Source organism: Chelonoidis abingdonii, chromosome 4 (genome assembly GCF_003597395.2).
Source record: "Chelonoidis abingdonii isolate Lonesome George chromosome 4, CheloAbing_2.0, whole genome shotgun sequence".
Classification (NCBI taxonomy): Eukaryota; Metazoa; Chordata; order Testudines; family Testudinidae; genus Chelonoidis; species Chelonoidis abingdonii.
The window spans coordinates 99792635-99864723 of NC_133772.1; positions in this window are offsets into that span (position 1 = coordinate 99792635).

The following is a 72089-nucleotide window of genomic DNA, read 5'->3' on the forward strand; positions in this document are numbered from 1 at the left end:
ACTGGCCAGAGCGGGGGGAAACCACAGCAATACGCCTGCGGGGGGGATGTAGGGTAATCACTAGCAGCGATCGTATACGATAGGAAGCATGCGCCTGTTGGGTGGAAGTGGCGTGAGAAATGAGGGGGTTTGGGCTTATGAGCAGTCCTCTTAAATAGGTAGCAAGGAGCATCAATATAGATTATACTGGTTGTATAATGAACGGCGGAGAATCAGAATCTAGAAAGCCATCACTTTACATCATTGCAATGGACGTACGGTTGGCCGGACCTGCATCGTGGTGTGTGCCACACCAGTCACACAAGACAAGACTCGAGAAATGATTAAACGATACAAAATGCCACCTGTATAGAGATCACATGTGCTCTGTAAGAGTAGGATAATGTGGTTCTATAGTGAAAAGTAACTGTCATTCGCCTACTGTAAAGGTATCTTTCCACAACGATTCACCATGTCTTAATCTCTCTGGTTATGCCTCCCATGCAACCTGCAACATTTCTCTGAAGACCCTATGCCATCACGAGGGCCGTGCGTGATACGGGGCGGAGGAAGAAGAAGACCGCGAGACTGAATGTTCACAGAAATTTTGAAGTAACAGCGCAATGAGAGGATAAACACAAGAATATTGGAAGAATTGGTAGCAAAGTACAGGAAAGTTGCCATGAATGATCTAGAGGTCAGGTCAGGATAGACCACGTGGGAGAGAAGCCAACGCTGATTCTGCAGCGTTCTCAAACGAAATCATCCAAACGCATGGTGGAGCTTATGAAGAGCAGCACAGTAAGCAGAGTGCTGCTGCAAGCCCTGTATACCTCCCTCAAGCCCACGTCCCAATCTCTCTCCCTCTCCAGACCGTAGTAAGAACGCTGTGAGGCTACGCCCGCCTACTCCTCCACACAGCCTGCAGGTTCGGGCTGTAATTACGCTACAATGTGCTTATAAGCCATTTTTTTATTTTGTTTTTTTGTTTTTTTTTTTTTTTTTCATATTATTGTCTTCCCCACCCTCCCCAAAAGCACACGCAGTCAGGTGACACCTTCCTAATCTCTGCCTTTTTTTTTTATAGTTCCTGTTCGTAAATAACAAGAATACATCGAAAGGGGGAGGAAGTGCGGTTGCTTATAACCAGGAAATCTAGTAGGAACTCATGATTTTTAACAGATGCAATAATTCACTTTAGAATAAATAAATGCAATTAAACACGATACACAAGAATTTACTTCTCGCCAAACCTGTAATGAAAGGGGGGAGAGGTGTTATTACACTGAGAAATAAGTCATCACGTGTGGTAGGTTTCATCAAGGGGAAGCAAACAGAGTCACATCACACAACCCGTACCCTGGGCCGTGCGAAACTCGTTTTCAACCTCAAAGGCATCTCTGATCCGCAGTGCGCCTCCAGGTGTAGCGCTTCAATCGAGCCCCTGGTCTCTGGCTCTTTCAGTAAACTCAGCGGTCGCAGGTGATTTTGCCTCCTCACCCCACCACAGCCATAAAGTCTCCCCCTTAGTCCCATCAAAGTTGTGGAGCACACAAGCAAAGCCAGCAATAGCAAGCTGGGGCTTGTTTGGCTGCGGTCTGACCGAAGTAAGTAAATGATCGCTCCGGACACTTTAAACACGCGACAATATGCATCATTCACACCACGGCACTTGCATCACACCTAAGTAGTTGAAACGGAGCTCCTATAACCACTTGTCCAGTGCTGCCTAGCGAGTGAAATCAAAAAGCCATGCGCACTCAAGAGGTAGGCCTGGTCCCCAGAATAACAGCATTTGAACATTCTCGCAACGGTTTATTTTCTGGTCTGGGACATTAATTCCCTTTTGGGCTGCAGCCGTTAAACAGATAGTGCTTACCTGAGGCGAGGCGCATGAACCGCCATCTGGCATGCGCACCCAACATATCCGCGGATGTGGGCTGGTCCTTGGGCCTTGCAGCACCATGGAAAAGTACGCCTTGCGGTCACGTACTGGGGTGCCCCGGTTTCTGGGCCTAAAGATAACGGGAAAGGGTATTCCATCTATGGCCCAGCGTTCGAAACCATTGCAGCAGCCATCGCCCTATACCTGCCAAAGTTCCCAGATCACAACCTGCGTGAGCATGCAGCTAACGATTGGCTTGGCTACTTGCATCACTGCAGCCCACGAGTGGAATTTGCCCACTTCAATTGATTTCGACTGACCGGTAGCTGTCTGCGTTGCAAGCTCCAGAGGCTATTGCACTGCACGCTTCCCACGTAGGGACTGCCTCATTTAGATTATGCCTTGCGTTTCAGGAGAGGGATAAGCATGTCCACAAAGTTCTACAGAAATGCTTCTTTAGCATCGCGAAAGATTTACGCAGCCACTGCGAATATCGTTCCACAGCCTGTCAAAAACAAATGCGTCCCACCAGTGCTGTGCTTGTTTTCCCGTGCCCAAATGCGCAATGGGTAATAGATCCACCCTTAAAGCCAGTACTGTGAGCTCGAGGCGGAGAACCGGGAGCCAGCTTTGCTGACGCGAGAGAGACGCGGATTGACTGAGAGATTCTGGCCCATTTGTCATCTGCTGTCTCAGCCGCTCAGCAATAGCTGCCCTCCCTCCTTCCTGCCTTTGCAGTTCATCCCTGTTCAGTATATGCAGCACAGAGGTACGCGAGGTGTTGAACAACGGTCAAATACCGTTTGTGACCGTCAGGGCCATGATTGTGTGCTATGGCGTTGCTCAATGCACTCCGCGAAAAGGCGCCAAAAGGGTTGTCTGGCTTCACAAAGGGAGGGTGAGGCTGACCAGCCACCACCCGGGGCAATGTTTCTGCCATCAGGCCACTGGTGCCTCAAAACACGAAGTGGAACTATGGGATAGCTGAGGAACACTACCCACAGTGCACCGCTCCTGATAATCGATGTAGCCTTGGACCATGGACATAAGCAATCGATTTTTTGATCGCACTGTGGACGCGCAAAACCGATTTTATAACATCGGTTTTGTAACATCGGTTTAAACTACTTCGAAATAATCGTGCAGTGTAGACGTACCCTCATATTCATTATTAGGGTAGGGTTTTCTCTCCTAGCAACCTGTCACTGCAACAGGGTAAGGGAAGTATAAAGAGAGCTACCTCTGTAGGAGATCAGCAGGGAAGTAGAGTAACTGAGTGTCCAGGGGCAAGATCAGTAGCTAGCACGTAAGTCTGTGGTAGTGACTCCTGGAAATCAAGCTGATCTGAAAACACAGAAGAGCTGAAGCAATAAAGGAAAAATACAAAGGAGCTTCTTTAGTGATGATAAAAATCTACCTACTATTTCTGAGATATTGAAATACATTTGGAACTGTCTTGCAATGCCAAGATGAAACAAGATGAGTTAAGCAAACATCCAATAAAAGTCCCACTTCAGCTCTAGGACGCAGAAAAGAGAAAGAGGGACTAACAGACACTCAAAATAAATCAGCCAAAATCCCACAGAACCAAGTACCTCAGTTAATACATGTGGGTAACAAAAGAAGCTAGAAGGATCACAAGATAAAGAGTCTAATCCAAGAAGCTCTAAGAGGAGAAGAAGAAAGTGAAGGGTAATTGTGTGTCTGAGCACACTGACCATAACAGCCAAACGGGATGTTTGGGTTGTCTTCACTGGGGAAGCTGCAGAGGTGCCATGCCCTGATCAGATAGGATCTTCATCATTGTCCAGAAGCCACTTCAGAACCCACAAGTGAGCATTAGCACTAGCAGTGACAGAACAAATCACAACAGAGCTGCACGTGGCTGATCCCTGAACCATCCATTTGCCATATCTGGCTATTGAATTCAAAGAATTAGCCATACCCCGAGATCTTTACTAGATCTGGGGAAAAACTACTCACAGCAAAGAACTTATGAGAGAAGTTTTGCCCTATCCTTCTTTGGAATGGTCTGCAAATAAATGAATAGGGTTTATACAAATATACTTCTATATATTGCTAATGAGCTGTTCACTACAAGTATTGCTTTGAGTATCCAAGTAATATCAACTTGAAGTCTGAGCTGTTATGATTGGAGACACAGTCCCTGATTGAGTGTAGCTATTATAATCAGATTTCTAATGTGAATACCCTCAATTGTGAATCTGAAATCCATAGCCTGTGAATATGCTGCAATAATTCCTTAAAATGTCCATGTCAGTGAACTTGACCTCTAGCATGTTCACAGAGAGCAAACCTAAACTGGACATAATAATATTCATTTAAAAATGTAAATGACTGTTTGTAACTATGTATTTTGTTGCACCTTGTCTGGCAAATGCCTATAACTTTAAGGCCTCTTTTACACCATTGACTTCAGTGGAGTTACTCCTGATTTACACCAGCGTATGCAAGAGTAGAATCAGGCCTGGGGAAATTAAATTATTTCTGGATTTATTGAGAATGTCCTGACTGATGAAGTCATCAGATGATTGACTGAAAAAAACAAACAGTATGTATAGCACACACAGGCCCAGATTGTGCCTGCAAAACACAATGGCTCCAATGACTGGTCTGGAGTGAGAATTGAGAAAGGCCTGGATGGCCCCAGTTCCTCTATCCCCCTCTCTGTCTCCTTTCACGTGGCAGTCCTCCTGCTCAGTGCAGCATAGGGATTGCAGCTGTGCCTCAGCATGAGAGACATGAGAGGGAAGATTCCTTGTACCATGCCTATGCCTGACATGATGCTTGGTTCAGGCACAATCTAGCCTTCAGGATTATTATCTTTTAAGAAACAGTAAGTAATGAATCTATATACATGGTAGTAGCTTGGAGCATAATGTAAAGGTGGACTGGGCACATTCATAATTGGGTACTCTGAGGTAGTACTGGGCTAATTAAAGAGTCAAGAGGGAGGCAGAAGCTGACTTTTTTTCTTTTTTTTTAATCAAAAATAGTGCTGTTAATTGAGGAAGGTACCAGTTTTGCCAACTAGGCTCTTGGCTGCCCTGATATATTTTATGCTAGATCTTTATACCAGTGTGAGGTGCTGACCCTACATATTTATCTTAATAGTGGAAAAGGCATGGATTTACAGGTTTTATTTAGGGACAGTTAAATTGCCCAGGTGCTCAGAGGTCTGTGACAAGTCCTATTGTACTAGAGGAGGGGAGAATAATTATCTTTGTGAATGAGAATGCTGCGATCTATGGCTAACAGCACAGCATGGGAGGAGGGAGCAGAAATTCACTTCTGAGGCAGGTGGAATGAGTGATGTAATACGATCCAAGAGGAATCTAATTCCCTGTTACAAGTCTACAGAGTTTGTGTAATTCTCCAGACACCTAGACTTGAGGAGCTTTGGCTCAGGCAGATTTGTTGTGTAAATTTAGTTAACAATTAGTATGAGACGTTATGTGGCTTTACCTAGGTAAAGAAGTTTTGCATAATTTGCTCCCAGCATACTTATTTCTCATCTAAGGGTACTTTTGGTTTCATATCTTCTATTTATATAGACACATGCACACACTCACATATTATATAGTGGAATGAAATGTCATGTTATTTGGCATACCTCTTCATGTCCGGGAAATTTGAACAGGTGGTACTTGGTAGTAAGAAAGGGTATAACAGAAAATTCTTCATATTTAATGCTTTTCCAATTTAAAATGTAAAAGGCCAGTGCTTAGCAGCCAACATACAGGCAAGTTGGCATGTTACCATGAATGGATCACAGAAAAATGTGGTAAATATTTCTTTGATTATTTGCACATTTCCAGTTATTGCTATTTAACAGAGATAAAAACACAGCAGGTATTATTGGTCAGGCACATTGCTGGATTGTCCGCTCTGACTTACTGATAAGGATTTTATTTAAATAATTTCACACATTCAGAAAACAGCTTAATCCCAAAAGACAGGGTTTTTAGAAGAGCCAGAACCTCTGCAGCATCAGAACAGCTTTGTATTGGTGCATAGGATCATCTCAGTCTAGGGGGTCATCAAGTGCCACAGATTCTGTGCTATTGCTTCTCCTTGCAGCCAGTGTAGAGCACAGCCAGGAGATGTGGGGGGTGTGATTGGATTTATCTGATTCCAAGGATCTATGGCTGTTGCCTGATGGGGCCAATGGCAGCTGGTATGTAGTGGCCCCAGATGTGAATGGCTTAAAGCCACCATCGCACCTCAATTAGAGAGCGACACTGGCTGCTTATTGCCTTTACTGAGAGCCTGGGCCAAACTTTTGTTTGGCTTGCATAGTTTTGAAACCATTGGGTTTCACATTAAGATTCATGTTTCATTTGTACTGATTCCTGCATAGGCAAACCACAGAGTGAAGCTCTCTTTGTTATGTATAGTCATGTGAGGATCCAGAAGGCTTTTCAAGGGGAGAGACAATCTCCACTTCGGGATTCTTTTGGAGATTGTCTCTCCTAAAGTCCCTTCTCATGGCGTTCCTGGTCCAGTGGGACAATCTGATTATGTGACCGTGACTGGGTGTACCAACCCCACAATGGCCCAGTAAGGGTTAACCATCCACTTTGGGCCCAGGAGGCCACGCCCCCATGCCCTTGCTCGGAATGCTCCAGTTGGAAGCAGTATATAAAAGGAGGTGGCTCAGCTCAGTTTGGACTGACTGAGGAGGAGAGGGCACACACAGCGCAGGCTCCTGCAAGGGAACTGCTAGAGCTCCAGTGTGCAGAGTCTGAATGTGTTGAATCCACAGCAGGACCCCTGTCCACTGCGGAGGATGAGGGAGATGGAAGGCTACTAACCCTGAGAAACTGCAGGATCCGGGAGCAAGGGTAGGAAAAAGCCCAGGCACCAAATTTGTTGAGAAGGGGTGCTGAACCTGAAGCCAGGACGGCTGATTCCACAGGGCCCTGCATCAGGAATCAGTGGAGTAGGGTGGGCCTAGGTTTCCCTACCACTTTCCCCACCTATCACTAGGCCTCATTGCCCTGAGGAATAGGACAGTTCCATAGACTCTGATCATGAGGCCACACTGCCCTGAGGACAAGGGTGGCTTCATGGCCCTGGGCTGCTAGGCCTCACAGGGCCAAAGGCAAGAAGCCACCAGCACCAGAAGAGGATGAACCCCCTTTTCTTTCCAATGATGGCCTGATACCCTGTGACACATGGTGAATAATGCAAGCACGAACCGGGGCCTGATAAGAGGTCTGAACAGGGGACAAGAGACGACAAAACTGCACAGAGAGTATGGAGATGCAGAAGCTCTTGAAATGGATGCTGGAGAGCCAGCAGCAACAGGTGGCCCAATAACACCACCACCAGGCCCAGCTGTTGCAACAAATATCCACGCAGAAACAACTACAAATGGCACAACATCAGGAACAACAACAGTTGGTGTGGGAGTTAGCTGCAAAACACCAGGCACAGGAATCCATGGTTCAGCAGATGGTGGTACCAATACAACTAACTGGACAGCCCATCACTGTGCCAGCAGGTTTGGGGCTGAGAACATCCTGACAGGTTTTCCGGTATGACTAGCCAACACGGGGTCTGGGGATGACCTGGACGTATTCCTGGTCACCTTCGAGCAGGTCGTCACCGATGCTGCTTGATGGCCCCCAGAGCACTGGGCCACTCTGTTCACTCCATATTTGATCAGCCCTGCACAGACTGCCTATCAGAATTTGGACCCGCAGAATGCTTTGGACTACCCCAATGTGAAAGCAGCCATCTTGTACCACATTAGTATTGGCCCCAAGACTTATCAGCTGTGGTGCCACTGGGAGAGAGAACCCCTGAGGCCCGACCACAGGCAGTGGCCCAATGCCTCTGAAACTACTGCTGGCAATGGCTAGGCCCCAAGAAGTTGACCGAGGTCGAATTATGGAGGTGGTCTTATTGTAAGAGTTCACTTATATTCTCCCTGCTGGGGGGAATGAGTGGGTGCAACCACCACACAGCGACCCTCTCAGAGATGATATCTTTGATGGAGGACTACCTGGCCACCAAGGGCCCTGAAACAGTCGCTGTTGGTGGCCAGATAGTCTGGGGAGTCCCAGAGGTCAGGGGTGGGCCACCAATGGACGATAATACAGGCCTGAAGGACAGAGACCCCAGAACAAACCTAGACAGTGGATGACAACCCCAGGACTTGCAGGTCATTCCCCAAGGGGGATGACCTGCAGGTCCTGCTCACCATGAGGAAGAGGCCTGCTGGGTGGCCCTGGAATACTGAAACTGGGCACACTGATGGGAGCACCAAGGAACAGATGCTATCAATGTGGCCAGGAGGGGCACTTCAGGTGCAAGTGCCTGCTTATGGATTGCAGCTATGGCCAAGCATAGGTAAGTGGCCACCAGGCCTCACCCCAGAAACGAGGGCAGACCAAAGTCCTGATCCTTCTGTGAGTCAATGGCATCCCAGTGACAGCCTGGGTTGACTCAGGGAAGAGTCAGATGCTTGTCTGGACCAGCCTTTGCAGTGAGTGGTACTGTGATTTTTCTGGCCTGGCATCTACAAGTAAGTGCAATATTTTTTCACCTTGTGCTCGGAGTGTTAAGGAGCCAGTGTGAAGGGAATACCTAAGGCTCCCCTGATACCATTCTCAATGGTTGGGGTACCCTTCAAAATAATTGGCATGAGCTTGATCCCTTGAGAAGAGTGGGTCAGGGTTCCACCATTTACTCATAGTTTCAGATTATATGACCCGGTACCCCGAAGCCAACTCCCTGCATATGACCACAGTTCCTGCCATAGCCACCAAACTCCTCAAGATCTTCACCAGGTTCTGGATACCACAAGACACTAATGAACAGAGGGACTAATGATAGGAGAATTTGGCCAACTGCTGAACATCAATGACCTCAAATTGTCAGTATACCACCCACAAATTGACAGCCTGGTAGAGAGGTTCAATAGGGCATTGAAAGTGATGCTAAGGAAGTTTGTCAACGATGACCCATGGCACAGAGACAAGATGCTACCCATGCTCTTGTTCACTGTGCAGGAGGTTTTCCAGGCCTCCACAGGGTTCTCCCTATTCAAACTTTGCTACAGGAGACAACCCAGGGGAATCCTAGACCTGCTACAGGAGACTTGGAAAAAGCAGGAGTCCTAGGTCACAGGGTCCATTCCCCATACCTTACGACTTCACAAACTCCTCCAGAGGCATGGCAGATTTCCTCAGGAGAATTTACATCAGGCATAGCAAACTCAGGAGCTCCAGTGTAACTGGAGAACCAAACTACAAACCTTTGATCCTGGGGACAGGGTCCTACTTTTATTACCACTGTCCAAGTCCATGCTACTTGCCAAGTGTCAGGGACCATTCAAGGTTATTTGAAGGGTAGGACCGGCTGACTAAAAAATCCATTTGCCTGGGCAATGGCAGGACATCCAGGTATACCTGTCAACCTCCTGAAGACTTGGAAAACCTGAGAAGGCTTGCTAATCATCCCATATCCCCCTGAGCCAGAGCTGGGGCCGCTAGCCATTGGGCCACCCAACACAGCACCCATCTTGATTGGACAAGATCTCAGCCCAGAACAACAACTACAACTGCAACAACAGGTCCAATCCTTCCCCACCATGTTCTCACCTCACAGTGGACAGGCAGATGGATGTGACCTGTCACCACATAACCACCAGCCCAGGACAGAAGGTCCAAGAAGATGTGGGAACCTGTCTGGAAGAAGCTTGATGCAGTCTGCTTCTGGGGGTTGTGGAAGAATCCAGGAACAAGTGATGAATCCCCCATTGTCCTAGTCCCAGAACCCAATGGGATGATAAGATTCTGCATGGACTTCCAGAAGGTCAGTGCCATTTTGCGCTTCGATGCCCAGAGTTGATGAGCTGCTCCAGCGACTGGGGAAGGCTAAAATTATATCTACCCTAGATTAAACCAAAGGTTACTGGCAGATACTCGTGACCCTGACATCTTGGGAGAAGAGGGCATTCTCTACACCATTTGGCTTTTACCAGTTCGTCACCAGGCCACCTTTCAATGCTAGTGGACTAATTGTTGTGGCCGCACCATCGGAACGCGTCCACTTACATTGACATCATGGCCTACAGATCTGGCTGGGAGGAACATCTGCAGCACCTTAATATTGTGTGGCAAGCCCTCAGGGAGGCTGGGCTGACCACAAACCCAGCTAAGTGCCACCTTGGGCAAAAAGAGGTGACAAACTTGGAATGCAGGGTGGAGAAGAGCTAGTTGCACCCCTTAGTAAACAAGATACAAACCCTGAGGGACACTGTGGTCCCTACAACCAAGAAGCAAGCAAGGCAGTTCCTCAGGCACTATCAATGTTTCATGCTGGATTTCACTGAAGAGAAGAGAAGAGCAGATCCATAGACTCTGGCTGCTAGGTCTTGTGGGCTCGAAGGTGAGAAGCCACCATCACCAGAAAGGGGCGACCCCTGTTTCCTTTCCTGGTGGCCTGATGCCACGTGACAGTGATATAGATTTTTTTTCCCCTTAGGTACCTATATAAGCACAAAGAATGATCAACAAAGAGCCTGAGCTAGGAAATGCCAGGTTGGGAGGGAGAAATATAAGCACCTCTCTCTTACTATGGGAAAGTGAGTTGGAGAAAAGGTTAGCATTATTCAGGAAACCCAGAGCCTGAAGACTGGTGTTAGGACCTAATGTGAGGTTTGAAAACATGGGAGATTATGTGCTTGGAATAAAGCTATAGGTGTACTTGTTAGCTACTGCTGGCATTTGACCCCTTTGCTCTATGGGCGTGATTAAGTTATTACTCAAGGTTTAGTGTCTCAACTTTGGTGCATTCTGAACCTTGATTGCTGAGAGTATATATTGCTGCCGAGTTGGAGAGCTTATGTCTGTGGTTTAATTTCACTGTAATTCTCTGAAGATACGGCTTTCTCTCAGCAGTGTATTTATTGTGAATATTGTGTGATAAACCCAGCAGAATTTACAAGAAAAGCCATGTTCATGGAAGATAGAATGTTAATTAGCTGCAAATAAAGCCCAAATGTATTTTGCAAAGCTAATCTTGTACTTTCTGATTTCACTGCTTGTTAGGCTCCTGTTCATATTTACCAGTCCTAATATTATATATATATATACACACACACACACACACACACACACAAAATGTGTACTGTGGCTGTTGCATTACAAATTGTTGGTAGATCATTCATTCATTTTACATATTTTTTTTTAATTAACCGTATACTTTGTTTCCTTTTGGTAATGTTTCTGTTTACGCTTATTGAGAATTTTTTTTCAATTAAACACTGAGAGACAGCTCCTTTAGATCCAACACAAATATCAAAAATTACAATGGTACCAGAATAGATGCAGTCAGATTGTTCCAAATTGGAGACAATTATGAAACGAAGAAAAAAATAGAAAGGAAAGGCTTATTACAACATCCTATACATATGATGAATGAAGTCACCTGATATGGTCAAAGTCAGAAAATCTTCACTTACACAAAAAAGAGCAGACAGCAAATAAAATAAATGAGAAAAAAGTTAGTTCAAGAACAGATGAAGTGTATCCCAAACGTGATAAAATGAGTCCATGTGAATATTTAACTTCTTGGAAATCTTTTCACATTCTTGTATTAAGAATGTATAGGTTAAATATGTACTACAGGGAAGTCCTTTCAAATCTGGAAGGTGGCACTGATCTTTCTTCCACTGGAGTCAAGGGGGTAAAATGCTGTAGCTGAGATCAGAACCAGACTCCTGATTTTGCAGAAGGGATAACCATAATTCCTGCTGAAGTCAATCAGAGCTTGTGGGTATACTCCACTCCATGTAAGGATGGTGTCTTACCGCATGCATGCCTTTTAACTGTCCTCTCATTCACTTTACTCCCCAAGTTGCCTAACAGTTCACCCAAAATTTGGTGTCTCTTTTTCATTATTGAGATTTAGGAGCACCTGTAATAAAGAATCATGGAACTGATGCTATAGAAAAGAGTTATTTACACTAAAGGAAAGAATCCCACTATATTTTAAGTGTCCTGCCTGAATAATTTTCTTGTGTCCCTCATTCTGGATCTTTGTCACATGTCACATCCCACCTTTAGGGCTAGATGGGCTGAGGGGGTATGGTAGTGTATATTTAAAAATGGATTGTTTTGTGCCCTGTGACTTAAGTGCAGTGAAGGATAAGACTAGTTTGGTTCATACCTGATTATTCACTGGTCTACTCTTGTTTAGTATCCTTTTCCCCGGACCTTAATTTTTAATAATCGAAAAATGGGGTTTAATGCAGATTAGTCCTATAGAAAAAGAAAAAAAAACCTGGATCCCTATGTAATTTCTAGTTAACAATCATCATCCTTTGTGACAAAGAATGAGTTATAATCGATCCTTAGGTTTTCCTAAAGGCCTAGAGATCTTGATCAGGATCCTGTTGTGTTACAAAAGACTGACTTTTTCACAATCTATGCAGTGCAAAGGATACATTCCCTCAGTTGGGTTATGGCAAATCACTTTTTGCACTGCACACTGATAGCATTAATGTTTACTTCCTAATTGTATTATATTTGTTTTAACTGTTTGCCAGTGTACAAAGCTGGCATATGTCTGACTACATTATAAATTTTACAAAGCTGTTAGCATTCTGTAACGAATCAAAATGCACTCTTCACTGATCTTTTATCACCAAAGGCCCCAGTCATCCACTGAAGACTGAAACTGGCAGACTATTTAGTGTGCCCTAAGTATAACTTTGAGTCAGCAGGAGCTAGAGCTTTCTGTAATTATACTCCCTGATTGTTGAATCTGCTCCCTATTGAGACTGGAAGAGCAGCATCTGTTGTGACATTTAGACTAAAATTAAAGAGGTGCACAAGTTTGCTGATGCATTTAACTGTAGGGAATTGTTTTATTTTTTTTCAAAAACAGAAAAATGAAGTTGCAAAAGAGAATATTGGGGAGTTGGAGTTCATTTTGTTAAATTAGTAATTATTATTTTATACATTTCCAACAGCGAACTAGGAGGGGAAAAGGAGTAACCAAAGTAGCCTGTCCCACAGAATGTATGTGGTAGAATTTTTTTTTAAAAGATCAACAGGGTCATAGGAAGAATGGCTCCAATTGCACCATTAGCAGCTAAGGATTCTCCCCTTTCTAATTTATATCAGTTGTATGTGCAGCTAAGGGCCATTTTTGCCCTAAGAAGTGTAAAATATGAAATTGTATTCAGTTATATCTTTAAAAACTAGGACAAAACTCACTGAAATGTATCGCATTAAATTAGAAAGGGAGTTTTTTCCCAGGGTTACCCAAGTCACATGACTTATACACCACCAATTCATGTTGTTGTGACCTTTTTGCTGCATTCCCACTTTTGAATAATCAGTCTTACAGCAAGTGCACATGCTTTCAGCAAGCAATTTGCTCATGTGGTGTTAGTTTATATTAGGTCACAAAGGTCTCCCAGGAGAAAATTTTTCCATTATTAGGACAGGCTATATTTGAGACTATTGTTCTTATTTTTCCTTTAGAGGAATTTCCATACAAAATTAAACAGATCTCAAACGTCTTCTTCAGAATTCTAACATCTGCCTGTCTTCTCTACAAACCCCTAACTTTACATCTCCACTGCCTAACTTTTTATTCAGCTTAATATCCAAAAATAGTGTACGCCTGCTGTACAGTGTCTTACTAGTAAACATGTCAATTGCTTCTGACCTTGCATCAGGAATGTTGCTTCAACCTTGAATATCACTTTTTTACAATAATTCAGGTGTCAAGAAACAAAGTGCAGGTCTAATTTTGAAATATGACTTTTTTTTTAATCAAAAGGAACCAGACAGCACAGATGCTCCATCCTTCCATGGAAGAGTCCTCAGCTGATGTAAAGCTGGCTTCTGCTGACCTCCCCTGATACCCTTCATAGGGGCACTCCCAGGCATACCAGTGTCATCCTGTACTTCAGCCTTGGTTGACAGCTGCCCCATTCAGTCTTTGCCAACTGGCCTTGTGTTACTTTAAACTATGTGGGGTGCTGAATCATAGCTGTTACCAGTATGGACTGAGGCTGATTTCTGGTGAGAACTTCACTTTTATATCTTGTCAAAAAGATGTCCACTTCAGAAGGACAGTACCCATCAATATAATTCTGTGAGCTTGGTTTGGTACTGTCATAAACAGATAGTTAAGGGTTAATGCCTCTTTTACCTGTAAAAGTTTAAGAAGTTCACCTAGCCTAGCTGACACCTGACCAGAGGAACCAATGGGGGAACAAGATGTTTCAAAAGGAAGGAGGGAAGTTTCCTTTGTTTAGTCAGTTTTTTTCAGCCACAGTGGAAAAGATCAAGGAACTAGCCTCTTTTCAAAGTAGTAAGTTCTAGAAACGAATAAATAAGTTTGTTATTTTTTGTAACTTATCTTGGTGCAATTAGGGGGAAATCATCAAATTGGGTATTCTTGTGTGTATTAAGATTTCTGCTCAGGGGAACATCCCGTGTTTTCAACCTATTGTCTGTGAGATATGCTGGTATGCTGTCTCCCAGAGGGTTTATTTTTTTTCTTTTTACCTTTCTTTTCTTTAATTAAAAGCCTTCCTTTTAAGAACCTGATTGATTTTTTCCCTGTTTTTGAGATCCAAGGGAATTGGATCTGGACTCACCAGAGACTGGTGGGGGGAAAAAGGGAGGGGGAAGAAGTAATTCTTCCTTGTTTTTGAGATCCAAAGGAATTGGATCTGGACTCACCAGGGAATTGGTGGAGGAGTCTCTCAAGACTACCCAGGGAGGGGAAGGTTTTGGGGAGAAAGGGAGTGATCCAGGTACTCAGAAATTCTGGATGGTGGCAGTGAGACCAGAGCTAAGCTGGTAATTAAGCTTAGAAGTGTCCGTGCAGGTCCCCACATCTGTACCCTAAAGTTCAGAGTGGGAGTGAGACCTATGACAGGTACTGAAAAAGAAAAGTGGCCCCTACCAAAACATCAGCAGCACTCGCTGCAGTCTTTGTGCATTTTCCTTCAATATTTCCCCTCCAAAGAGTTACCAAGCTGCACTTTTCTTAGCCCTGGTCTACACTACAACATTAGGCAATGTAAGGCAACTTACAGTGACCTAATTCTGTAAACGCCTACACTAAAATGTCACTCCCATTGACACAACTAGCCCGCTATGCCGACTTAACAACTCCAGCTCTAGGAGAGGCATAGCACTTAGGTCGATGCAGTGTCAGCATAGACCAGGGGTTGGCAAACTTTGGCATGCAACCCATCAGGATAATCCACTGGTGGGCCACAAGACATTTTGTTTATGTTGACCATCCACAGGCATGGCTCCCTGCAATGTTCCTGGCCAGTGGGAGCTGAACTGTGGCCCCTGGAAGCTGTGGGTGGCTGTGCCCACGGACAGTCAACATAAACAAAATGTTTCATAGCCTGCCAGTGGATTACCCTGATGGGCTGCATGCTGAAAGTTGCTGACCCCTGGCATAGACATTGCATTACTTACATCAACTGTTGCTGCCTTTCAGAAGCCATCCCACAATGCCCCACACTGACAGTTAAATCAGTGCAAGTGCTTCCAGTGCGGATGTGCGCCACCAACACAAGGAGCATAGTGTGGACGTGCAAAAGCTATTTAATTGGTGTGGTGGGTGTATGTTGACCTAATTTTATGGTGTAGACATACCCTTAGCTTATGAGACGTGACATGATTACAGTCCTAAGTGTCTAATGGGAGGCAGAGAATGTCTTTGACAATTAAAAATTCTTCCTTTTTTTCATCAGAACTAAACAGATTCTCTTTTTTTAAAATACTGTTTCACAGTCTATTTAAATTCTAAGTTCTAAATTAGTTAAATTTACTTAGGTTTGAACAGATAACTGCGAATGGTTGGGCCATTATACTAATTGAATCTATTTCCCCATTTTAAGTATCCTCATACCTTCTATGGGTCATCTCGATTATCACTTCAAAAGTTTTTTCTCTCTTGCTGACAATAGCTCATCTCAATTGATTGGCCTCTTACAGTTGGCATGGCTACTTCCACCTTTTCATGTTCTCTGTATGTATAAATATCTTCTTGCTGTATGTTCCAGTCTATGCATCCAATGAAGTGGGCTGTAGGCCACGAAAGCTTATGCTCAAATAAATGTATTAGTCTCTAAGGTGCCACAAGTACTCCTGTTCAATATCATGGTTTAAAAGAGTACACCCCCTTCATAGTCCATAGCAACTGGAGTTCCTACTGGGTGGTGGAGTTCCCCACACACACACACACACTTCCCCCCATCTACTGCAAAAGAAGGTAAACAACTTACAGGTTCAACAAGAAAAGTTCCACCATTTAATGACAAATATATAACGTGTACACTGGAGGCTATTGAATACTAGAAACCACCCCCCCAAAACACATGTTTGGAGAAGTTTCGTCGATGTGGAAGAAATGAGCACAGCAAGAAGTTGCTCAGCTCAATGATTTCAAAGGGATTCTGAGATTTAACAACATAGCTGGTGTGAAAAAGTTGTGTGGTAATTCAGTTGTGGAGGGTTTTTTTATTTGTTTGGTATGATAATGGATGAGTAGTACTGTTTCAAATGTCTGTAGTTTAGGGATATAATATATCTGTTTTAAATGTGCTCTGTCCAGCAGTATTCATCATTGCCAATGGCGCAGGGCTCAGTTTGAAATACCTACTGAACTAATGATCAATAAGGTAACAGAAAAGCTTATAAACCCTCCACTTCTCAAAAAGAGACATGGAGCCAAATTCTCTGCTAGTGTATGTGAGTGAAATTCTATTGAAATCAATACTGCTGTACTTACTTACAGCAGCAGAGAATTTGACCTTCTGTGGATGAGAAAAGTAAGGTTCAGCCTAGAAATTGGACTTTCACCATCCTATATTGTGATTATGTATAATTTGACTTTTACCATTTAGAGGACTTGTGGAAAAAAAGAGAGATTGAGCAGCAGCATTTACTGGGCCCTCACTAACTCTATGTGATACACAGAGGATTAGTTCTCAGGGGCTCAACCATACATTTTCTTCTGTTTCATTCCAGTTGGTTTTGCAACCTCCACACATTTCTCTGAGAGTTTCTGGTTCAAACAAACCTGAGATCTAAAAGAAAATACCCTCATTTGAAACAGTAGAATTTAGCTGGGTGTTGCAGAAAAACCAAATGAAATAAATTTCAACATGAAAATATACACTGGTTGACATTCACTCAAAACTGAGTCTAGGTTCGCTTGAAAGGTTCATAAATCTTAAAGAATCTTTTGATTAACACAATGTGAATTTCAAGTTTGCTGTGCAACCAGATAACGTATGCTTTTAGATTTATCGTGAACTCTTTTTTAAACACAACTCTAGTCTATGACAAGTGTCACTAAAAATAAGTTTAAAGAAAAGGAAAATAATGAGTCTCTATAGCCCAACAATGTAGAGAAAGTAAAGATAATGAGTTCCAGGTGTTAGGACTAATTTAGCTGATAAGAGTAATCCCAATTTAAGACAAGACCAGCCTAAACAAGTAATTGGTGAAACAACTAACTGTTGTGAATATGTTTATAATAAATAAGGGAAGCAGAAACTAACTATTGTGGGAATGTTTATAGTAAACAAAGTATGCAGGAACACCCTGAACTGATAAGTTTGCTTTATTGCAATCTGGAAAGTGATTGGTCCTTATATACAAGAAGTACAGCTGTAAACTAGAGAAGATGAATAGAAACGATGTAGTAGCGTGTGACATGAACTGAAACTGTGGTATCACCCAGTACCTAAACAACCTGCATCAGGAAAGAACTGTTACATGCCTAATAAACTAACCCAAGTGATGGGCTGGAGTCAAACTGAGTTTTTTTGATTTCTGAGGACTGAATGAATTGTTCTTTCAGAATTAGACAAGGTGTTCCGGATAAGATAAAAGGAAAAGTCTAAGAGGGAATTCCAAAAACACATTGGCTAGAACAGAGTGAATATAGGAGAAACACACATCTGTGAACATTTGTCCAAATAAAAATTGGATAATTCACTAAAATGGTATTCACAGCCAGTTTTAGGGACATAAAACTGGAAGGGAACTTCTGAGTCATCGAGTCCAGTTCCCTGCTATTACCGGCTACCATGGTCCATTTTAAAAATAAAAAAGCCAAGCTGATGTTAACATTTAAGAATCTGGAGGCATCTTGCAGTGATCCCATAGAAGGAAACCACACAAATGTAACATGAAATTCAGCTATGACTGTCACAGGTGACAAATGTTAGCTATTGAATCAATCCTGCAGCTGCAGGTAGATTTCTGTCAGCCTGTTCATTAATTTAGAATCATTAGTCTTGTATTTAAAAATGTGTAAAATGCGAGTAAATCATAGTCTGGATTGTTGTGCCCTCCCTCATAATGGAATCTATCTGTATGAAGGAAACATAGTGACCTTAGACCAGAGAGTGCATTATAATCAAAAGGGTCAAAGACAACAGTGGAGTGCATGTGTGTATAATGTCAGGAAAGCCTGGAGCAGTGGCTTGACATTGTACCCCTTTCAGGAGTCTGATTTGTCTTGTGCACCCCAAGTTTCACCTCACTTAAAAACTACTTGCTTACAAAATCAGCCACAAAAATACAAAAAAAGTCACAGCACCCTGCTACTGAAAAATTGCTTTTTTTCCTCGCTTATACCATATAATTCTAAAATAAAATGGAGGAGGATATAAATATTGTACTTACATTTCAGTGTACAGAGCAGTTGTCATAAACAGATAGTTAAGGTTAATGCCTCTTTTACCTGTAAAGGGTTAAGAAGTTCACCTAGCCTAGCTGACACCTGACCAGAGGAACCAATGGGGGAACAGAGTTCAAAGAAGGAGGAAGTTTCCTGTGTCCTGCAGATCGGAGAACGGTTCAGCGCGATGGGCAAGAGAAAGAAGGCGAGTTGAACCAGCGGCGCAGGTATATATCAGAGAGAAACCCCGTGTGATACGAGAATAAGGCATAAAATGCGCTCTGTTTAGGCCTATTAGCCTCGGCGGTATTAATCTAAGGCAATGACCGCGCGTACAACTATGAGAGCTAAGGAAGACATCAAAAAATAGAGGTAGATGGTAAGTATAGTTGTACTCCACTATCTAAATGCTGCCAGAACAGAGCAGAACACAGTGGTTAACATAAACTTCAGTCAATGCATTATCATTCTCGATCGAAGAGGGCAAAGCACTAGCCGAACGCTTCTACCCCAGAGATTTTTTTTGCCTTCGTGTTCTTCATAAGAAAGCCACAAGCTCACTTTTACTTGATAACATGAATATAAAATGGAATTTCTGCTACTGTTGTAGAGAGAATCCGAAGGGAGTGAGCAAGCGGACCACATCAGTTTCAAAGACGGCACGGGGTGGAGAAAGCACGGGCAGACAGGGAAGGGCATTCACTAGCTATCAAGAATCCAAAGGGAGTGGAAACGTACAATCAGGTCTCAAAACGTGCGCACGGCAATCTACGAAACAGTTCCAGGCTAGACCGTGGGAACAGAAGTTGAGGAAAGGTGTCCAGATGGAGGATCTGGATGGTGGCAGCGATACCAGATCTAAGCTGGTAATTAAGCTTAGAAGTGTCCATGCAGGTCCCCACATCTGTACCCTAAAGTTCAGAGTGGGGAAGGAACCTTGACAGCAGTATAAACAAGTCATTGTCTGTAAGAAATTTTACTTTGTACTGACTGCACTAGTGCTTTTTATGTAGCCTGTTGTCAAACTAGGCAAATATCTAGATGAGTTGATGTACCTCCTGGAAGACCTCTGTGTACCCCTAGGGCTATGCGTGCCCCTAGTTGAGAACCACTGTCCTAGAGTACATCTGAGCAAAGCACGGAGAGTGGACAGAAAGTGGCACAAAATGCAGAAGTTTCACTGATGTTAACCACTGAAGAGAGAACAGATCTCACTTGATATGCCTTCTGCTTTTATATTTTACATGGAGCAACTCCACTTGGACATGACTATATAGTATTCCTCCAAGTGATGTCAATTGCATGCTTCCACAGTGTCTTTTAATGTAACTTGTACCCAGGAATAGTTCACTACACACGTTAAGTGTTACAGACTAAGGGCTGTAAACATTCTTTTCTTCACTTGTACTCATTCAAAGTGAAGAGTGTGTGTAGTTCTTTAAGAAACATCATTTAGGTTGACTCACAAGCTCTTTACATCTGAACTGAGGAGTTGCCGGAGATAGAATGGTGAAACATCCAGTTCAAATCAATCCAGCGATTTTGCTATGTGAAAATGCACAGTGAAACAGCTTGATAACACGAACAGCAGCAGCTTTAAGCCAAATAGTTGTCCTGCCAAGAAAGCCACCAGAGTTGCTGATTCAGTTAGCTTTCCCCAGCACCCTGCCTTGGAGACCCTCTACATTTGCTGAGAATAGTGGCGTATTCCATTCTTCCTCACCTTCATCAGTCAAAGTCTCTTGCTGCTGGATGAATATGGAAGGCAGAAAGAGAGAGAGACCAGTAGGAGAGGAGGCCTAATGAGCACAGGAGAGAGGCAATGAAGGGCAGGATAAACAGCCAATCAAGCAGAGAGAAAATAATGTCCAGAGTTTAAATCTTAAGGAGTCCTTGGGCTGTTAAGATTGGTGGGGAGAAAAGCTATCAATGGGGAGCACTAACCATACCTCATACCCACCATTCTACTGTTACTCCCAACTGTTGCTCCAGAAATTGCTGATGCTCCTGGGGATTGGCTCCATTTCTTACAAATCCTACACTTGTAACCCCAATCCACATGGCTAGGCCTGGGTGCTGCTCAACCTTGGTATGCCTGAAGTTGCTAGTGTCTCCAGAGCTCCTTACCAAAGGTTGGGTATGGAGTTGGAGCAGGGGTTCAACTACTCTTCCTTGCCTACACTTGGTCTGTTCTCTTGTAAGCTATCAAACTGACTATATTTTATGGTCCTTGACATTTATTTGCTGCTTACTTTTTCATTTTTCGCCACATTTATTAGGTACTCCAGCTGTAGATAGGTCCTTGTCTTCATGGCACTCTAACTTCAGTGCTGTATGAGTTTATCATGTTGCCCTGGGTTTCATAGTTATGCTGTCTAGCTTACGTTTAGTACATTTCAATTCTAAACGTCTGCCACATTTAGGAAATATTTAATAGGGCCTAGCTATGTTTTCCTATGTCCAAAATATGAAATCCCACAAAACTCACCTGAACTAGGATTCTCACATCATCTACTCCAACCCTCTGTTCTACATTACCAGAAAAAGTTGGGAAGAAAACCAACTAGGTAATTTATTGAAAAGAAATTAACTTTCAAATTAATCAAAGGGCAAAGCACAAACTTGAAGTTTCCTATTTCATTCATACCCCAGAAGTCTGGTCAAAAGATAACTCAAGAGATGTATAGGAACATCTGGATTTCTAAGTACAAACAATTCATAGTCACTTACTAAGCCTTGTTCACATGTTTTTGTTTTTTTTCCATCCCCGACCACTAAATTAAGGAGTGGAACAATTTTATTGCACTTCAGGATGTGTTCTCGTTAGATCTTACAAGTTAAGCAGCTAGTTACCATTTGAAAGGCAGATTTTCAAGAAAAAACATAGGAGCTGTAGGAAGTGATCGTAGCAATTCAGCAGGTGGCACTTCTTCCTCCTAGTCTTGAGCCAATACTCCTGTGTCGTGAGGTAAGATTGCACTGCTGGAGTTGATGAATATTAAGTCTGGTGCCCTGGTGTAATTCTAGTCTGGATAATGCCTACCTGAAAAAAATCTGTTTAGAATTCCTAGTGAATACAGTATTCTTCACTTTCTCTTCCAAACTGCAGCTCCAACCTACAAACTCAGAGTCACATAAAAGTCACAATATTACAACAAAAAAACTTCTAAAACAGACTCCAATGAGAGACTGCTGAATTGGAATTAATTTGCAAATTGGACACTATCAAACTAGGCTTGAATCAAGACTGGGAGTGGATGGGCCATTACACAAATTTCCCCATGCTTATCTCTCCCACCCCCAGTTCCTTACAACTCCTTGTCAATTGCTGGAAATGGGCCATTTTCATTACCACTACAAACAGTTCTTTTTCTTTCCTGTTGATAATAGCTCACCTTAACTGATCACTCTCCTTATAGTGCGTATGGTAATACCCATTTTTTCATGTTCTCTGTGTATATATATGTTCCTACTGTATTTTCCACAGCATGCATCTGATGAAGCGGGCTGTAGCCCATGAAAGCTTATGCTCAAATAAATTTTTTAGTCTCTAAGGTGCCACAAGTCCTCCTGTTCTTTTTATAAGTAACCCTGTTGACTTAAATATGACTAGTGATGTGAGGATTGTGTGTAAAATTAGGATTTTGTTGTGTAATGTTTATTAAACATTTCCAGCATTTCACTGGAGGTTAAAATGATTTCTGTAAATACAAATCTCTAATGTGCTTTGGGTTAAAGAAGTTATAAAAATGTTACTTTGATTATAATAACTTTGATTTAAAAACCTGAACCATCATCTTGCCCTAAAATCCCTTCAAAGGATCGGAGGAGGAAAGAATGTTTTGGTTTCTTTTTAAACACACAATGAGAAACAAATGAAGCACTCATGCACCAATAATTTTTCTTCTCCGTGAATTCCAGCCATGGTACAGTACCTTAGTCAAAAGAAAGACTGACAGAAGATAAACACATGCATTACTAATCACCTTTGATCCTAGATTTTAACTATACCATTTCTGTTGTAGGACTAAAATATTTCAGAATATACTCATACAACCCAGTTTTATTCTGGTTTTTTCCATGTTGGATTTGGAGTTGTACAGACATCCCTCTTGGATAATATCTTACTGTAGCAAACCTAGTCCCAGAGGGGAGATCAGCCTAACCTTTCAGCACTTCCTTCAGATCCTGCCCCTCACTGTCAAATATTCTGGCATCGTCTATTGGTTTTTCATTCCCTTTCATGTCTCTCCTTTTTAATGCTTTTTTCTTCTTATATATTTTCCTTTTCTCTTCTCCTGCTGTTCTTATTATCTCTAGTCCCACAGGTTCCCAGCTATAGTTTTCTTTGTTTCCTTGTTTGACTGGTAGCTGTTTTGACTGAGACCCAGTATCTCCAGGATTTTCTTTCAGAATTTGCTTTCCCTCTAATCAATGCCTTTCTTTTTTAAAACTAAGGTGCTCTCCGGATTGTTCTGTAGGTTCTTTTTCTTTATTGTGACCAGACAGCTGAGTTTTCTTCCATTTTCCCTGTTGATCTGTGGTCTTGCTCTATCATTCCAGGGAGGATTTTATAGAATCAGAAGGGCAGAGAAACCAAAAGGTTTTAAATGAACAGTAGATGGGGAAAGAATTTTTGAATTAATAAGGTTATTCTAGGTTAACCAACTACAGGTTATGTCATTTTGCATCAAGCAAATATCTTAAGGAACTAGGCTGATGTGGGGGGTTGTTATATTTACATGTTATGTTTTCATTAACACACATTTTCATTAGTCCTAATATATTATATGTGGGATTGGCACTCATATAGTCTTGCTTCAGTAACTCTGCTGAAAATAATTGTTTTTTTTATTTTTTCATTCATTACTGCATCTTATTAAAAAAGGCATCCAGTGTTCTGGGGATATGTAAACTTCATAAACACTAAACCACCATTAGGACAAGTGACCAAGCAATTGTCCTTCAAAGGACAGATTCCTTTAAACCAGAATTATCATAGAATATCAGGGTTGGAAGGGACCTCAGGAGGTCATCTAGTCCAACCCCCAAATTACCCCACCCCTACCAACCTACTCATTCCTCTTCTCGCAACAAGTAAAATAAGGTAGACCAAATGGGCCTTACAGCTCGATTTGCATGTCAACAGCTTGCTGACAAAGGAAGCAAGAGTGCCACATTGAGAACAGCCTGACTCCAGCCCTTTTAATAGCTAAACCAGGGGGCTAGTCTCTTTGGAAAAATCCAATAGAATATAACAAAAAACAATTGTATCCCTGCTATAGAATTTTTTAGAATCATAGAATATCAGGGTTGGAAGGGACCTCAGGAGGTCATCTAGATCAACCCCCTGCTCAAAGCAGGGCCAATCCTCAGACAGATTTTTGCCCCAGATCCCTAAGAGGCCCCCTCAAGGATTGAACTCACAACCTTGGGTTTAGCAGGCCAATGCTCAGGTTAAAACAATAGAAATATCATTTCTATAAATTGTATAGCTTTATATAGTGTAATTGCTATAGAATCATACTAAACTTCATTCAGACCCTATTGGTTTTATCTCTATTAAATTCTGTAGCACTTTTCCAGTATGTTTAACTCTAGCACTTCAAGTTATCACAACTGTCTGGGGAAAGAGGCAGTCTTTGAGGTAACTGGACCTAACCCATTTAAGAACTGATAGCTTAATATAAGCACCTTAAATTGCATTTGAAAATTAACTGGAAGCCAAGTATAATGTGCTTTGTATGAGAAACACTGTTTAACAATAGATTGCTCCATTTGAAACTAGCTACAGTTTGAGTGGACTTAAGATGTAGTTGTATGGAGAGGGCACTATGATAATCCAGTCCAGATGTCACAAAACCATGGATCACTGTGGGAAGGCCATGCTTCCCACATGAAAGAAAAGAAAATGCTGCCATGCTTAAATGCTAAAATACATCACTGCTACTGAGATACCTGGAAGCACAACTCCCCACAATTCTACTATTTCTTCCTCTTGGTCCCCATCATGCTACCTTAACTACATTCTAGTCTAGGATTGTGTTGAAACTGTGTCACCCTCAACCAAACACTGTATAAGCCATGCATAACAGATCAGGTTCCACTGCACTATTGGGACAGACCAGTCAAATAGGTCTCAACATCATTGGTGGCTCGTACTGACAAAGGTATAACTTCCATACCTCCCACTTTCAGTCATATCCCAAAGACAAGGTTCAGGGTGGCAAGCTGTCTGGACTGAGTTAGTAAACTCACGCAATAGTTATATAGTTATCATCATTGCTGTGAAATCCTGACACTATCCAAGGGACTATGAACGTGTAATGAACACTAAAGTAGTGTAGAACAATCCATCCTGAGATTCCAAGGCCACTACAGTGAGGAATAGAATCAGATCATCCAAAGATTACAGAATGCACCAGGGTGATATGTACACCAATTCCTTTCTAACCCCATTTGTGATTTCACATACATCAGGTGGAGCATCAGGTCCACAGTTATCAAGAGAGACCTCCTGAATTATTTGTCAGAGCAGTCACCTCTGCCTTTTTATATTTTGGACAAAATATTTCAGCTTGTGTTTATTAATGTACCATAACTTCACTAACTATGAATTACACTGAAGACTTTGCATTCCTGATTCTTGACAGTTTCCTAGGAAACAAGCAAGACATACTGTTTTGTGTGGAGAGGCAAAGTTGTCTTCAGTACTTATGTCTATGGGTTTATAATTTAGAGATGCTTCAATTCAGAGCCCCACTCAAAAATGATCCCTCTTGCTTTTATTTTATTTTTTAAAATGTATATATATCACAGCAACTTCCTTCTAGCACCATTAAGAATGTCACCAGCATCAGGTGTTCATTTTATTATATGTCACAATCATTAGCCTGCCTTGCTTGCCTTTGTGTTTGTGACCTGCATGTTTATAGCCAATTGCACACTGTGGAAGTAAAATAGCTGTACAAGAGACTTTTCCTGCACCCATTCTTAAGCATAAAAGGTTTTTGTTGTGTCCTAGCCAATTGCACACTGGTCTTCTTAAAGTACATGGAGAATGGGTGGGGGAAGGTGTCAATTTTTTTCTTATATGTGTTGTACAAATTAAGACGTGAAGAATGGCTTGAAATAATATAAGGACAAGATTTGAGGACTGTCTCCATGGGGTCTACACACCATTAGAGTTCAGCTCCAAAGTGGAGGACTTGGGGATAAATTCAACAGTGGTAGATCCAGGATACATGGATCCATAAAGCATACATACAGACAGGGAACTAGCTATAGAAAGTATATGACAACCTAGGGCTATGGCAGAAACTGCAGAACTATTCAGCTTCCACATAGTGGCCCGTGGGAAAGATTCTTTCCCTCACAACCATCCCTAGACTTCTCCTGTGCCAAACCTTGTTATTCAGACTTGGTTTGTTGGAAAAGGATTTCCCTCTAAAAATGACTTTCAGAGGCAGCAGTCTATTGACTAGAACAGGAATACGGGGAGACAGTTATTTTCCCCTTCTGCATCTGAATCTGATCTCTTTGACCTTGGACAAGTTTCTTATTCCTTCATCTCAGGTTACTCACCTGTAAAATGGGGTTTATTATAATATATTTACAGATCGTGAATTCTAGTGAAGTTTTTTTTAAAGGCTTAATTAATATTTGGAAAACGCTGGAAATAGAGTGCTGCACGCTGCTATTATAAAGGCAAAAGATGACGAAGATGAAAATCTTACTTTAACAGAATAAAAGAGGAGCATGCATCTGTTAAGCTAAACTGGTTTGAATGAAATGAATTGCCACAGGAGCACAGAAAAATACAGCAGTATGTGGAAGGAGGGGAGGGAATACAAAACTTGGTGGCAACCCTCACAGCTGTAGTGGAAAGAGTACTTGAGAAGTATGCCAGATACAATAGTGAAGAGGCCCAAATTTGATACACAATATGCTAATACTCTAATAAGTAGACTTATTAGTTTTAACTATATGCACATTAAAATACAGATTGTAAATACATTTTATATTTTTAAAATATCTACATTCATATTTTGTTACTGTCCTGTTCCCCCTGCACCACCAAAAGATGTCATGGCCCTTCCTCCTTCCCGTCTCCTGGAAATACACAGAAGGAGTAGTTGTGAATTGCTCTGTGTTTTCCTTTCCCTCATCACCTTGCCCTGTGCCTGGTCAAGATCCTGTGAGAGTGTAGCCCTCATGTAAGATCCAGTTAGAATGCGGTCTTCAGGCTCTTGTTCACACACAAACACCCTCATTTGCAGAGAACACGGGTACTTGTGTGAGGAACAACTGCTCACCAAACATTAGTATGAACAAACACACATGATTGTTGAGCTAACAGAATAAAATTGGGTGTTGAAACAAACCACTGGTTGGAAAATTCAGACTAATATTCACAAACATTGTAGTGCAGTATTCATTCATCCCAGTGTTTTAAGATGTTACTAACCCACTCTGCAATTAATTTTCATGCATCTTTCTAATTTGTCTCCTTTATAAACCAGGATGGCTAGCAAAAGATTGGCTATCAGATATTTTAACCTCTGAGCCCAGCTCCTGAAAAAGAAGAGCTTCAGTCCTACTTCGCATATTTTCTATATATTTTTAACTTAAATCTGTTCTGGATCCAAGACCAATTTAACCCTCAGTACCTAAGCTTAAACCATATCCAGTATCAACATATGGCATGGCAGTAAATTTTGTTTTACTAAGAAAAAAAGTAGGTTTCTAGCTGGCAGCAAAGTGAGCTCTAGTTATTTAACAAAGCCGATTTCCAGAACTTCATTGGCATCATTGCTGCCGTAACTGATTATGCTTTTACAAAGCAAGACAGTAAATACTCTGTCAAGGTAGGCTGAGAAACAGAGGGGAGGAGGGAGGGAAAAATCAATTTCTGAAAAATGGAAAAGGACTAAAGTGGTAGAGAATAAAATGCTGCATTCCAGCTTCTCTGAGAGATTACAAGTGATGGGGAACGAAGAGCAAAAATGAGAAAAAGCTTTTAAGGTAAGTATCTAAAATTCAGTGTAAATGCACTTTTATAAATAAATGAAGCACGTGTTTTTGCTGCATTTTACACCTTCATAGCACTTCACAACATTGTGTATACATAGACTTCATTTTTTTAAGTGCTGTGAAGGTGAACATGATAAATAATTATATATGTATATAAAATCATGAAATATAAATAATTCAGACTTAATAGTAGCAACTAAACCATGTAAGCAGTGACAGATCCATATACTTTGAATTGCAGATGCTGTAATTGTGATAATACAGAATCATGTACTGGTATCATGGTGACCAGCTGATGACAATCTCCCAGCTACCAAACTCTAGTGCTATGTAGTGTGAACATTTCAATTATCAGCTCGTAATGACTGAAGATTGCCATGCTCTATTTGGATCTGCACAAGCTGAGGGCCCCTGTCATGGCACAAAGGGGAGGGTCAGCCATCTCTGCAACACTGTTCCCACTCTTCTTGTGTGTGGTGGGGACAGACAGAGATAGGACTGGAGGAAATGCACCTTGCACCTGAGATATCAGTGGTAAATCCTCCCAAAACATAATGCAGCTTGAGGCTGCACTAACTTTGACTGTACTTCCTGCGCCCTATTGGGGAACTTGTCTTTGGAGGTGGTGTTGCCAGGTTTTTTTCCCCAACATGCTACTGATGATTTGCAGGAAGACTAGAGATCCCAAAGCTGATGGAGAGGCCTCTATGCAGATCACCTTTTGCTTTTGGTTGATCCCCTAAGATCCCCACAGCCCTGTGAGGGCTATGCAGTCCCTTCCTAATGAAATTATTAGAAGGGAAATGTTCCCAGTGTAACCTCATGGAGTGTTCCTCCCGCAAGGGCCTTGGGATTTTCCATGTAAGGGGACTAGAACACGCTCTACCAAGTTAATTCCTGTTCTCAACCTTCACTCAAGCTTTCACAATTTAGATAATTTAAGTTCCTTTCTTATTCCATTGTGCTTCATTCCTTGGATGAAACATCAGTAAAATAAACCTAACATTCAGAAACTCATCTCCCACAATATCATGTCATTGAATGATCCCTACTGTAAAAATCATACTTTTCCTCTGACCTTGTTGTTATTGTTTTGTTATATAAATTATTCAGCTTGGTATGTCATATAGGTTAGACACTCCAACAACAAATGAGAAAAAGCATCCCATAGGATTAAAAAAAATGACAAGCAAGTTTGCTTTTCTTCAAGTATATATTCTAAAGCAGGGCATTGCTTAAACCCAGACAGCGGTGTTTGATTAAATACACAATTCCCTGATAGAGAATGTACTTTGGAATGAATTAAGTCTTTTTTCCTTTCTTCTGTGCAGAAGAAAGAACACTCTGGGGTGCATAAGTCAAAGAAGCAAACTTAGCCTAGAATGGTTATTCCCAGTTCGAAGTTGAAAAAATAATCATTAGAAGAATCATTTGCAATTGGCTAAAAGGAGAATGTCTGAGTTATGCCAGATAGTTCTAACTTTTATGTCTGTTAAGAGGTTGGCTTGGCTTTTCCATCATTCATTGCCTTTTTACTGAAGAATAATATTTAACCCAAATACCATGTGATGCATTCAGACAAAGAAACATAAAAGAAAACAATGGCTTTTTTTTCCTTGAGCTATAGCTAGAGGAAGACTCTTGGATGGTGGATCTCCATATTAGTAAGCCTCGACATTTCTTCTCTGTCCATCTCTCTTTTCCTGATAGACTTCTTTGGGCGAGAAGGGAAAGAGAAAATGCATTAAGAAAAGGAGTCTCAGTATCTATTTTCTCTTTGGTTTTGTCTTCCCATCAAATTCTGATGCACACAAAATGCAATGAGAGTTTGAAAATAATGGATTGTAGCCTCTGTAAATTCACAACAAAGCAGTATAGCCATTGTAAGATCTCCTGATGGGAATTGAAGTTTGCCATCTGTTTTTAAATCAGATTTGCTATTCTCTAGTACTTCCCAAACCATTCATCACTCCCACACCTTTTATGCTATGCTTTTTTTCTGGACACTTTCCTCAGTTATGCTAACACCTACCATGTTCACTCATTAAGAAAATAGCACATTAAAATCTTTCAAAGTCAAACTTATGTCTCTCCTTCTTGGACATCTGGGTTTGGAAATCTCACTTCTACATTTCTCCAGTGTTCTGCGAAAAGTGCAAAAGGACACATGACACTGATTATACAGTCTTTCTTGTATACCACAAAATAGTCACTCTCAGATTCTATTGCAAATCAGGACCCGTTTTTAATAGAGAAAAAATGGTCTACTCATGTAGACCACTACTACTCCCAGATCTACAATCCCTTCCTCATATCAAGTACAGGATCTTTCATCCCCCTCTCTTCATCCTCTTTGATAATGTTCTTGCCAGGAACAAAACTAGTCTAATTTGTTATTAAAATTCCTACACATGGAATTTTGTTAGTTTCAATTCTGATTCAGTTGAGAAGCCCTACAGGAACCAGCATTGTATGTCTTTCTTAATAGAATAGAGTTTGTATATAGTCCCCACGTACTAGTGATGTGACAACATAACAAACAGGTAAATCATCTCCTTCCTACACATTCTTCACAATACTGTGCTTGTTTTGAATTTTCTGTTTGCTTTTCTTTTGCCCCAGAGGGTCTGTGGGGCAAGTTCATCATGACCAGATTGCTCCTTGCTTTAACTCCCAGTTCAGGATTCATTTCTGTTTTTGGTTGCTTAGGTAGTTCTTCACCTACTGCAGTTTCAAACTGGCATGGAAATGAATTGGCAAGAGAGTATATCAATGTAATAATTCTTGTGTCTCATACTCCTGTTGTGAAGCTGAATTGGTTAAAGTTTGTAAAGCTCCTGGAGCCAAAGTATGGCCCAGCTAGTGTGGCAATACAAGGTGCCCCCTTTTCCCCCTGCACCAACTACCCACATCCCTGTGTAGGAAGATTGAAAAAATTGGGTTTGTTTAGTCTGGAAAAGAGAAGACGGAGCTGACATGATAACAGTTTTCAAGTACATAAAAGGTTGTTTCAAGGAGGAGGGAGAAAAATTATTCTTAACTGCTGAGGATAGGACAAGAAGCAATGGGCTTAAATTACAGCTAGGGAGGTTTAGGTTGGACATCAGAAAAAAAAACTTCCTAACTGTCAGGGTGGTTAAGCACTGCAATAAATCACCTAGGAAGGTTCTGGAATCTCCATCATTGGAGATTTTTAAGAGCAGGTTGGACAAACACCTGCCAGGGATCATCTGGATAATACTAAGTCCTGCCTTGAGTTCAGGGGACTAGACTAGAAGACTTCTTGAGGTCCCTTCCACTCCTATGATTCAGTGATAGGAATGGGTGGTGGTGTGGGCATGGAACCAAGTCTACAGAGCTGCTACGTCCTTCCTCCATGCAAATGGGGAGTAGGGTGAGGAAAGGGTGGAGCCTTGGCTGTGCCCCACACTGGTGCACTGGGAATACATGGTGTGCTGGGTATAGACCCTGCTCAGTTTATTACCTCTCAGAACATCTGGGAAAGTGAGAAAGGGATTGTGACTCAAAATCAGTCTCCCTTCTGCAGCTGTTTCAGGGCTAGTGTAACAGTGCACCACCTCTATTCAGATAGTTGTCTCACAATCTAGCCATTTATCAGTATAGTATCTGGATGGGAGCCCTCCAAAGTAAACTCACTTGTTTGTTGCTCAAATGGTGTTGGTGATTAGTAGTAGGATTGCTTTTGTTTGAGAGATCATTTGCTTGGAATTAGGGGCCATACTCCTCTAGAGGTCCCATCTTTCAGATATCACAAACCTGAGGTTCTGACTGAGCACTTGTGATTATTAAGATCCAGTGACACTTTCCACAGACCATATCCTGAAGCCTTTACTCAGCATACTCCCACTGACAGACATCTGAGGCGCGCACACACACACACACACACACACACACACACACACACACACACACAAGAAAAAAAAAGAAGTGCCACACCACCAGGCACTTCCACAGGAATCATATTGTGTGTGATAAGCTTCACAATGCAGAAACAAGAAGGACTCATAGTACAACAAAGATTGAGCTCTCTAAATGCCTGAATTTGGATAATCGCTGTGCTTGCCCCAGTGGCTTGTCCCACAGCTTTGAATGTAGGAAGAGTGCATTGTACGACAGGAGTGGAAACAAACAAAAAAGATTTTTTTTGTGTAAATAGATATTCAACACATAGTGCATTTTAGCATTAAAAATAGCTGTTTTTCAGAGTAAATTTTGTTCTAACTGTTCCTGAAAGATACTACGTTAGAACAGATTATTTAAAAAAAAGTATGGATGTTCTTTCCCATGATTTTAAGAAGAGTATGTGTAGGGGTTGAGGTTTCTGCAAGAGAAAGAAATGATCTGTCTCCTGGTAATAACAGAACCAATGGATGAAAAGATTCTTTTCTGATGTGGATATATTTTTGAGATACTCTCTCGGGTTAATTATTAGGTGATAAATCTGAATTCATAAAGGACAGAGTATAGTGGAGAAGAAAGGATTCAATTCAATTCAAGAGGCTCTTTCGTTCTGACAAACATATAAGATTTTAAACCCAAAAAATATAGTGCTGCTCTATGGGGGTGGGATTGCAATTGTCATTTTCTCCTTTCCAATCCATTTCATCCTCCTACTTATTCCATCACTGAGATCAGGATGGTGAATGTGTGACATCTTAATAATGTCTAAAGTAAGAGGTCATAAATAAAGCATTATGTAATCTGCACAATCAAACAGAAGAGGTGGAGAAGTTGGGTATAAGAGAAAAACTTGTTCAGATACACCTCTTGAAAAAAAGGAAAACATAACTGCAGGAACTAGTGGGATCTACACTGTTTAGAACCTGGCCTAAAGAACAAGGACTCATGGATTCAGTTTCCAAAATCTGGCACTGACTAGCTGTATAATTTTCAAAAAGTCACTTTCATAATTATTGGGCCAATGGGAGTTTGCCTGAATTAAAACTGAATAGGAATCTTAGGGTTTGGTTGATAATTTGTTACTAATACAGTGCTGCACTGCCTGTCTATAGGCAATTTTGCAAACACTGAGCCACACAAGTTCTCTGTACTAGGTGTTTACAGTCTAACTCTGGTGGATAAAATGCTAACATTTAAAGGACGAGGCATCAGAGAAGCTGCCAACAGAACTGAAGATCAATATTAATTTTTCACTAGCACTCAATCCTAGTTCTAGATGCTTTCCAAACATACAAATAGACATGATTCTTGCTCCATCCCAAAGGCCACCTCTCCCTCTGTTAAAAACGATTCCAAGCAGCTATCTGAACTCAATCCTTGCCAAAAGCCGAAACCAATAGAAAAGCTGTGCGGCATGCCCTGAATATCAGCAAAATTCAGGCAATATGAGGACCAAGATGAGAATGAATTGCAAATTATTTTATGCTCAAAATAAGTGTGTTAGTCTCTAAGGTGCCACAAGTACTCTTGTTCTTTTTGTGGATACAGACTAACACGGCTGCTACTCCAAAACCTTGCAAAGACAAGATATCCTAAAAAGAACAGCCTTCCAGCAGCTCCCCTGTTATAAGAAATGGGGGTTCCAACTCATTGCAACAATGGCAGTATCTCTCAGGTAGGCACCACTTGGGCCTTTTCAAGTCAACATCGAACCTTAAACTTCACCTGGTAGTTAAATGGCAGCAACTACATACCCCCAAAGCATTGGCACACTGTTTAGAAGCTAAAATGCTGGGGGGGACAGGAACAGAACTTTTAAAATACAATCTGAAGGAGAGTAAGAGGGAATTGCCCAAGAATATTGAGCAATGATTATTTCCATCCTTGTTATAATTTGGTTGGTGTTTTGTTTGTTTTTCTTTATCATATGATTAGAGGGGGGATATTTTTATCACCAGGAGTTGTTTATATTTGGATACAGTGCCCATTTGGGCATGACCACTGAAGGTAAACACTAAATATTTTTCTGTGCTTCAGAATTTCCCCATCTGTAAAGTGGTTTCATAATGCTGATACTTATCTGACAGGGCCATTCTGCTGCTCAGTTAACTGTTTGCATATCATTTTGATATCTTCAATGTAAGCTATGCATATAAATGCAAAGAATGATTGTGTCAGGGTAATTGTTTTTATATATAATCTCTCCTCTTTCCCAAATTAGCTCCTACATAAAAACCTATCTTTAAGTAGCTGGAAGCACAATCCTAAGTAGGGGATACACTCACCACCTGGAGGATTGGGTCCTGGGCCAAATTCCTCTCTCTTTACAGAACACGAGTAACTCACATTGAAAGGAACGGAGATTTTTTTGTATCCTAAATTTTACCACTAGTGTGAGCAAAAGCAAAGTTATTTCCACTATTCTGGGATTAAAGAGAATGCTGATAATCATAAATATACATAAAAACACCATTTCCACCACTTAAGTGTTATAACTGTTAAAGGGAAAGCACCTTTTAAATCACGATTTTGTTGTATAATAGCAAGAGAAAAAAAATGTAAGTGAAATACGATCACTTCTATAGCAGGGTTAGAAAAAAAAAAGTGAGGAGGGTTGTTTTTTAAACTGAAGAAAAAAAAATATCAGACTCCTCAAGTAAAATGGATTTTGGTGCCTGCCAGATAAACAGTAAAAATCAGCATGTGTCTTTATGAGCCAGGGATCTTCTGTGTGCTAGATCAACAACTGCCAGCAGCAAGAAAGACTTGCTGCAGAGAAGTCAAGGAAATCTACACCTACACTTCAGACACAAATGAAGGGGTGAGATCGGGTTAATGGGGGAAATCTGCTCAAGTGTTTGTGGTTTTGCCCAGATCTGGAATTCCCGTGTGCTTTCTAAGAGCAAAGCATGTGTACATTTAAGAAGTTTACTTGCTATGTCACGTGAAGTATGCAACTAAAGAAACTGGAAGCCATCCAAGCAGGTGGACTCTAGAGGAGATTAGCCTAAGCAACTAGAGGGCTTGGGAATTCCAAAGCATTACTTCTGTGGTCTAGGTGGGTGGCCAGTGCCAAGAGGGGTAAGGGAGGGGTCAATACCTGGGGAATGCACTTGACCCAGAGCTACGAACAGATTTCAGTCACTGCCCAGATCTAGGGACCTTTGCAGCGCACAGGATTCAGTGGTTAGATCCCTTTTACAATGGACTGGTGTAGGTGTATTATTTCTAAATCCTTTTGCAATTTGAAATTCTGCCTGCAATGTCTTATTTGATGCCATTTTCTTTAACACTCAAAAAACGCATCACATCGTTAATATACTGAAGGTTGACTCACACAGCTGCATGTTGCTGCATATACAGGAGACACTGCAGTAATCACACAGTGCAAGGCAGGCAATAATGTAAGCCATTGATATTTCAACCCCTCTTCAATTGTTTAGGGCTTTCTATTTTCTGACTAATGAAATCTGACATCTGTTGATATGTTGAGGACAGGAGATGCTAGTTCTTACCAGTTTTGTTTGTATTTTGCTGGGAAAGTTACAGTTATTCATTCTCACCGTAGGTTTGTGGCAATCATGCTTCTTATTAGTTCCTTCTGGTGCTTATATACCTGATTTCACAGGCAATGCAGCTGTGCTAGAGCTGATCAAATAGGTTTACCCCATTTCTTTGTTCCCTCAGCGTGTCTCTATTTCAGTTTCTACCTCAATAATTCCTTAGAAGAGACAAAGAGTCTCCCATTGAACCCCATGCTCTCTGCCCCCCCTGCTCATTTGAGAAATATTTCCCCCCTTGGGTTCTTTTGGTGGGGGGGAGGGAAGGGCTTGTGTCTCCCTGAGGAGGACAGCCAGGCCAATTTCTCCCTCTCAAGGTGTGAACCAAGGTCATTGAGGTCTCCATGTATTCCTCTCTGAAATGGACTTGTGAAGGAGTGACACGACACAAGTATTTTTTCCAAGGGATAGGTTAACAATGATTTTCTGCTGACACTCTGCTATTAGGCACCTGGGCTGCTAGTTCCCCTCCATCTGTCAACAACAGAAGACATAATCTAGGTTTCATAAAAACCACCTCGTGATGCCTGCATGGCCCAGGAACATCTTTGAGATGCTACCGACTAGCTAGGCCCACTCCTCAAGGCTACTACTGGAAGAGTAGACGCAGCTCATTTTTCCCAACAGCTCCCATTCCTGGCCAACAGAAGACACTTGGGCTTGCTCAGTTAAGCCTCAGCCCTGGTCTACACTATGAGTTTAGGTCAAATTTGGTAGCATTAGATCGATTTAACTCTGCACTCGTCCACACGACAAAGCCATTTTTGTCAACTTAAAGGGCTCTTAAAATCCATTTCTGTACTCCTCCCCAACGAGGGGATTAGCACTGAAACCGACCCTGCTGGATCGAATTTGAGGTAGTGTGGATGCAATTCAATGGTATTGGCCTCCAGGAGCTATCCCAGAGTGCTCCACTGTGACCGCTCTGGACAGCACCCTCAACTCAGATGCACTGGCCAGGTAGACAGGAAAAGCCCCGGGAACTTTTGAATTTCATTTCCTGTTTGGCAAGCGTGGCAAGCCCAGAGGTGACCATGCAGATCTCATCAGCACAGGTGACCAGAATTGCAAAAGAGCTCCAGCATGGACCAGGAGGTACTAGATCTGATCGCTGTATGGGCAGATGAATCCGTGCTATCTGAACTCCGTTCCAAAAGACAAAATGCCAAAACACTTGAAAAAAAATCTCCAAGGGCATGAAGGACAGAGGCTATAACAGGGACCTGCAGCAGTGCCGCATGAAACTTAAGGAGCTCAGGCAAGCCTATCAAAGAGCCAGAGAGGTAAATGGCTGCTCTGGGTCAGAGCCCCAGACATGCTGCTTTTACAATGAGCTGCATGCCATTCTAGGGGGTAACCCTACAACTACCCCATCCCTGTGCGTGGACTCCTTCAATGGATTCACACGCAACAGGGATGCAAATTTTGGGGATGAGGAAGATGATGATGATGAGGTTGAAGATAGCACACAGCAAACAAGTGGAGAGACTGTTTTCCCCGACAGCCAGGAACTATTTTTCACCCTGGATCTAGTACCCTCCCAACCCACAGAAGGCAGAGAAAGGACCTCCAGTGAGTGTACCTTTGTAAATATAATACATGGGTTAAAAACAATCATGTTTAATGATTAATTTGCCGTGAAGACTTGGGATGCATTCGCAGCCAGTAAAGCTACTGGAAAAGTCTGTTAACATGTATAGGGATGGAGCAGAAATCCTCCAGGGATATCTCAATGGAGCTCTCCTGGATGTACTCCCAAAGTCTGTTAGCCACACGGTGGGAGACGGGTGAAGCAATCATCCCAGAGAATTGGGTATGTGTGTGTGGGGAGGGGGGTTTGTGCTGCACATTAATCCAAAAACCACAGCCCCTCCTTTTAAATGACCAACCCAACCGCTGCTTGGTATGTGAAATGAGAGCACTGGTGTTTGAAACCATTCCCACATGTTAGGAAGGTTAAAGAAGCCAAAAGACTGTTGCTTATCATGGCTGCCTGCAAGCCGAATTCTGTTGCCCACCGGCCCTGTGTGTATGATCTCTCACACCAAACTGGTAGGTCCTCAATATAAGAGGCAAAATGCGACCTTGTAAAGAAAGCATACATGCTATGTAATGTTAACAGCTTGGTTGACCGTGAAAGAGTCTACTCATTGTTCTCTAAAATGTGTCTTTTTAAAGACTTTCCCATTTTTTTCCTCCTGCAGCTGCAAATGTTTCAACGCTACCAGTATCATCTCTGTCCCAGAGGCTAGCGAAGATTAGAAGGTGAAAAAAATGCACTTACAATGATATGTTCTCTGAGCTCATGCAGCCTCCCTCACTGAAAGAGCCCAGCAGAATGCATGGAGGCAGACACTGTCAGAGTACAGGAAAACACAAAATGAAAGTGAGGACATGTGGTGGGATCAAGATGATAGGTGACGGCAGCATGATGAGAGGAGGCAGGATGCAATGCTGAGGCTACTAGAAGATCAAACTGATATTCTTTGGCATATTGTTGAGGTGCAGGAAAGGTAGCAGGAGCACAGACCACTGCAGCAACCCCTGTGTAACCAACCACCCTCCTCCCCAAGTTCCATAGCCTACTCACCCAGATGCACAAGAATGCGGTGCGGGGGGGCTTTGGGCACCCAACCACTCCACCCCAGAGGAGTGTCCAAGCAACCGAAAGCTGGCATTCAATAAATAATTTTGAAGTGCAGTGTGGCCTTGTCCTTCCCTCCTCCTCCACCCCTCCCAGGCTACATTTGCAGTGATCCTCTCATTTGTGTGACGAATTAATAAAGAATGCATGAATTTGAAACAACAGTGACTTTATTGCCTCTGCAAGTGATGATAAAAGGGGAGAGGGCAGGGCAGTTGGCTTACAGGAAAGTAGGAGTGAACCAATGGGGCAGGTTTTCATCAAGGAGAAACAAACAGAACTTTTACACTGTAGCCTGGCCAGTCATGAAACTGGTTTTCAAAGCTTCTCTGATGCGCAACATGCCCTGCTGTGCTCTAAGTGCCCTGGTGACTGGCTGTGCGTAATCAGTGGCCAGGCGATTTGCCTCAACCTCCCACTCCATCATAAACATTTTTCCCTTACTCTCACAGATATTGTGGAGCACACAGCAAGCAGTAATAACGATGGGTATACTGGTTTTGCTCAGGTCTAACCGAGTCAGTAAACTGCACCAGCGTGCTTTAAACATCCAAATGCACATTCTACCACCATTCTGCACTTGCTCAGCCTATAGTTGAATAGCTCCTGACTACTGTCCAGGGTGCTTGTTTATGGTTTCATGAGCCATGCCATTAAGGGGTAGGCTGGGTCTCCAAGGATAACTATAGGCATTTCAACATCCTCAGTGATTATTTTCTGGTCTGGAAAGTAAGTCCCTTTCTCCAGCTATTCAAACAGACCAGAGTTCCTGACGATGCGAGCGTCATGTACCTTTCCTGGCCATCCCACACTGATGTTGGTGAAACGTCCCTTGTGATCCACCAGTGCTTGCCGCACCACTGAAAAGTACCCCTTTCAGTTTATATGCTGGCTGCCTTGGTGCTCCAGTCCCAAGACAGGGATATGCGTTCCATCTATCGCCCCACCATAGTTAGGGAATCCCATTGCAGCAAAGCCATCCACTATGACCTGCACATTTCCCAGAGTCACTACCCTTGATAGCAGCAGCTCAGTGATTGCGTTGGCTCCTTGGATCACAGCAGCCCCCACAGTAGATTTGCCCACTCCAAATTGATTCCCAACTGACCAGTAGCTGTCTGGCGTTGCAAGCTTCCAGAGGGCTATTGCCACTCGCTTGTGAACTGTGAGGGCTATTCTCATCTTGGTATTCTTGCGATTAAGGGCAGAGGAAAGCAAGTCACAAAGTTCCATGGAAGTGCCCTTACGCATGCGAAAGTTTCCCAGCCACTGGGAATCAGCCCAGATCGGCAACACTATGTGGTCCCACCAGTCTGTGCTTGTTTCCTGGGCCCAGAATCGGCGTTCCATGGCATGAACCTGCCCAATTACCACCATGATGTCCAAATTGCCAGAGCCCATGCTTTGAGAAAAGTCTGTGTCCATGTCTTCATTACTTGTCACCATGCTGCCGTCGCCTCCTTGCCTGCTTGTGCAGATTCTGGTTCTGCATATACTGCATTTGCTGTTTACAGTACTCATAACTGCTGAAGTGATCTGAGCAGGCTCCATGCTTTCCGTGGTATGGCGTCTGCACAGAAAAAAGGCATGAAACGATTATCTGCAGTTGCTGTCACAGATGTAGGGGCGACTGATGACATGGCTTACAGAGTTGGCTTACAAGGAATTAAAATCAACAAAGGGGGCGGGTTTGCATCAAGGAGAAACACACAACTGTCACACCGAAGCCTGGTCAGTCATGAAACTGGTTTTCAAAGCCTCTGTGATGTGCAGCGCGCTCTGCTGTGCTCTTTTAATTGCAAACAGCCTAGTCAGCAAACAGCGCCAGCGAGATTTTAAACATCCAAAGGCACATTCTACCACCATTCTGCACTTGCTCAGGCTTTAGTTGAACTGTTCCTTACTACCGTCCAGGCTTCATGAGTCATTGGAGCAAGGCGTAGGCTGGGGTAGGTGCGACCGCAAGGTGTTGCCAGCTGGGAGAGCAGCCTGAGGCAAAAGCCTCCAGCTGGCATGATATTCTAGGCAGGACTGAATCTCCATTAGACAAAATTTAAAGAAGAGAATGACCTGGAGTCACTCCCATTTATGTCTAGGTGCCCCCGACCGACCTCACTGAGGCTGGCCAGGAGCAACCAGGAGAGAGCAGCAGACGGTGCAATACGGCTGCTAACTGTCTTTGCTAACTTACAAAGGCAAGGAGCTGCTGCTGTGTAGCAATGCAGTACTGCGTCTGTCAGCAGCACCCAGGAGATGTATGGTGACAGTGAGCTGAGCGGGCTCCACGCTTGCCGTGGTATGTCATCTGCATGGGTAATCCAGGAAAAAAGGCGAGAAATGATGTTTTGCCATTGCTTTCATGGAGGGAGGAATGGGGGCCTGACTACATGAAAGTCGGCGCTAGCCTCGGTACTGTGGACGCACACCGCCAAGTTAATGCGCTTAGTGGGGACACACACAATAGACTAACTGATTTCTAAAAAATCGACTTCTATTAAATCGACCTAATTTTGTAGTGTAGACATACCCTCAGGTAGATGGCATGAGAAGAAAGGATCTTTAGGTTAGGGGAAACTACTAACTTCCATCTAGGTACTCCACGGAAGAAAGGTGATAGAATCTTTCCTAGAGACCTGTCTACCCAGGAGGTGTCAGGGAATACTGACTATACACACTAAGCAGTGGAATTTATACACCATGCTGTCAAATGCATAAAGTTCATAGAAAAAACCTGGAGATTATTTTGCCCTCTAATCACTTTCACTTACAGTCTAGTTTTAGTTATAGCTTGTTGTAATATTAACGGTTACCTTTAAGAATATTCATACAGAAGAGTGATTTTTATGTTGGTGGTGTCCATGAAGCATTATCTAGTATTCACAGACAGGGGGAAAATGGTATCATTATATAAATACAATTAAAATCTCATTGGAAGATGCTCTGTACTCACTGCTTCCTTGACTAATTGCATGAACGCTGTTGTAAGACTTTACCATAAATCTCTAACCGATAACTCTTTGCACCAGTTTGTATTCCTGCCAGTGTCAGGTAGGAGTAAGGAATGTATTGTACTTAACAAGTAGTATCTCATGTCACCATCAGAATACACAGGCAGTGATTTCACATTCCTGGCTCAAATTGTACATGTGACTTGTAAGCGTAAAGAAGTGATATTTAACATGGAAAATTATAAATATAGTTTGCTGTGTTATTTTTCATAAGTATGAGAGCTGATAATCTCATTAAGCCAATATAGCTTGGCCCAAAATTGCAACATTATTTCTAACAGTCTTTCCTGAGCAGGGACTGTTAGTGCCATTTTATATCAGTTTTGCAGGAGGAGTGGTTGCTCAGTACTAACAAAGCTGAGGTCACAAAATTCATTGGGTTAGACATTCAAAGCAGTTAACAAGGACTCTGCATTGCAACTCAAAGCTGAGCCCACAACTATCACTTTGGAAACATTCCCCACTGACGTGTCAGGGTCAATCAGGCCTCCAGAGACAAAAAGCAAGAGCACTCAATGACTGTGCCTCCTATTAAGTAGGATTGGTAGGATACTAGTCTGAGAAAGCTCTGCAAAACATTAAAAAATAAAAACAAACAAACAGACAAACAAACAAACAAACATTGGGTAACTTGGATTCAGGTAAGTTTCTTCTGCTTTCCCGATTTGTTACAAACTCAAAACCCAAATCAGATTTGCTGAAAGGCTTCAGGCATGTCTAGACCAAGTTTCAAGTGAACTTGGTACAAGATGCAAGTGAATCAGGCAATTTATAATTTAGGGTAGGAACCAGGACACACAAACCTGTGTGAACCAAGGGCCTAATCCAAAATCCATTAAAGTCAGTTGGACTCTATTAACTTCAACTGGCTTTGGATCAAATCACAAAATGCAACATTTTACTGAGTTCTACTATTCAATTCTGAATGTTCACACAGGATCAGATTCTTCTTGAGATGGTTTTAGTAATATCGGAGCTATTTAAAACTTTGGTGGCACTTGTTCATTTCCAGACAAGAATCCTGCAGGTTGAAATGCTCCAAAGTGTAATTTAGATTCATATCTAAAGTTGGTAAATTTCATTACAAAAAGTGACTCCATTGTTAGAGCTACTATTATTGAAAAGAGAAATGAAACTAATGTCACGTTAAGTGCCACAGTGCCAGTGTTCATGATTGAATGAGAAATAGTTCAAAGCATCTATAATGTTAGTAGCTTTGTGTGACTGCAAAAGCCACTCCATCCACAGATATGCAATTTATACAGCACTTTCTAAAGTGCCTTGACTTGCACTGAATGGTATGAATGCTCTTATGTGCCAATATAACGGAAGTCTTCAAGAAGGGTATTTATTTTTGAATTATCAGGATCTTTAAATGTTCTCTGAATGCCAGCCCCCATAATACACTAAATAATGTGAAGTGATCATTCATTAGTTACCTTTCTCTCTCACAAATACAGCACTTTGTTACTTTAGCTCTGCAGCTTCAATATATTTCTGCTTCTTTATGTGCCTACTTTATAGGCTGAGCATGCTTTCCTGGAGCACTGATGGGTTCTGGATGGTTTGTGCTGTTTCAATTACTGGAGTTTTTCCCCTCCTTGTCTGGAGAATCAACCAGGAAAGATCTTATTGACCAATACAAGGTCATTCATCAGCTAAAGCATCATCATGCACAATCTGATATCGTACAAGGCGCCTGATGTCACCTGCATCAATAAGACTTGGCTGGAAGATTCTGCTAGCTCTGTGCTATCATTCCTCCCCCCTTACAATCTACCCAGTAAAAGCAAGACCACAGGAAGGGTAAGCAATGGGGGGAGATCACATTGCCTAGAGACAATCTCCTTGAAAAGCATTCACTTGGGGAATGAATCTAAGGACAAGATCAATGTTGGAATGTTTCTGGAATATAGCAACCTCTCCACAGCTCCAGTGGATTCATGCCAGAGTTAATAGACCTACTGTCTGACACAAGGGATTTCCATATTAGTTTAGTCCCTGGACTAATGTGTACAATGAATTAATTTGAATGTGGCTCTGAAACATTTGATCGCTCTTTCCTCCTCTCCTTTATTTTCTCCCTTGCCATCTGCAGCTCTGTGCTCTTCAAAGGAACCTTAAAATGACTACTTTTCCAGGATATCCTTCAGAGAATCATCTTTTCCTCTTCCTCTATCTGTTGGAGTTCATCGAGGTTCTAGCCTCTATCACCTCTTCTACCTCAGTCCTTTACCAGCAACCTTATCTGTCAACTAGTCCCTGTGTGCAGTTAAGGGAAGAGAAGTAGATTTGGGAATTAAGTTTTATCAGTATGTCCGATCCAGATCCATCCCTTTCTCATGCATTTCCTCTTGCATATCCCCAGTACCTACTGAAACTCAGTCTCTTTAAAGCTGAGTGGATCAAACAGACTTCCATGGAGCTGCACCAGTTTACACCAGCAGAGTATCTTTCATGCTTATCTCTGTTAATATAGCTCAGTCCTGACTTCTAATGCCCTTATTTATTCCATCACCAGATTTTTCTTGAGCAGACGCTGCTAGTGGCATATTGTGTCAGAGTATTTTTAGCAAGAATAAGTGCCCAATGGGGAGAAAAGTCACTAGGCTAAGACACAATAACTGAATATTGGTGCACAAGTTAACAATCAAATGTCTCAAAATTCCTCAATTCCACATCTAGAAATAGTTCAGTTATGGTCACAGAGCAGAGGCACACTGCAGTATATAAACACAGTGATGATACAAAAGGCCTAAAATTCTGTATTGTGAACACTGACACAGTAGCAGCATTTGGTCTCAGAGCATGTCTGAATCTTAAACTGATTACCAGTAAACCGTCTTTGCCTTAATCTCTCCAGATGAAAATAATTTATTTAGGTGCAGCTGCTCCATACAGGTTACACCCGTCCCCGCAAGCAAATAAAACTTGATATGGTACCAAGGCATTACCATTAATCTGTCTTCCCTCTTCTCTCACATTGCTTTTTGTTTTTGTGTAGCTGAACAACAGTTGCATTTAGCTGGTCCTTAACTCCCTTCAAATCATCCCTGCCTGGATTTGTTGAATTGGCCCATTGTTCACCTGAGTTATCGGCACTTTAGTTTACATATTATACATGTTTTGTCACCAAAATGAACTTTATTCTCTATAGCAAATTGGTTGCACCTCACTCTGGAAAAGCTCGTCTCCCTGCTGGCATTTGAAGTAGCATTAAGTTATATTAGCTAATATTCAGGTCTGTGAACAAGCCCAAAGCATTAGTGCTTTGGCTGTCTATCAACAATATGGAACAAGTGAAAACTGATGGTTTTGGATCAGGGCAGCAGTTTAAGTCTACTGCTAAACTATTTTATATTTTGGTTGGGGAAGATGTTAGACATGACCTAATGTTAGCATATATTCTTTCAGCAGCTGCTGTGTATTTCTTCATGGCATGATACACACTCTGACATATAGAATATAATATTGCCTCTGAAGAAAATGGAATTTCCTCCTACTTATCTCCCTGGGAATTCCAATTAACTGGACCCTCAGAAAATAACCACAAAAGATTTCAGCCAAACAACTGAGAAATAAATGCTCTAGCAAGAATTTTCTTACTAAAAAGCCTGTAAAATAGGGCTCTCATCTAAGAGGTAAACAAATCTCCAAAATTTACTGCAGTGCTGTATTCAGTATACTGAATACTTTTGAAGTGTGTGAACATTCATGCTAATAACTAGTCAGTTCCCTCACCATCTAGTTATGCATTTAAAATTTGTGTAACATCTCTTAAACAAACCACAATGAGGTATAGAGCCACAAGTAACTGACTCCTAATGAATGCACTAACTAGGCTTTTCATATCCCAGCTGAAAAATATTTCCCCAGTCAGAGTTTCAGAAAGAGTGCTACATATTTCCTCATACCTCATTCCTAAATTAACCAAAGAGATAGCTTTGTGAAGCCAAAATCAGAGCCCATCAGATAAGACCTTTTCTAGCTACCCCTTTCCTCTCTCTCCAAGAAAGATCTGACTTCTACCATGATAAACAAGTAGCTCAAACCACATCCTCTTATATTGTGCTGGGAGGAATTGGCCAATTTACTACAGCTGGACACAACTATATTTCCCTGGTAGGCAGGCTCAACACCTGCCTGCCTTTAAGGACATGCAGCTGTGCTCTTTCTTCTACAAAGGGAGAGATTTTTAACACTTTCCTTTCCAAGTACTGAACAGAGTCTTCACCTCCTCACAGACCCTGATGTTAACATAATATGAAAGCAGTGCAAAAGCATTTTTTTAAATGATAATTTACTCCAAACCAATATGACTCAAAGCCAAGCAAACTGGTAAGAAATTGTTCAAAAATGTCAAGTAGCAAATTTGGAAGTTTCTGCAAAGCTCCACTCAAAAAGCTAACTCTCTATAGAGGAAACATTAATGTTCTGATCTTGCAAATGCTTTTATATGTGTTTAACTTTGCACATATGAGCAGCTCCACTGAGGCCAAGGGAACTACTAACATGAGTAAAGTTAAGCTTGTATGTAAGCGTTTGCAAGAATGGAACCTAAATGAAGTGCAAAATAAGAAAAAATAATCCCGGGATATTCCTAGAACCTCTGCTGTGGCTGTTAGTATGGAATCAAGAAAGATCCAGGAGACTACCTGTGGCAGAATTCAAATCCACAAAGGGCTCCGCAGTTCAATGTCTGGTGATGCAAAATCTAGTAGGAATTTGCACAGTCTTTTGAAGATGCTTCTTGGAAATCACAATGGCACACTATACTACACTTCCAAGAGACAGCTGTAGGATAGACTTTTCCCAGTATACCATGCTTGTCAGGCTGTAGCTACAGGGTTAAAAGCAAGAGTTTTCCCTTTATGAAGACTTTTGCAGCCAATTTATGGTTGGATGCCAATGACAAATAGCCATTGCATGGGGAAAGCATAAAAGTTAGAGTAAATATTTTAAAATATTTGAAATATTTGACTAAAGTTTGTAAAATGAAGCACATTATTCCAAGGGAACACAATGTATGTTTGATGTTGGGAAAGGATTTATCAGCTGCGGTTTCTGTTACATTTGAACTGAAGAATAATAAACTTACCTTCAATTAGCTTCCTTTGAAATAATGAAAAACCTCATCACTTTATTAACTTGGGGAATCCCAAACTATGTAACTATCTCTGATGAATATTCAGATTTTGCATGGGGATAATTAACACTGCAAGTAAATGCTTTAGTTACTATATATAAATTAATTCCATGCACTGAATTTATATCAAACTCTATTAATAAGACTTTCAAATGAATTTCAATTAAAGAGGCAACCATAATTAAATGATGTTAAACAATTATAAATTACTGGAAAACATGCAAAAGTCCAAATGGAGCACAACTCATATATGATTTATTTGAATCAGTCTATAAATTAGTTGGTATGGTGTCTTTATCGTTAGCTGTGTGTTGGTTTTATGAAATATTCTTCTGGATACCTGAATTTTTACCATATACACTGACTGAAGGGCTTTTTAATACTCATGACTAGAGGTTTCCTGTTGCAAAGATTTAGGTCCACCAAAATCTGATTACAATGGATTCAAAAACTGGTCGGTAAGATACTATGAACTCACATATCAATGTTTGTTTGTCTATGCAGCACAGTCCTTTAGTCTAAAACAAAGAGAAAAGTCTCCCCTACACTTCTGAGATATTCAAACAGCTCTGTATATAGGAAACAAAGGAGCAACTGAAAACCAAGCGATCATGTGCAGAACAAGAATACTGCAACAGAATCTTTTAAATCTGATCTTTTACGTTTTTTTGGAAAAGCAGGGTTGAATGAGCTATGTCAAAGGAAGTAAAGAGTAAGATCCTAATTCAGGAAAGCACTTAAACCCATGCTTAACTTTAAGCACATGCTTAAGTATCACTTAAAGTCCCACTTTAAGCACTTAAATACATGCTTAAATATAAATGGAGATCCTCAGATTGTGTAAATTGTCATAGTTCCACTGAAGTCAATACACGCAATGAAGTAAACGGACCTATGACAATTTACACCAGCTAAGAATCTGCCTCTGAGTGCTTTGCAGAATCAGGGCCTACAAGAACAAGGGAAAGGGAGAGCCCCAGATAAGTGATTCTAACAGGAGTTATGTGAACACATATTTGGGATGATTGGGTCCCTTATTTCTCAAAGAGGTGTGGAAGTTTTATAGACTAAGAGTTGATCTACACTACAAAGTTAGGTTGATGTAAGTTGCCTTGCTTCGATCTATTTGGGCATATGTCTACTCTCAAATTTGTCTCAGGCGGATGTTAGCACCCTGTTAACAGTGACAGAGTAAAACCATCTCCTGAACAGCATAGAGCTTCAGTTAACATACTGAGGTAGATATAGTGAGAGTGTAGATATCACATGACCTATGTCAACCTTAACAGTCCTCCAGCAGCTGTCCCACAGCGACCCATTCCCTGCAACAGTGACCACTCTGGTGACAATTGTAAATTTCACTGCACATGGGTAACAGAGCCTTGAAGCCATCCTGCTCTTTCTCACACATACTCCGTGTGTTTTTTAAATTCCTTTTCCTGATTGCCACACCTAGCTGCTCACTCTTGCTGTGTGCAACTGCCTAACTGACCATGTCAGCTCCAAGCACTAGATGTGCTGCTGCCTGGAGTAAATAGGCAGTATTGGATCTCCTGGGCCTGTGGGAAGAAGATGTTGTGCAGGCAGAGCTACAGACCAGCCATAGAAATGTGGACATCTACAAACAGATTGCACAGGGGATGATATCTGGGATCAGCAGCAGTGCCATGTGAAAGTGAAAGAACTTCCCCAGGGACACCACAAGGCCAAGGATGCCAACAATAGATCTGGTGGTGTCCCATAGACCTGCCCCTTTTACAACAAGCTGATGCCATTCTTCGCGGAGATCCCACCAGCACCCTGCAGACCTCCGTGGATACCCTGGTGGACCCCCCAAGACATAGATCCCTGTCAACAACAGCTAGGAAACTGGGGTGGGGGCGTTGCAGAGAGTGGGTCTCATTATACCATAAGCCAAGACCTGTCTGACACAGTCTGGTCAGTCCCACCAGCCAAGCACAGATGAGCCCAAAGCAAGGGCAGGAACCTCGAGTGAGTGTGTGCATGCATTTTCCCTCACAGTGTTTCAATGTAATGATGACACCCAGTTCATCCTCAGGTAAGACACAGGTATCGACTTTTCAGAAGAGGAAGATGTATAACAAACAGAGATAGAGTTAGCATCTGCTTTTCATTCCCCTGTTGGATCAAACTGGGAGGAAGGGCATCCAGAGCTCTTTGTTTATATGCATAGGCCCATCGCTTTTATCCTCCTGAGAGATTTCGATGAAATTTTCATGGAGATACTCTGCAATCCTCTCCCGAAGGTTTCTAGGGAGGACTGCCTTATTTCTTCCTCCACACTCGGACATTTTCCCACAACACTGCAATAGGTTCAGATGGCACCATCACAGCAAACAGACCAACAGCATCTGGGCCCAAGCAGCTTCAGGACACCTGTAGCAGCTGTGTTTTCTGTGCCTTTGTGACCCTCAAGAGTGAGATATCAGCTAAATCCACCACTGCATGTGGGAAATAGTGCCAATATTCAGTGTCTTTGCCCTGTACTCGTGCCCATGGAGTAGGGACCAAAAATCTAAAACTTCATGCACAAAACAACCTCCCCTCATTGCTCTGGTGAGCCATACTCGCTATGGCTGAGCCTGCCAAGCAATGGTGTGCAGAGGTGCTTCAAAGCTGTAGTGTCTATAAGCATTTCTTATTAAAAGTGTTTATGAGACTAAGGGAAAGGTGTATTTAAACATATATTTCCCTGTAATTTGTGACTGTAAATCCAATAGTATATCTATCTGTTTTTATCAGCAGCTTCTGGCATGGTGACCTTGAGAGGTGTCCTCTCCACACCCACAGAATTCCTGATCCTGAGGAGGAGAAAGGACTAGGGAGGACATGTTCAGCAAGATCCTGTAAGCCAGTGCTGCATCAGATCATGAACAAAGGGCTTGGAGGGCCAATATGACTAACTGTATTGAGAAGGAAAGAGAAGACAGGCCCAGGAATAGGATAAGGAAAGGAAAATGCACTGTAATGAAATATTAAACTGTATTATGTTTACCCATTAGGTGGCACTATGTGTAGCATAGAATCATAGAAATATAGGGCTAGAAGGTCCTCCTGAAGTCCCTCCAGTACCTTGCACTGTGGCAGAGCCAAACAAACCTAAATCATCCCTGAAAGGGGTTTGTCCAAACTGTTCCTAAAAACCTTCAGTGATGGAGATTCCACAACCTCCCTTAGAAGCCTATACCAGAGCTTAACTACCCTTGTAGTTAGATTTTATAATATCTAACCTAAATCTCCCTTGCTGCAGATAAAGTCCATCTTTTCTTGTCCTACTATTAGCGGACATGGAGAACAATTGAACACAGTCCTCTTTATAACAGCCCTTAACATATTTGAAGACTGCTATTGGGTCTCCCCTCAGTCTTCTTTTCTCAAGACTAAACATGCCTGGTTTTTTTAAACTGTCTTCACTAAACCTTAACATTTTGTCACTTTTCTTGCTTTCCTCTGGTCTCTCTCCAATTTGTCCACATCTTTCCTAAAGTGAGGCACCCAGAAATAGACACAGTACTGCTGCTGAGGCCACACAAGTCCTGAGTAGAGTGGGACAATTACCTCCCATGTCTTACGTACAGCACTCCTGTTAATACTCTGCAAAATAATATTAGCCTTTTTGCAGTGGCATATTCAATTTGTGATCCACCATGACCACAAATCCTTTTCAGGAGTACTACTCCTAGCCAGTTATTCCCCATGTGGCAGTTGTCCATTTGATTTTTATTTCCTAAATAAAGTAATTTTCACTTATCATCAATGAATTTCATCTTGGTGAATTTAGACCAATTCTCCTATTTGTCAAAGTCGTTTTGAATTCTAATCCTATTCTCCAAAGTGTTTGCAACCCCTCCCAACTTGGTGTCATTTGCAAATTTTATAAGCATACTTTCCATTCCATTATCTAAGTCATTAATGAAAATACTGAATAGTGCCACAACAAGGACTGACCGCCGCGGGATGCCAGTAGATACTCCCTCTGAATTTTGATAGCAAACTATTCAAAATTATTCTTTAAGTATGGTCTTTCAACCAGTTGTGTGTCAACCTTTTAGTAATTTCGTCTAGAACACATTTCTCTGGTTTGCTTTTTGAAAATATCATGTGAGATTGTGCCAAAAGCCTTACTAAAATCAAAATATATCACATCTACTGCTCCCCCCTCCCTCCACATACACATCCACTAGGTTAGTAACCTTGTCAAAAAAGAAAATTAGGATGGTTTGGCATAATTTGTTCTTGACAAATTCCATGCTGACTATTCCCTATTATCCTCCAGATGCTTACAAATCGATTGTTTAATCATTTGTTCCAGTATCTTTCCAGGCATCAAAGTTAGGCTGACTAGTTTAAAATTGCTTGGGTCCTATTTATTTCCCTTTTTGAAGTACTATGTTTGCCCTTCTTTGGTTTTCTAGGACTTCACCTGTCTGCCAGGACTTTTCAAAGATATTGCTAATGGATCCAAGATTATTTCAGCTAGTTCCTTAAATACCCTAGAATGAATTTTATAAGGCCCCAAACACATCTAAGTTGTCTAAAGATTCTTTAACCTATTCGCTCCCTATTTTGGCTTGCATTTCTTCTGTCTTTTTCTTAATATAATGTGTTCATATCTGGTCACCATTAACCTTTTCAGTGAAGACTGAAGCAAAATAGGCATCGAACACCTCGGCTTTCTTGATGTCTTCAGCTATTAGTTTTCATTTCTGGACTTTCCTTCATCTTCTTCTTGTTCCTAATGTATTTAAACAACCTCTTCTCATTGTCTTTTATGTCCCTTGCTAGGGGCCTCATTTTGTGCCTTAGCCTTTCTGATTTTTGTTCCTAAATGCTTGTACTGTTCTTTTGCACTCCTCCATAGCAATTTGTCCATTTTGTAGTATTTGTAGGAATTTTGTAGGATTCCTTTTTAATTTTCCGATTATTAAAGAACTCCCGACAGATCCACATTGACCTCTTACTATTCTTCCTATCCTTCCTTTCCATCAGGCTAGTTTGCTGTTTTGCCTTTAATATTGTCTGCATAAGAAACTGTCAGCTCTCTGGAACTCCTTTTCTCCTAAGATTTTCTTCCCATGGAGTCTTACCTACCAGTTCTCTGAGTTTGTTAAGGTCTGATTTTTTTTAAGTCCATTGTTATTATTCTACTGCTCTCACTCCTTCCCTTCCTTAGAAATATGAAATCTATCTTTCCTGCTGTTACCCAAATTGCCTTCCACTTTCAGGTTTGCTACACAATTTCTCCTTTGGTTACTTTGTACACTTTCTGAAACAAACAATAGTCCCCAATATATTCTAAGAACTTATTGGAAATTTTGTGTTTCGTCGTATTACTTTTCCAACAAATATCTGGGAAGTTAAAGTCCCCCACCACTACTAGGTCTTGTGTTTTGGATATTTCTTTTATTTTTTCTAGAAATGCCTCCTCCACCTCCTCTTCCTGATTTGTGGTCTAGAATAGACCCCTACTGTGATCTCACCCATATTGTTTACCTCTTTTATTTTTACTCAGAGTCCCACAACTCATCTGTCTCCCACATTCTTCTGGACCTTGGAACAAGTGTATATATTCTTGATGTATCATGCAACATCTCCTCACTTTGTACCCTGCCTGTCCTTCCTCAACAAGCCATTCCCTGTTTACTAATATTCCCAACTTGAGACTTATCCCACCAAGTCTCTGTGATGCCAATTAAGTGATAATTTAGCTTATGCACTAATACTTCCAATTCTTTCTATTCATTCCCCATACTACTCACATTTGTGTATAGACATCTAAGATGTTGAGCAGATATCCCCCACTGATTTCCCTCTTGCTTCCCTTATCTGAGCCGAGAACAGCCATAGCTAGCAGTGCATTAAAGAATCTCATGGAAGACACATCTAGTGTATCTCTACTTAAAATAATCTCTGTAGCCAGTCCATATCTGGTACAAGAGCCTGAGCTGCTAATAGTACTCCTGAAACCTACTGTGTACAAGAGGTACATGACAGGCATCAAGACATAGCAGGTCTTCTCTGTCAGAAAAACACAAATACTGCAGTTCCTAATTGACCTACATGTCCAAAAATCCTGGACTCTCTTTTCACTTTTTGGAGAACTCCATGTTTGCAGCTGCCTACACTCCCCAACATACCACATAGCATCACAGGCCACATCCTTACCTCTACCACTGCATGAAATACACTTTCACATACATTGACCTATAGGGAGAACCACAGCTGGTGTATGTGAAGGCACAATGGACTACAGCTGTGCACTGAAATGGACAAAAATGTTTACTTCCTTTCCAATTTTAAAGTTGCACTCTGCTAATTTATCTTAAAGGTTTATTCCCTGTGTTTTTTTGTGCATTGTGGGTCTGTTGTTGTTATTGTTTTGTTTTGGCACTGGTTTTCCCACTCAGTAAAGTTCTATTTTTGGAGAATAAAATGATCGTCATTAATTCATAACACATATTGCTGACTACATAGTGGCACTCAAAGCATATGTAAATGTAAATGCACAGCAAGCACCACATAATACAAGAAATCTCTCAGTCAGATTTATACATGTACAGAAAGCCCTACACAATTCCAAAGCTCCAAGCCCAGAGAATTCTCTAACACAGCACCCTACTGTGGATGACCACTAAAGTGCTTTTTCAAAGCCTCCCTCAACTGAATCACTCCAAGTTGGGCTCTTATGTCTGGCTGTTCAAAGTCAGCAGATAGCTACTCCACCTCTGCCCCCGACCCTGGTAGCAGCTTTGCCTCACAGATATTCTGCAGGACTCAACAGGCAGCTATAACCATGGGGATACTTTTCTCAATGAGATCCAGTCGCAAAAGAACATCCCTACTTGTAGCTTTCTGAACAGTCCTATGTTCTTAAAGAGGTAAGTGTCTTGAACCTTTCCTGACCAGCCCACATTGATACTGATTAAGCATCCCCAGTAATCCACCATGGCTTGCATAACCCTTTCTATTGATGTACTCTGTAGCAAGGTAGGTGGGTGCCAAAATAGGGGTATATGTGCCATCTACTGCCTCACCTAAATTCAGGAACCCTGGGGCTATAAATCCACCCTCTATGTCATGCAGATTGCCAAGAGTCACAGTCCAGAGAAACAGGCGACGATTAATGGCCCTACAGACTTGCATGACAGTGGACATTCCAATTTCCAAATGATTTCCAACTGACTGATAGTATTCTGGCTTTGCAAGCTTCGAAAGTATGAGCACTACTCACTTCTCCACTATCAAAGCAGCTCTCAATCTGGTGTCTACACACACTGGAAGGCTGGAGCGAGCTCAGCACACAGATTCAAGAATCAGGTTTCAGAATAGCAGCCATGTTAGTTTGTATCTGCAAAAAAGAACAGGAGTACTTGTGGCACCTTAGAGATTAACAAATTTATTTGAGCATAAGCTTTCGTGGGCTACAGCCCACTTTATCAGACGCATGCAGTGGAAAGTACAGTAGGAAGATATAACAGACTCCAATGAGAGATTACTGAATTGGAATTCATTTGCAAATTGGACACCATTAAATTAAGCTTGAATAAAGACTGGGAGTGGATGGGCCATTACACAAAGTAAAACTATATCCCCATGCTTATTCCTGCCCTCCTCCCCTCCCCGCCACACACAGTTCCTCACATCTTCTTGTCAATTGCTGGAAATGGGCCATTTTCATTATCGCTACAAACAGTTCTTTTTCTCTCCTGCTGATAATAGTTCACCTTAACTGATCACTCTCCTTATAATGTGTATGGTAACACCCATTGTTTCATGTTCTCTCTCTCTCTCTCTATCTCTATCTTCCTACTGTATTTTCCACTTCATGCATCTGATGAAGTGGGCTGTAGCCCACGAAAGTTTATGCTCAAATAAATTTGTCTGTCTCTAAGGTGCCACAAGTACTCCTGTTCTTTTTGCAGATTCAAGAATGTTTCTTTTCACATACTAAAGTTCTGTAGCCACTGCTCATTGCATCAATCCTGCATTACAATGTGATCCCACCAGTCAGTGTTTGCTTCTCAGTCCAGAAAACGGTGCTCTACCACTGGCAATTGCTCTGTGAATGCCACTAACAACCTTGAATTCTTCGTTGCTGTATCCCTAGCAATCTGTCCTCCAAGAACTCGTCGTGTCCCATGTTGTTGTGGTACTTCCCAAGACTCTGATAATACTGGAGAATTTTGTGTTCTGTTTTTGCAATGTCCATGAGAATAGTTCAGAGGTGTCTGGGCTCCATGCTTCTGTCAGAGATGGCGGACACTGAAAAGTGCCACACAGGTTGGTGAACTTTAGAAAAAGGTGTAAAAATTATAGAATATGGTTTACATTATGGGATGGAGAAAGTTGCTTGGTGGGAATTTGATGCCAAGATCCCAGAGATTCCTGGGTGAGTCATTTCTATCCCACAACACATTGTGAAAATTTCCTAAAAGACATTGCACCATACAGCGGTGTGTGGCACAATGGGATACCTATCAATGGTTCACTGTAGTTTGCATTGACTCAAGCAATCCTGGTAAGTAGTCACAGCACTGACACAGGCAGCCAAGTATGTGTGCTTTTTAGAAATGGTGGTCCCTGGTGTATTGGACAGCGGAATGGCCATCTCCCACACACAAATATTATCTGCATACAAGAGTCAGAAAGAAAAGTTTTGAGCTGAATCAGTGGCCAATATAAAACCTGCAGCACTATGAAAGAGATGTTCTTTATTATAACTGACATAAATCATAAGGAGCGAAAGACTTTTGTGAGAATAACAGGTTAAAAAACACAACCATCAATTTTTAATTAACCATGACAACATTTCACAGACATTAGTTGGATTCCATGTTGCTTCAATTAATCAAACTCTGTATGAATTTTATAAATTTTATTAACTAAACTAATAATTAAAATAATTAGGAAAATGGTTATGATTTTGATAATGAAATTACACATATGAATTTTAATAGAGGAAAACAGATCCTCAACTGGAATAAATCAACATAGCTACACTGAAGCCAATTTTAATAAGGAGAAATAAATCTAATGAATTTAATTCATAATAATCAAAGTCTAATCACTGTGGGCCAGATTCTGGTACCTTGATACTCATAATGATGTTTACTTACTCAGTGACTTCACTGACATGGCTTTCAGTGAGACGACTTGCCTCAGGAACGTGAGTAAAATTTACTACAATCTGCACTATACAGTAATTTCATCTAATTCTGTTCTAGTATTCTGGGAAGATGATTTTAGTATCATTGAAGATGAGTTAAAGGTAAAAACAATATCTTAAACGCAGGCCAGAAGTTAATTGGATGCTTTGCAGATTATGGTTGGGTCAAACAGTTATTTGAAATTCAAGCAACTATTCTTGAACACTGTTTTGCAGCAATCAACCAGTTTTCATTCTGCCAGAGACTAAATAATTGTAACAGGCTTGTTGGAATAGTGATAGGTCAAAGCTTAATTCATTAATATTTGTGAGATGTTCAGCTAATATAGTGATGAGGCCATAAAGTGTCGATAAATGTTCCAGTAAAATAAATGACCAAGGAATTCTGCATGCATGGATTGCATTCAAAGAAGACTAGAAATTTGGAAAATCCCATGACATCTACACCTTCTAGAGAATGACTAATCTGTATTCCTGACTTCAGAGAATATTGCATTGTGGTGGGCTTTAAGTAAAAGAGGGACCACTTAATTTTCTATCCCACTGATGCTGCAAATTTGCCTTGACTTTAACCAATGCTGCATATTAACTAACACGAATATGGTGACAGGACTTTTAGGTTCTGTCTTCTTGTTTTGTCCTCTCCCTTTTTTTTCTTTAACATATTTTTCAGAAAAATCAAATTTGCAATCACAGGATGCATGAATCCTTGTATGTTCCTTACAAAGTAATTCTAGGAAACAATATAGTTCTGAAAAAATATATGTAGCTAGAACACAGGGGCTAGGTCTACACTACAAATCCATCTTGCATTGACCTAGTTGGCATGAGTCTACTCTTAGATTTGTCTCCTGCCAACATTAGCACCCGGTTACGGCAATGCAGTAAAACCAGCCCCCAGAAAGGCAATGAGCCTTGGTCAACAGACTAAGGGGCTGTTTAACTGCAGTGCAGACATTCAGGATCAGGCTGGAGCCCAGGCTTTAGGACCCTGTGAGGGTCCCAGAGCTTGGGCTGCCGCCCAGGCCCAAATGTCTGCATCGCAATAAAACATCCTCTCAGTCCAAGCCCCATAAGCCTAAATCAGATGGCACAGGCCAGCCATGAGTGTCTAATTTCAGTGCAGACATACCTTTAAAAAGCTAGTTAATAGAAGAAAGTGGGGAGTGGCTCATCAGCATACTGAGGCTGACATTCAGACTGACTGTGACATACTCGCAAGTGACCATGCGCAAGAGTTGCTAGTAGAGAGAATCTAAATAAACAAAGTCTTATTTCTAACACGCAGGGCTTTTGTTATTGTCCATATTTTCTTCTTTCAACCAACCTGAAGATGTCTAAACGAGTGAAAAGCTTTCACTTTTCTGGCTACCAATCTAGCTACATGGTGTTTTCATAGATCAAAGATGAAGGTCGAATTTTAGCTATAGTCTACCACCAAAAAATTCGTCACGCATTTGTAAGAATTGTGTCACCTTTGAAACTATTTCTTTTTAGTATTGTAATATTTTAATTGTGGTACAATTATTTCAACATAAATACCTAAAATGTAAGACTGCTTAAAGACTTCTGGCTTTGCAGATTAAGTAATCACCACTGCATCATAATTCACATCACCTGGGGAGTTTAGTAGATTTGATAAAAGTAAATAATTTTAGGGTAGTGCTATGCAATTTATGCTTATCAAACATAGGCACACATCACATGCAGGGAACATCAGTCAGACACATTTCATACTGTGGATCCTATTATGAGAAAAAGCATTAGTGCTCAATTAGATCCCTCGAGCCAATTTTCCCAGCAGACTCCAGGACCTTCAGATTATACATGTTCTGATTATGCTGAAAAGTTAGCAGCAAACTAATCACATAGAGCTCAGAAGTGATGTGGCAAAACCAACTTTTAGTTTATTTGCAATATATTGAATCCCCACTAACAAGAAAAATACAATATTAATTTTTAAAAACCCCCCCTGCATTAGGATCATGTACCTGTAACACAGAGTTACAGCAGCCAGAGTGAGGCTTGCCTAGCAGTTAAATATGCTATGCAAATGGCAGACTTGTATCTTAAACAGACCTAGGGACTCAGCTTTGTTCTAATGGACTGAGGTGCTAGAGAACTGCAAATGAGATGCTCTCAGTCTCCATGGAAAAGTGAAGTATATATACATCATTCTTGCACAACCCCTAAAGGCTGGCTGCGGAGTAGCAATACAGCTTCAGTGGAAGCTATTGTTCATACATAGGGTTATTATAGCTGCAGTCTGGGGTAGTGGCAGAGATTGATATGGTTTAAATGATGGCCCAGAAGGTACTGTAGGGTAGATGAAACCTTTACAGTGGTATAATATCCTGAATCACTGCCTCTGAGGGTTAGAGCTTGCCTGGTACAAATGTCCTTGCCAAGGTCAGTGATCAAGGAAGACTTTATGTTTAGTTACCTTCAGATCCTCCTGAGGAAACCAACTTGCATACACAATATGTAGGTTTTGATATTTTGAAAAAGCTGATAATTTCAAGGCGCTTGTGATATATTCTTGCAAAGAGAACAGTATTGGGGTTCCCTGGTGATTTTCCATCATTATAAATTCACTCATGATTGAAAGCAAATAATTTATAATGGATGATGCCTTCAAGGTAGACTGAGATTGCTACCTGCTGTTACAGCTGGTAAAAGAAACAAAAGTAACTATATGTTGGGTGATCATTTAACCCATTAATTTTACACACATATCTAAGAGATTAAACACCTGAACAGAAACTCGTGGTAGAACCAGGCCATTTCCAAAATCCACACTTTTATATTCTTATAATTCATTAATCTTTGATTCTGGAAATATCATATACTTCTCATGGGTTATGTAACTACAAAATCTCACTTTTACCTGAATAATGTGGGTTATACACTTTCACTTCAGATGGAGGCATATCTTCTCCCTATCACCTAGTAAAACGGAGTTGGGTATTGGAGATCTCTAGATGGGGAAGAAAGGGAGGAATCATTCCTCCTAGGCCATACAGTAGAAGTGTAGCTGCTCCTTGAAGTCCCTAGCACCCACTCTGCAGGAAGAAAGATTTCAGGATTTATATAGTGGTTGAACCTCCAGTCACAACCTCTCCCCAGCACTACACACAAGGACCTTCTCACAAGAGAAAGGATTTGGTTACCACAGTCAAACTTCACTCTGTTTGTTAAAAAGTAGACTTTCATGGGGTCTTCAGCCGAAGGGTGCTTGGACCTTCAGAGAAAGGATCAGGATTAATTCCATAGTCCCTGTGCCAAGTAAATGAAATATAATGCAGTATTGCCAACTGCAACCATTCAAAAACTATGCATCAGGGCCCCCCAAAATCATGATTGGTTTTAAAATTGTGAGATTTAAAAATATATATATCTTTGCGGTGTTTTTATTTGCCTCCTGGTTTTCAAGATGGTAGGGTTCATGTTTTCAAGCTTTTCTTCACAACTATGAGGGCTAGAAACGTACATTTTTTAAAATGAAAGTTCAGGTTATCGTGTACTCTGATGATCCTAGAGCTAAGATTTTAAGGGAAACACCAACCATCATAGGCTTGTGATGAAATCAGAAAAGTTGATAACACTGGCAGTGAGGTAAGTTCCTCCTGAGTTTCGAAGTGCGCTAAAATTTAATTTCAGCACACTTTAGTACCCACATTTTCCCTGTGGCAGCAATAATGACTGGGTTAACCTGTGGGTTCTGTATTAAATATTTTTTAAGCACTTGAGTGAAAGGTTCTAAAAATATAGAATTTCTCCCCATGATTTTTCAAGGAACAATCCTAATGATTGCTATTAATAATAAAAATTGAAAACAATGTCCTCCTTGTACAAAAGAAACTAGTGAAGGATGGTCTCTTGGAGAGTTTGCAATGCTATTAAAAGAAAGATCACCCCAAATGAAAATGTCACTTTTGATATTCTACCAGCTATTGTTGCTGTAGTTGGCAGTATTTCTCTAGCAGCATTTCCATGTCCACTGTCACATCTGATCTTCAGACACCTTCAGACACCAAAAAGACACTAGAACAGTAGCAGCCTATTCTAATGCTCAGACTACATTTGCCAGAAAATCTATAAGCTGCAACTCACCCACCACTGTAGAATCTGCTGTCTCCTGCTACTATAAGGATGATTAAGTCCCTGATAGCAAGATCTATTAGGCTGTTGAAAAGTCTCCCAAGGGAATTGGTGAAATCCCCACTGCTTGGAAAAAAACTCTGGAAAATATACTGCAGGTAATAATTGTAATAAGTCTTTTCTGGCTAAATTTTACACTCTGAGCCAGATCCTTCACTGATATATGAATCAAATTGTACCATAGAATCTCTAAGGATAGAAATTCCATGCTTGAACAATGAGAGTATAGTAGTCAGAATACACTACTGACTACCAGACCAGGATGGTGACAGTGATTGTGAAATGCTTAAGGAGATTATAGAGGCTGCAAAGGCAGAAAACACAATAATGGGGGATTTTAACTATCCTCATATTGACTAGGTGTGTGTCACCTCAGGAAGGGATACAGAGATAACATTTCTAGGCATTATAAATAACTGATTCTTGAAGCAGCTAGCCCTTGAACCCATAAGGGGAGAGACAAGAGACAATTCTTGATTTAGTCCTAAGTGGTACACAAGATCTGGTGCAAGAGGTGGATATAGCTGAACTGCTCAGTAATAAGACTGTAATGTAATTAAATCTTACATTATGGGAGAGGGAAAGCGCCAAAGAAACCCACTACCTTAACATTTAGCTTAAAAAGGGGGAACTACATAAAAATGCCCCAAATTAAAATACACAGTAAGAGAAGCCATATATACATGCACACACACACACACACACTCTACCATGGCTAAGTAAAAGAGGTAGTTAAAAGTAAAAATTGGAAAGTCAAATCCTAGTGAGGAAAATAGAAGGAGCATAAACTCTGGGAAGTCAAGTGTAAAAAGTATAATAAGGCAGGCTAAGAAAGAATTTGAGGAGCAACTAGCTAAAGACACAAAAACTAACAGCAAAACATTTTTAAGTACATCAGAATCAGGTAGCCTGGCAAATAGCCAGTGGGGATACTGGACGATTTGCCAAAGGAGCATTCAAGGAAGACCAAGCCATTGAGGAGAAGCTAAATGAATTTATTCCATCAGCCTTCACTGCAGATGATATGGAGAACAGCCCCACATCCGAGTCATCCTTGTTAGGTGACAGAGCTGAGGAATTGTTCCAGACTGAAATGTCAATAGGGGAGGTTTTGGAACAGATTGATAAATTAAAGAGTAATTGTAATGGGGCTCCATTCACCACATTGGCACCTCCTGCTGGCCATCTGCAGATGGTGCCTGTCCTCATGGTGCCTCGCCCACTGTCATGTTTGCTTCTGGACCCATGTCACTCCAAGGACCATAGCGTCTTCTTCATGACACAGCCCTCCAGCTGTGTCATGATCTGTGCTCCTACCTTCCAGGGGTGAATGTGGTAGTCCAACTCTTCCACCACTTCCCCAGTGGCAACTGCAGCCAATTGTCTGGACTCTTCCTCACTGCCCCAGCACCCTCTTCACTCGTGCCTCAGGGCCTGAGCCTGAAAATCCCAGCAGGCAGCCAGGAGCTCTCTCTAGATGCTCTGGTTCCTGCTCTGTCCAGGGTGCTACCTTCTTTCTGTCTGCCAGGCACCCAGGTCTCCCTCCTTAACTCAAGGGAGTAACTGACCTTGCTCTGCCCTACAGCTCTTTTTATACGGGCCTACCAGGCCCTGACTGGCTGCTCCTCTTAGCCCTTCTCTAATCGTCTGCCTTCTGTGCAGCATCCCTAGAGCTCTGTTAAACCCTTAGATAACAGTGTGGGGCGAATGCCTCATCACAGTAATAAGTCACCAGGACCAGCTGATATTCACCCAAGAATTCTGAAGGAACTCAAATATGAAATTGCAGAATTACAAACTCTGGTATGAAGTCTATTGTTTAAATCAACCTCTGTAACAGACAGATGACTGGAAGGTAACTAATGTAATGCTGATTTAAAAAAAAAAGAAAAAGGCTCCATAATACAGCCAGGCAATTACAAGCCGGTAAGCCTGACTTCAGTACCAGGAAAATTGGTTAAAACTATAGTAAAGAAGAGAACTATCAGACACATAGATAAAAGTGATATGTTGGAGAAGAGTCAACACAGATTTGGTAAAACGAAATCATGCCTCCACCAATCTATTCTTTGAGAAAGTCAACAACATGTGGACAAATGTGATCCAGTGGATATTGTGTACTTATACTTTCAGATAGCCTTTGATAAGGTTCCTCTCTAAAAGCTCTTAAGCAAACTAATCAGTCATGGAATAAGAAGGAAGGTCCACACATGGATCAGTAAGTGGTTAAAAGATAAGAAACAAAGAGTAGGAATAAATGGTCAGTTTTCACAATACAGAAGTGGTTAAATAGTGGTGTCCTCCAAGGATATGTATTGGGACCTATACTGTTCAACATATTCAGATCCAGAAAAGGAGGTGAAGAGTGAGGTGACAAAATTTGCAGACAATACAAAATAACTGAAGATGGTTAAGTCCAAAGCTGACTGTGAAGAGTTATAAACTTGGTGACCGGGCAACAAAATGGAAGATGAAATTCAATGTTAAGTGAAAAGTAATGCACACTGGAAAAATAATCCTACTATTTACACAAAATGATAGGGTCTAAATTTGCTGTTACCTCTCAAGAAAGAGATCTTGGAGTCATTGTGGATAGTTCTTTGATAACATCTGCAGTGGCGGTCAAAAAACCTATCAGAATGTTAGGAACCATTAGGAAAGGGATAAATAAAAAGACAGAAAATATCACAATTTAACTATATAAATCCATGGTATGACCATCCCTTGAATACGGTATGTGTTTTGGTTACTCCACCTCAAAAAAGATCGAAAAAGATCGGAAAAGAAAAAATCAGAAAAGGCTCAGAGAAAGGCAACAGAAATTAGTAGGTTTATGGAACAGATTCCATATAGGACTTTTTCATAAGAGTGGAAAAGCCAATATTTGACCCTATGTACCTGGGCCAGCATCCCTATTTCCTTCATCTCTAGCATCTCTTTTTATAATCTGCATCAGTCAACCTGCCATCCTCCTGTTATCTCCATACAGCAACACATTACACAAAGATTTTCAAAAATGTGTGGTGGAAGTTAGGTTCCTAAATCCATCTTTAGGAACCTAAAGGCCCTAATTTTCAAAAGTGCTGAACACACAACAGCTCCTGTGGAAAATCAGGATATTTAATTAAGTGCCTAAACATAAATTTCAGAGACTAATGTTGCATTTATTTAGTTAGTTTTCAACAGTAAAAAGATGCCAGTACAAAGTTTTCAGGCACACTAACAATTAATGTTACAACATAATACTTCCAAGCAGCATTAACAAGCAACCATTCAAACAAAACTCAACCCTGCCAGCCCAACTCAGTCAGCCCACTAGCAAAAAGCTTCTTTTCCATCCTTCACTTTAGGCTATTCTGTTTTAAAACCTTAGCCTATAGCCAATTCCTGCCTTTGTTGGGTCTCTGTGCATAGCAGCAATCATGCAACATGCTGATGCTGGTGCTAATACAGGGGATGCTGGCCTTGTCTATGTTGAGGGTTGCTCTGATTTCAGCCATTGAAGGCCAGACACTAATGTAGCTGCACTGGTACCACCCTTAGCATTGACATGCAAAGCCGCAATTTACACTAGTGGTGCTTTCCCCTGCTTGAAATCCATACGAGATGGACCAGTGCCAAACAAAGCTTACAGTTGTTTACCCTGTCTACACTACAGGTTATCATCAGCTGATCACCAGTGAAAGAATCAGGGCAAATTCCCAGTTCAGAAAAGGCTGGGGTTGAAACCAGCAAAACAGGAAACTTCTCACTGGTGCTCTCTGTCATATTGCATGCTGGAAATGGCCAGAGTATATGTCTCCTGCTTAATGTGAATGCAGAGTGCATTGTTTAGAAAATCAGACCTTAACCTTGTTATAAAATGGCAGTGTAATTACATGATAATTGACTGCACATTCAATGGCTACATAAAAAGCAAAGTATTAAGAAAGCATCATTAGGCTAGAAAAAATATTGGTATAATTAAACCACCATAAATAGTAGCAGGAACTTGAATGTTGTTTGGCTTCCTTTTACTCCTCTGCTTCTAACTTTCAGCAAAGATTTATAAATGTGAGGTTTAAAAGCATCTCTCGAGCATTCCTTGGTAGTAATTGTGTTCGCCATTACTGACATTCTGTGCATCAGTACAGAATATGGGAAACTGCTAGCTCTTTGTATCTTCTTTCCTTTGATCACTGCTTCTCTAAATAATATAGGAGATTGCCAAGATTTTGCTTTAGTGTCAATTGATCACAAAGTAAGCACCGTTGCTTGCTATTGGTTTGAGCTGATGCATTCCTGTCGAGGCCTATTTTGTACCAGAACAATTGCTGAAATGCTATGTCACTAGATTGTCATTCAGAAGACTGGATTTCTCATCAACTGAAATATCTGAGCTGTTAGCATTTAAACATTCCTAAAACTGAGGGAGCTCCAACCGATTTGGTCATTTTTGAATTGCAGAATCTCATTTCAATTTCTTCCTTCTGGTTTGCGGTTTGTTTTTTTGTTTTTGCTTTTTTAGTTTCTATTGTTTTTCCCTTAAGGCTTTTTTAAAAAGACTGTTCTCTCACAGCAAAGTTTTACAGAATTTGGAAGCACTTAGGAGTTAACTAACCATTATTTCATTTTTGTTCCTTTGTAAAATGCTAGAAAACTCTGTAGTAAATAGAAATGAATCACTCTTCAGGAATTATCTTCAATTTTAATCTTAGTGACTGTTAAACTGGTTTTGGACTTAGGTAGTCAGCAAATGCATTATTTAAACTGTCTAATGATGTGCTCTTTGCTGAGGGTCAAAGCTTACTGATGCACTACTTTTTATTCACCACAAAGTTTCTCTGAGTAAATCTGGTAAATCAGAAATCTTTTCCTTAATAGAGAAAGAAGGGAATTTTTCAATTGTAGATATATAGCAGGGGGATAAAACTAATGGTGCATTGGGGAGGAGAGTTAGAGAGGAAAGGTCATTTAATAGCAATTAGAACTGAAAATGGATGGTCTAACATTGATCTGTGGAACTAAGAATTCTTATCAGAGTCCAGTTTCTGGTTTTGGTCAGCTTAAGTCATCTTTTAAATAGATTCCTCATAGATGAGATAGCTTTAAATGAGGGATACAAAAGGTTAACCATAGGTCCTCATCATTAAAATTGAACACCCCTTCTCAGATACATTGGACAAATCTGTGATGTGTTGCAGAAATAAGTCTTTCCTCATTGGACACTATTTCAGTGGAACAATCATCTCCGTCTCCCATTCCTAAACTCCAAAAATTATTTCTATTGGCTGAGCACCACATCTATGTTGGTTTAAGTGGCTCTCCTTAATGGTACAAACCCTGCCTAAGTGCCCTTGAGTTTAGATTCTCCTTTTCTGATTCTGCTTTAAATTAATCTACTATAAATCCAGAAAAACTCCATTGAATCAAAGTAAATGGAGTTATATCAATGTGAAACTGATGTAAGTGAGGTCAGAATCAGGCACATGTTTCATCAGCCATGAAATTCCGTTCAGGAGCAAAAGGTATTTCACCGCTGAGCCACACTGATCTCATCAGATACAGTGGAGTCACTAAGATGATGACTGGACATCCACGTAAGCCTATTTGCAAACACAAAGATGAGAAAGCAATCCTTAGCAATCCAGAAAGTTATATAGATTTTGGACAATTCCTGGAGGATTTTAATTTGACAACTTTAGACAATAAACTTCTATTTCCTAGTTTAGGCATTGGAATTGCAAAACATGAAGCATCTGTCAGCACGAGGAAGATCAGATACTTATATATCACATTTTAGAATCTTTGTTGACGTCTGATACAGATACTAGATGATAGGTCAATTCTGCTCTCACTGAGGGCAGTAGCAACACTCCTACTGAGTTCACTGGGAGTAGGCAATTGCCCCACAATGCCTGTTAAAGCAACAGTGTGCTAAAGCATTTGACCACTAACTTTTCATGATAATAACAGTGAACATGATGAGGAATAAAAGAGATTTGAAAGACATTAGGCTAGAGGAGAAGGAATCATTTGGATAAATATTTCATATGCAACTTGGTCCAGAATTAATCAGGGTGATAGTGCAGATTTTACAGCTGGATATTCCTTAGTGAACTTGGTCAGTATCGCTGTAGGGAGCAGAATAAGTATGAAGGGAGATTTCAAGAGACTTTTCTAAATAATATCACTGTGGGCTTTGAGCAAACAGAACTGTATAATAGAAGTGGCGGGTGGGGACAGGACTATGGGTGTGGGAGGCAATGTCTACAGAAACTCCGGGGGATAATAAATGACCGAGGCTGCAGTAGTGGCTATGGAGTGGGTTCTCTAAATTGAAGGCTAGGATTCCATAGTTTTGGTTCTTCTTCTCATGTTCCCTGCAGATGCCTCCAGCATTTGGGATGCTTGGGCCCTTCCAGTGAGTTGACAATTTTTAATAGTCCTTTCTGGCCTTAAAATCTATGAGTCTTAGAACAAGACCAAAAAATCAGAAATGATTTATTTTAAATGAATACATACCATTGCATGTCACCTTTTATGGTATTAAAGTTGTCAACTCATTCAGAGTCCTGGTGAAAAAGATGCTCACTTTTTCAGTTCTCACACCTAGACTGCTCAGAAAATGACAATTTTAGTCGTATTCTGATGGTACTTCATTTATATGACACACTGAGACCTTATCTGAATGTACATCTGAGTAATTCAAAAAGCTGGTTAATATCAGGCCTGTTTAAGTGTCCAGGCAAAGAAAAAATACTATGTTGGCCAGAGAAACACAAATGAAAAGTACTTAAATTATCACTGTGCATTAAACATCAAAATGTCTTCCTCTGAGAAAATATATTTTGCAATGTGGGTTGTTGTCATTGGATTCTCCTTAGGTTAAGGTACATCCAGTGGCAAAGCTAAATTCAGAGAACTACATTAGTATGAATTTTATTGCACATCTGGTGGGATGAAACATTATATTCTAAATGTTCCCTGCTGAAAGAAAAAATGTCATTTAATGGGTGGGGGTTGGAGAATTTAGGCAAGCATTTCTAATTATCGTGTTATAGGGCTTGACAAAATAGAAGTAGTGGAAGAAAAAGCAATAGTGAATTGTATTTCCTTATTTTCCTGTCTTTTATTTGATTTTCCTCATAGCTGTCCCAGATGTAACTCAAGGTGCCCATGGTAGCCCACACTGAAAATTCCAAGGTAAGGACAGGCTGCAAAAAGGAGAGCAGATTCTCCCAAAACTGGTGGTTAACACTGTAGTTAGATTCACCAGCCAGTCACATACTGTGATCCTGATCCACTACGCTGGTTATTAAAAAGCTGAAAAAAAGAAATCACACAGTCCCCTTATTGCATTTCAGTCTCTGGTTCCCAATCAGCAATTAGGTCCAGTAAAGTGAGAAGTTATTTAAAACTCTATTCACTATACAAAATGTTCTTCTGCTCACCAAAGGGCCAGCCACATTACCAAATCAATACTAGTTTTGATCTTACACAAAATACCACACTGCCTGCCAATCCTTTACTATCTAAAATTAAACCTTTTATTATAAAAGAAAAGATAGAGAAGAGAGCTGTTAAATGGTCAAAGCAATCAGATACATACATATGACTTCAGATTTCATGTATCTGGTTCTTATCAGCATTGGTAAGTTTGCTGGCTTGTAAAATCCCTCTGGAACACATCCAAAGCTTGGATGGGTCTATCAGACCTTTATTCAAAACTACAGTTTGTAGAGAAGTTACTCCAGATGTGGGAAGCAGGATTGAAGACAAAATGAAGAAGATGTAACTGCCTTTTTATATCCTTTGTCATGTGGCATTTACATCCTCTGCCCCAAACACAAACTCACAGCACATAGGCATTGAAAAATTCTTGGTGTCCCCTGTCCGCAGCCATGTCACATTGGCATAGCCCCTCACTTCTCTCAGTTGGTTCATTGTACAGTTGAATGCCCTCAATAGCACTGATGCTAATCTGTCTGGGTGTGTCACCCAAAAACTCTAAATTTGGGATGCAGATATATCACATATATTTATAACTCACAATACAAAGATGATACATACATACACACAAGATGATCATACTTAGAAAATCATAACTTTTCCACTGATAGCATATCTTGTAAGATTCATTGCAATTTTATAATAATGGTATCAATAGTATTATATATGGTCCCCACATTTCATAGAGCATCACACCATAGTTCAATATAAGAGAATGGCAGAGCATTATTGCTGTGGAGTTTAAAGGTGATTTACAAATGAGCATATTAAAAAATAATTGTAGACTTCCATGCTGCATGCCCAGAATAACCATGACATGCAGCACATCTTTAGCTAAAATCTTCATGGATTTTTCTTTTTGCTGGAGTGCAGCTCCTCTGCAGATCAGTGGCTCCCAACCTCTATGATGTCCCAGCAGGCACTCTCCTGGAGATCTCACATCCGTCACTGAAACCTGCCAGAGCCTCTGTGCTACTAATAGGCCTGATCTTGCTCCCATTCAATCAATGGCAAGAGTCCGATGATTTGTTGAAGCAGGAGCAGACTATATGGACCTAATACTGTGTCCAGTGAGGTACTAAGCACTTCCTTAGAGGTGATCTGAAATCCAGCTGACTTCAACACCTCATTGACTTTAATTCCCATTGATCTCAGGGCATCCAGTCCCATACAGGCAAGGTGTGTATATATATATATATATAATGGCTAATGTATGTTATGCTTTCCAGGGGTACACAAACTGGTGAGGCACCTTACTACTACCTGCCCTTAACATGAGGAAGACTTCTCTGTGCCTGCCAGGTGTCAGTCCCCCAACTCCACTGGTCATGGGCAACACAAGCATTCCCCGATAGGCCTACCCAGGCCCCGTTGTCTTTCTAAAAGGTTAGCGATGAGCACACTCCAGCCCTTGATCCTGCCGAGAGTCTCCATGGAGTGTCCAGTCCCTGATCCACTGGATGCTCAGTGTTCACAGATTTGCTGCTCCCAAAGGAATAGTACACTCCAGCTTCCCAGTTCCACGTCAGATCGATGCTCTGCTTGACACAGACCACTTAGACACATTATAGTGAAATCAAATGTATGTGTATTGAACAAAGCATCAAGGTTCAAGTAATAGCAAGTACAAGTACTGGAAACAAATGCTGTAATTACATATAAAATAAAATCATAACAGGTATTCTAGAACTTATACGTACTCTTTTTAAATAATCCTTACCACTGCTTTACAGCCACACTGGTAGTGACCCTCCTGTCATAAGATAAACATGCTGTTAGCTTGTCTTCTCCATGGAAGATATTGTGTATTTCTTTGATATACCAGACTAATCCTAGGATCATAGTCATAAATGGGACACCCCTAATTGCTGATTGTTTTTCCTGTTTATTCTGTCTTGTAGAGTTCACAGTCTTTTGATTGATATCTGTCTCAATATGCAAACAGGCATGCAGTCTGAGGCATACAGTACTCAGATGCTCACACAGAGAGAGAAGCATCTGTTATCGCCTGCCTGAAAGGGACATGTCTTAAGGGTGAGCTGCCTTAATTCCTAGACCTTATGGACATTTTTTAGTATAGATGCAAAATTCCTTAACTATTACCAGTACATACATTTCACAATGATTATAACAACCCATGGGCTCTTGGCTCTCAGTACAGACCTCCCATGCCACCCTTTGCTCAACTATGATGTATATATCTGAACCAGGGGATCCCTGTAAAACCCTATGCCCCCTCGTGCACTCTTCCAGTTAGCACTAAGAGGTCTCTGGGTCACAGCTGGGATGACAACAATACCCCAACCCGGGACCAGGGGTGGTGGTGGCATGGCCCCTAGACCAGTGTATCTTGGAGTTAGCATCCATTAATAGGATGAGGCAGTTTACCCTAGGAAAGTAACCATCATGCTGCTGAAGATGACCAATGGCTAGGTCCCTTTGTACAAAAGAACTCTGCTGGTGTACATCATCTAGTTGTTTTGTCCACTTCAGTGCAAGGGGAGGAAGGGTGTGTGTCAGGGGCTTTCCATAGATGGAACTTGGGTGAAACAGGGACAAGAGGTGAAGTGGCTGGGTGGATCTCTGCTATGGCTGATCTTTCCCTGATGTAAGATTCCTAAACTGGGACTAGGCAAACAAATCAGGTAGCTCCAACTTTCACTAACTGTTCCATGTGGCCCCATTCCTCCCCCCTAGTTTTGAGAGCCCTTTGAGAGCCCTAGCCTTGAGAGCCCTTTGTTTCATCCACTCCTGTGGAAGGATTCCTGCTTCACCTGTGGTCAGTGCAGCTAGGATAGGGCACAGAGGTGTGACCTTAGCGGTGGGATGGAGATTCATCTGTTGAGGTGCAAGTCCTGCAAGCGCAAAGGGTAGCACCCAAATTCTTGCCTGCAGTCCTGATCCCACTTCACCTGGATGCAGGAAGGCTAGGTTTGTGGCCAGCTTCTTCCTTCCTTGCATATTGAAACTGGACCTGAGAACTAGGAAAATTGCTGCAGCTAAGTCAGCTAAAATTGGGTCAAGAGGCTTGAGAAGCCCCAGGCAAGGGTTTAAATTAATAATCCTGGGGAGCAAGGAGCCAGTTGGCTACCATCTCTCTACAGCTGGCCAATAGTCTATGGAGCGCCTGGGGAAGGAATGGCCTGTTATGACAGCTGGGTCTACAAATTTACTCTAACTGTGAGCTCAAGTGTCAAAAGTTCATAAGATGTTACAATAAGCTATAATAACAAATGGTGATGGGAAAAGGTACAAAAGCGAGAGAGACTAATTGAATTTGTCTAAACAAAAAGGCCATGTTGATAGGATTCAAGGATTGCGTTGAAATTATGCTTGTTAAAAACAGGAGATGTGGAGCCAGAAGTTAATGAACCAAAATTGGTGTGTTGGATATTAAGCATAAACGGTGGACAAAATAATTAGGGGATGGGCTGTTCCACCCTTCACTCCCTTTTGGGTCCTCGCAAAGAACGAGATTGTGTGGAGAAGGCAAGAAAGAACAAAAAGAATAAAAGAACAGTTGAAGGCGACAGGAGCAAGCTTCACCATCATGGCTGTCACCCGCACCATCTCCCGGGACTCTAGTCCTTCATCATCTTGATCCTGAGCAGCGTCCTCACCATACTGGGCCAGAAAGAGGGACCTGAGTGACATCTCCACCCCAGTAGCTTCAGTTTAATGTCAACCACCACCTTGGATGACAGATATTACAATCTTTGATTCCAGCTAAGAGATTGTCAAATGAAGGAACTTTTCATTCTAAGACTCGACTTCAACAACAGCAGCGGCAACATCTCCAGCCCATTTCAATTAACTTCTTCACTTTTTCCCAAAAGGATAGTTATGACCAGCTTTTATACTATCTCAGAGACTGTCAAACAGCAGTGGAGTTTTCTTTCTAAAACCTGTTTACAGCTAAAGAAAAAAGGAACAAGGGGGAATGTTAAAATGGAACTTTTAATTAATACTTTACGTTTCAAATGCTTTAACAGTTTTTCCTGCTTTTCTGTATCTCTAATAAAAGGATTTTTAATATTGTGTTTTCTGTGGTGCTAAGCAGGCTGTATACCAAGCCCTGGACCTGTTTCACTACTGTTTAATTTTGAACAATGACTGGGTTATGATAACACATTTAGGCCATTTATTTCATCTAAATTAATACAACAGGCCCTGTGAACACTCTTTTTTCCATTCTAAAACTGTCCAGTACATTGCAGATCCAATCAAGTCTCTCACCCATTAAAACAGGTGGAGGGCATGCTATTCAGTACCTCTCATAACCACTCAATACCTTATGGGATCATGCTCTTTTAGCGCACAATCACATATTTCAGACAACTACTCTCATTGACTTCCATCTACAACTAGACCATGGTAATTCAAAACCAAGCACAGATCACTTGAAAGTTTTGTGAATTTTAGCTTATTTTTCCACATGGCTTGGATTTGTAACAAAATAAGTTGTGTGTAGCATTTTGAATATTTTTTACAGCTCTCTGTGGTATACAGTAAGCTGAATTGCTTCACTGAAATACAATATTATAGCAACATATGTAGTCCAATAGGGAAAAATCAGGATCATGTTATTCTTATGCTCATAAGTAGATCATGTCATTAAGCAGCTATAATGTAGGTATTGTGAGGAGGGAATGTTCCTGCATTCTTTGTCCATCCTGGATGCAGATAGCAAGTTGCCTTATTGTTTTAATTTTTTATGAATTATAAGAAGGTGTACGAGGTCTGCAGAGAAATCAAAATTATTATTAAGTTGGACGTGACTATATATCAGTACATTAATATATATTTCCCTCCTCTGAACTGCAATGTAGCCATCTCTTTCCACCCAGAAATACTAAAGTTTTTAAGGAACTTGAGCACATTACTGAAGTCACATTGCAATAACTCTAATAAACTGCACCTGTGGACTCCTCTTGGGTTTATTTATATACTGTATCACAGGTCATTAACAGAAAATAACCCACTGAGATACAACATTCTTGTTTACAGTGAGATTCTGGTGGTGACAGCAGGAACATAAAACATAAAATCAACAGGGAACACAGAACTAATAAAAAGACAAGGGTCTATAAAGCAGAAAAAAACCCAAAGCCAACTGTGCACATACAAAAATAAAATAAAATAAACTTCCATCATAAAACAATCAAAATCTAGAGTATATTTACAGAGTCTGAGGAGTCCAAATACCCATTGAGCTTGAATATTTATGGGTGTCAGATTGAAAGTCAAGAAATCTGTGAGCTATTCAGAAACAAAACTTGATCAGCAGGCTATATCCTCAAGAAAAAGCTGATTGTGACCTTTTTCCCTATAGCTCAGAAAAACGCACCCAGCAAGCAAACT